Raw genomic sequence first — 72089 nt, 5'->3', positions numbered from 1 at the left:
GGCTCTGTGTTTCTTATTTTATAAGACCGTTGGTTACATCTACAGAACTGAATGAAATATGGGAATCAATCCAAGATATGAAAATAGAATTCAATAAAAATTTGAATTGCTGAAGAAAAGCCAAAATGTAATGAGGCTGGAAATGAAAAATTCAATAAGTTAAATAAAAACTTCAGTGGAAAACATCACCAACAGAATGGATTATGGGGAAAACAGAGAGTCAAGAAGAGAGAAAATGAAGAAGGCTTAGATCCCTGGATAAAGGTCAATGAGATTTTTAAAAAACATTAATAGGACATGGGAGGGCTTTGGGACACCACAAAATGACTAACCTTCCAATTATGGGCATAAAAGAAGGATAAGAATACAATAACAACAAAAACGAGAATATTTTCAGTAAAATCTCAGAAAAATGTACAAACCTAGAGAAAAAAAGATACCCATCTAGATACAAGAGACCTATAAAGACCTCCAAATAGACAGGGCCCCAAAAGAAACTCCCCACAATATATTATAGCTAAAACATTAAAAACAGAATAAAGAAGGGGTAGTGAAAACTGCAAAAGAGTAGAGCTGTATTATTTGTAAATACAGGCCCATCACAGTAAAACTGGATTATTCACCAGAAACCTTTAAAGCAGTAGTGGCTTGGAAAGGTGTATTCCAAGTTATGAAAAATCACAACTTTAAAACCAAACTTTTATACCCAGAAAATGTATCTATTAAATTGAAAGAGAAATAAAAGCTTTCCATGATAAAAACAGATGAAAGAAATTTGTGACCATTAAACCAGATTTATTGAAGATACTGGACTACTTCTGTCTAAAGAGAGGGTTAAATACCCAGGAGGTCACAGGAAATAAACAATGCCAGAAAAGTTAATAAAAAAAAAGCCACAAAATGATGGGTTTCAAAAAAACTAGAACTAGAACTATCATATGACCCAGTTCCTGAGCATAAATGCAAAGGACTTTATTTCTTACTACAGAGATACTTGACAACTGTGTCCATTGCTTCTATATTCATAATAGCTAAGAAATGGAACCAACCTAGATGTTCATCAACTGATGAATGGGTAATGAAAATGTGTTACAAATGTAAAATGAAGTATTACTCAGTTAAAGAGAAAAGTGAAATTTGATAAAATTTGCCAGTAGATTGATGAAATTGGATAAATTATGCTGAATGAGGTCACTGAGGTTCCAAAAGACTGTATTCTAGCTCATATGTGGTTCCTACCTCTGAATCTTTTGTTCTGTATGTTTAACCTGGAGTATATGTGGAAGCCAGGAAACTAGAAATTGGTCATTGAGAGGATCCATTTAAGGAGAAGGATAGTAGAATATAGATAAAATGAAAGTAGGAAGGGGAATACTGGGACAGAAAGGTTTAAGCAGGTAGTGGTGTGATAAGGATGATGAAATTAGGTGGGAGAGGTATTAACAAAATGAATAAGGTACATGGGAATATATGATGTTGCAGTTCAAATAAAATAATTAGAAAGGATAGTAGAATAAAAGTGATATGAAAGAACTCAGGGTGGGTTGAATGGCAAATACTGGGCTGAAGTGTTTAAATGGAGATGTGGACAGAAAGGTAGCAAAAAGGTGTAGTGGATGACTTAAGGATTATGAATAAGTCTAATAAAATACCACTAGCTTATAAGTAAGTTAAAAACATAATTTAAAAGAGGATTTTGAACAGAAGTAACTAACAAGATTAAACAATATTGCTCTTAAAAGATATAGGCTATTAAATGAAAACATCAGTGCCAGGCATAGGTTACTTGTGGGAGCCCACCGAGGCTCCCTAATAAGGCCTTACTCAAGGTCAGAGAATCTGGGCTTGCTTTACCCAACAGGGCTGCATAATGGGATGATTTGGCCAAGGGTACGGTTACCAGGTGTTTTGAAGGGTCTACACTTGGCTGTACGTTGTCCTTTGATCTTGAAAGAGGGAGGTCTTTTGCCTCTCCCTTTGGTAGTGTATAAAAAGTCCATTAGAATAAAACTGGGCGGCAACTGGGTATTGACCCAGGGCCCTCCTGAAGGTATCCTGTGTCTCTGTCTTTCTTGTAGTCTTTGCCTATATTTCTATTTAATACTTCCTCATTCCTCACTCCTCCCCTCGAGAACTCTGACAGATCTGAGCTGGACTCCAAGAGTTACTTCCAGCTATTGATCAGGGAGGCTCCAGAGTCACCAAAAAGAATACAAGCTATTGCCATTGATCTTGGTTGCCTGCCATAACTATGTGGTAAGATCCTATTACTGAAAACACGGAACACTTGGTTGGAAGACACAGAGAAATCAATTTTTAAATAACCAGGAAACTAAATGATATCACCCCCTATCTCTCACATGGCTAGTTTTCATAGTTCTGGAAAGCATTGTTCAGGATTGAAGGGGAAATAACATCAATGGACTTAGGTGACACAGCCCTGTATACTACAATATCAACCCACTGGGCAAGATATGCTCATTGGTGCATTAGTGGCAAAACTGTTTATGGAGGTATGCAACTGCTATCTCAATTGGATTTGAGGCCTATTCTACAGGAGATAATTCATACCTGGTACTGTAAATACAATCAAAACTCATGCTAGAGTAGCTATTAGCCCAACAGGAAAATCTATTGATGCTTAATAATCATTTTGTCAAACTACCTTCTCAATATTTATGATTATATCCATAAATTTGTGCTGCTCTCAATCTTGGTCAGAGAAGCTTTTTATTGTAGTAGGTAGTGGTTAATATAGAGGTTTGTAACTGTTCAAAATCCTGAGAATAAGTTTCATTAAGTTTCCATCTGTAAAAGGGACATGTTTATTAACCTTTTTCTCTCCCACGGCTTAGGGAGCATTGATGAAGTGGAGGTGGAAAGAATGTAAGAGCCAGAGTATGAGTAGGAGTGTTCAGAAATGGCCTGACTGCTGCACACAGGAAGTTACAGTATTGGTGATTTCCTCTGCACAAGACCTGTACATGATAAATAAAGCCACTTAAAAATTCTAGTGTAGATGAGATGAGGCTCCTGAAACCTTACCTCCATCTAAGGAGTCATTGGTAATTGATGGTTTCTGGGGGAGGGAGAGTCACTTGTCATTAGGAGGTAGCCACTTGGAAGTTGACCCTATCACAGTAGACAGATACACACTCATGCACATATGGAGAGCAAAAATTGGACAGTGTGTTAAACAAAAACAGGACATGAAATTTGGAGTGAGATGTGTTAGGGGTCTGACTAGGGATAGTTAGAGGGAGTGAATGGGAGAGGGTATTTCCACAATACATTTTATACATGTACACAAGTTTCAAAGAATAAAATAAAATAAAATGAAATAAAATAAAATGAATAAATAAATGAAGGCAGCTAAAATATTCCTCATGGGGAAATTATGACAGCATTAGAGATAACCCATTACACCATTAAGTCATGATGTAATCAATGAATGACAATTCAGCAAATTTGTACTGAGGCTGCATGCACTATGTTTGAATCGTCCAGTTTTCCTAAGCATTCAATGTGAGAGCCACTAATATAATGTCAAAATATGGGGGAGGGAGTATCACACAAAACCAACTTTAGGCACATGTATACTAAAAAAGGAAGTGGGAAATTTTGTGCCTATTTGGAAAAGAGGTAGATTATTTGAAGATGTAAGAGTTCAGGAAAGCTTTAAGAATGTTGAACTTACATACCATTGTTTTTGGAAAGTTAGGAAGAAATAGAAGGAACATGCTAGGTATTGGCAATTATATGTGTAATAGTCAAGGAGATAAAATAAGTATGCCCATCTTCCCTATTTGTCCTGGTGACAAGAGAAGCCGCAGGAGTTGTTGACTAACCTATAATGGACTCCACAGCTTTTTTGTGTGTGCGCTTCTATTTGGTTACAGTTTGGTGGGTTTTTCTTTTCTTTTTGAGTGTGGCTTTATTTTGTTTGTTTGTTTTGGTTTTTTTGTTGTTGTATTGGTTTTTTTGTTTGTTTGTATGCTTTTTTTAACTTAAAGTTAGATGGGTAGGAAAGACAAGAGAATCTGGAAGGACTTGGGGGAGGGGAAGAATATGAAATTAAAAAACAATGTGAAAACTACTCTGAATAAATCATTTATATCTTTTTTTTTGGTTTTTTGAGACAGGGTTTCTCTGTGTAGCTTTGCACCTTTCCTGGAACTCACTTGGTAGCCCAGGTTGGCCTCGAACTCACAGAGATCTGCCTGGCGCTGCCTCCCGAGTGCTGGGATTAAAGGCGTGTGCCACCACCGCCCAGCAAATCATTTATATCTTAAAATATATATTTAAATTTATAAATTGTTTTAAATAAAACAAAAAAGTGAAAAAAAAAACCCAATACCTTCCCCATTTAGAGGGACTATAGAGGTGTATGATGGGACAGATATATGCCAGAGGCATATTTTTAAGATTTAAAATCACAGGACATATGCTTTTGTGGCTAGACAGATACAACATAAAAATCCTTAATCGGGGTTGGAACTCTGATTCCATGACTTTTATCATGAAAGGGATAATTGATTGTATCAAAGACCTCTTAATGTGCCTATTGAGATGAACATTCAATTTCTGTCTTTGAGTCTATTTATGTGATAGATTACATTTACTTATTTAAATACATTGATACAAAAATGCTGAGTGATCCTTTGGTCTCTAGGATAAAGGCAACTTTTGCATAGTGAATGATTTTTGATGTGATCTTCAATTTTGTTTTGAAGTGTTTTATTAGAAAATTTTACATCTGCATTTGTCAACAATATCACTGCAATAATTTCGTTATTGTATCTTTACCTAAGAATATATAAGCTTAAAAAAAAATTAAAATAAGGGCCTGGACCCCATCCCTGGGCACCAGCCACTCCGGGGAAGACCTGCCCAACTTGGCCCCAGGTTCTGGCCACCGGGCAGGTTCCCTTCTAGCCCCACCGGGAAGGATCCCCTTCTCCAAGACCCCCAGCAGACCCTGCATTCTCCACGCCCAGCCGCCCAAGCCCCCAGCCTCTTCCTGAGACTTAGAGGCCGGCCCCCAGCTCCCATCCTGCCCCGGACTTCCCTTCTGGAGCACAGAGAGAGAGAGAGAGAGAGAGAGAGAGAGAGAGAGAGAGAAGAGCTCCCATCCTGCCCCGGACTTCCCTTCTGGACAAGAGCTCCCATCCTGCCCCAGATGTCCAATTTGGACAAGAGAGCTCCCATCTAGACAAGAGAGAGAGACTTCCTGAATCTGTCAGCTCTATCTGAACCAAGTGTGCGGATAAGACCAAGAACGAACCACAAAGAGATGGGCAGACATCAAGTCAGAAACATATACAACAAAATGAATAGCAATACAGCATCACCAGGACCTAGCCCTCCTCCAACACCTAGACCTGAACATCAGAAATTGAAAGAAGCAGAAGAAAACAGCCTTATGAATGACATCATGAAGAAGCTAGAGGCTTGTGTAGAGGAAAAGACAAAAAAATGGGAAGAACGCTGTAACAACTAGAGGAAAGGGCAAACAAATTAGAAGAAATCAATAAAGTCCTGGAAGAAAACAATAAAGTACTGAAAGAAAATCAAGAAAAATCAATGAAACAAATGAAGGAAACAGTCCAAGACCTGAAAAGGGAAATAGAAACAATGAAGAAGACACAAACAGAGGGAATTCTGGAAATAGAAAATCTGAGTAAACGATTGGGAACTTCAGATGCAAGTATAATCAACAGAATGCAAGAGATGGAAGAGAGGATCTCTGGCGTTGAAGATACAGTAGAAGAAATAGATTCATCAGTCAAAGAAAACACTAAAGTCAACAAAGTCATGACCCAAAATGTCCAAGAAATATGGGACACCATGAAAAGACCAAATCTACGAATAATAGGGGTAGAAGAAGGAGAAGAATACCAACTCAAGGGCACAGAAAATATATTCAACAAGATCATAGAAGAAAACTTTCCCAACTTAAAGAAGGAAATGCCTATGAAGATACAAGAAGCCTATAGAACACCAAACAGACTAGACCCCCCCAAAAAGTCCCCTCGCCACATAATAATTAAACAACTAAACGTACAGAATAAAGAAAGAATATTAAGAGCAGCAAAGTAAAAAGGCCAAGTGACTTATAAAGGCAAATCCATCAGAATAACAGCTGATTTCTCAATGGAGACTTTGAAAGCCAGAAGGACCTGGACAGATGTAATGCAGACACTAAGAGACCATGGATGCCAACCTAGACTAATATACCCAGCAAAACTTTCAATCATCATAGATGGAGTGAACAAGACATTCCATGACAAAGCCAGATTTAAACAATACTTATCCACAAACCCAGCCCTACAGAAAGCACTAGAAGGAAAATTCCAACCTAAGGAAGTCAGATACACCCTCGAAAACACAGGCAATGGATAAAGCCACAGCGGTAAACCCCAACGAAGAGAAGTACACACACATCACCACCAAAAAATAACAGGAATGAACAATCACTGGTCATTAATATCCCTCAATATCAATGGACTTAATTCACCTATAAAAAGACATAGGCTTACAGAATGGATAGGAAAGCAGGACCCATCTTTCTGCTGCATACAAGAAACACATCTCAAATTCAAAGATAGACACTACCTAAAAATAAAAGGCTGGGAAAAGACTTTCCAATCAAATGGTCTTAAGAAACAAGGGGGTGTAGCCATCCTGATATCCAGCAAAATAGACTTCAAACTAAAATCAATCAAAAGAGATCAAGAAGGGCATTACATACTCATCACAGGAAAGATCCACCAAGATGAAGTCTCAATTCTGAACATTTATGCCCCAAACACAAGGGCACCCACATATGTAAAAGAAACATTACTAAAGCTTAAATCACATATAAAACCCCACACATTAATAGTGGGAGACTTCGACACTCCACTTTCACCACTGGACAGTTCTCCCAAATCGAAACTTAACAGAGAAATAAAGGACTTAACTGATGTCATGACTCAAATGGACTTAATCGATATCTACAGAACATTCCATCCTAACAAAAAAGAATATACCTTCTTCTCAGCACCCCATGGAACCTTCTCTAAAATCGACCATATACTTGGCCACAAAACAAATCTAAACAGATACAAAACAATTGGAATAACCTCCTGTGTTCTATCAGACCACCATGGTATAAAGTTGGATTTCAACAGCAACAAAAATTACAGAAAACCTACAATCTCATGGAAATTGAATAATACCCAACTGAATCACCAATGGGTTAAGGAAGAAATAAAGAAAGAAATTAAAGACTTCCTAGAGATCAACGAAAATGAAGACACCACATATCCAAACCTATGGGACACTATGAAATCAGTGCTAAGAGGGAAATTCATAGCACTAAATGCCCACATAAAGAAGTTGGAGAAATCTCACACTAGTGACTTAACAGCACACCTGAAAGCTCTAGAACAAGAAGAAGCACAGTCTCCCAGGAAAAATAGATGCCAGGAAATTATCAAAGTGAGAACTGAAATCAATAAAATAGAAACAAAGAGAACAATACAAAAAATTAATGAAACAAAGAGTTGTTTCTTTGAGAAAATCAACAAGATAGACAAGCCCTTATCCAAACTAACCAAAAGACAGAGAGAGAGAGCATCCAAATCAACAAAATCAGAAATGAAAAGGGGGACATAACAACAGACATTGAGGAAATCCAGAGAATCATCAGGTCATACTTCAAAAACCTCTATTCCACAAAACTGGAAAACTAAAAGAAATGGATAACTTTCTGGATAGGTACCACATACCTATGTTAAATCAAGACCAGATAAACTATTTAAATAGTCCAATAACCCCTAAGGAAATAGAAACAGTCATTAAAAGTCTCCCAAGCAAAAAAAGCCCAGGACCACATGGTTTCAGCGCAGAATTCTACCAGATCTTCAAAGAAGAGTTAATACCAATACTCTCTAAATTGTTCCACACAATAGAAACAGAAGGAACATTACCAAACTCCTTCTATGAGGCTACAATTACCCTGATTCCTAAACCAAACAAGCATACAACAAAGAAAGAGAACTAGAGACCGATCTCCCTCATGAACATTGATGCAAAAATACTCAATAAAATACTGGCAAACAGACTCCAAGAACACATCAAAACAATTATCCACCATGATCAAGTAGGCTTCATTCCAGGGATGCAAGGGTGGTTCAACATACGAAAGTCCGTCAATGTAATACACCATATAAACAAACTCAAAGAAAAAAACCACATGATCATCTCATTAGATGCAGAAAAGGCATTTGACAAAATCCAACACCCCTTCATGATGAAGGTCTTGGAGCAATCAGGAATACAGGGAACATACCAAAACATAATAAAGGCAATTTACAGCAAGCCAACAGCCAACATCAAATTAAATGGAGAGAAACTCAAAGCGATTCCACTAAAATCAGGAACGAGGCAAGGCTGTCCACTCTCCCCATATTTATACAATATAGTACTTGAAGTTCTAGCCAGAGCAATAAGACAACATAAGGAGATTAAGGGGATACAAATTGGAAAGGAAGAAGTCAAGCTTTCCCTATTTGCAGATGACATGATAGTATACTTGAGTGACCCCAAAATTTCAACCAAGGAACTGATACAGCTTATAAACACCTTCAGCAACATAGCAGGATACAAGATCAACTCAAAAAAATCAGTAGCCCTCCTATATACAATTGACAAACAGGCTGAGAAGGAAATCAGAGATACATCACCCTTTACAATAGTCAAAAATGACATAAAATACCTTGGGGTAACACTAACCAAACAAGTGAAGGACCTATATGACAAGAACTTTAAGTCCCTGAAAAAAGAAATTGAAGAAGATGTCAGAAAATGGAAAGATCTCCCATACTCATGGATCGGCAGGACTAACATAGTAAAAATGGCAATCTTACCAAAAGCAATCTACAGATTCAATGCAATCCCCATCAAAATACCAACACAATTCTTCACAGACCTGGAAAGAATAATACTCAACTTCATATGGAAAAGCAAAAAACCCAGGATAGCCAAAAGAATCCTATACAATAACACAATCTCTGGAGGCATCACGATGCCTAACTTCAAGCTCTACTATAGAGCTACAGTAATAAAAACAGCTTAGTACTGGCATAAAAACCAACATGTGGACCAATGGAATCGAATTGAAGACCCTGACATTAATCTGCACATCTATGAACATATAATTTTTGACAAAGAAGCCAAAAGTGCACAATGGAAACAAGAAAGCATCTTCAACAAATGGTGCTGGCATAACTGGATATCAAAATGTAGAAGGCTGCAAATAGATCCATATCTATCACTGTGCACAAAACTTAAGTCCAAGTGGATCAAGGACCTCAACATAAATCCAGCTACTCTGAACCTGCTAGAAGAGAAAGTAGGAAGTAGTCTTGAACACATTGGCATAGGAGACCACTTCCTAAATAGAACACCAGTAGCACAGACACTGAGAGAAACAATCAATCAATGGGACCTCTTGAAACTGAGAAGTTTTTGCATAGCAAAGGATACGGTCAACAAGGCAAAGCGACAGCCTACAGAATGGGAAAAGATCTTCACCAACCCCACATCTGACAGAGGACTGATATCCAGAATATATAAGGAACTCAAGAAATTAGACATCAAGATGCCCAATAGTCCAATTAAGAAATTGGCTATAGAACTAAACAGAGAATTCTCAACAGAGGGAACTCAAATGGCTGAAAGACATTTAAGGAATTGCTCAGCATTCCTAATTATCAGGGAAATGCAAATCAAAATGACTCTGAGATACCACCTTATGCCTGTCAGAATGGCTAAGATCAAAAACACTAAAGACACCTTATGCTGGAGAAGATGTGGAGTTAGGGGAACTCTCCTCTTCTGCTGGTGGGAATGCAAGCTTGTACAACCACTTTGGAAATCAATCTGGTGCTTTCTTAAAAAATTGGGAATCCATCTCCCCCAAGATCCAGCTATACCACTCTTGGGCATATACCCAAGGAATGCCCAATCATACCACAAGAGCACTTGCTCAGCTATGTTCATATCAGCATTGTTTGTAATAGTCAGAACCTGGAATCAACCTAGATGCCCTTCAACTGAAGAATGGGTAAATAAAATATGGTACATATACACAATGGAATACTACTCAGCAGAGAAAAACAATGACTCCATGAGGTTTGCAGACGAATGGATGGATCTAGAAAAAAATCATCCTGAGTGAGGTAACCCAGACTCAGAAGGACAATCATGGTATGTATTCACTCATAGGAGGATACTCGATGTGGAACAAGGATGACTGGACTGCTACTCACATCACCAGGGAGGCTACCTGGAAAACAGGACCCCAAGAAATACACGGGGATTGCCCAATGGCGGAGAAATGGATGAGATCTACATAAACAATCTGGACATGAGTGGGGGTAATGAAGGGCAAGGGAAAGAGAGCTTGGGGGAGCAGGAGATCCCAGCTGGATCAACAACAGAGAGGGAGAACAAGGAATAGGAGAACATGGTAAATGAAGACCACATGAGAATAGGAAGAAGCAAAGTGCTAGAGAGGCCCACAGAAATCCACAAAGATACCCCCACAAGAGACTGCTGGCAATGGTCAAGAGACAGCCCGAACTGACCTACTCTGGTGATGGGATGGCCAAACACCCTAATTGTCGTGCTAGAAACCCCATCCAATGACTGAGGGAACTGGATGCAGAGATCCATGGCTAGGCCCCAGGTTGAGCTCTGAGAGTCCAATTAGCGAGAAAGAGGAGGGTTTATATGAGTGAGAATTGTTGAGACCAAGGTTGGATAAAGCACAGGGACAAATAGCCAAACATACGGAAACACATGAACTATGAACCAATGGCTGAGGGGCCCCCAACTGGATCAGGCCCTCTGAATGGGTGAGACAATTGATTGGCTTGGTCTGTTTGGGAGGCATCCAGGCAGTGGGACCAGATCTTGTGCTCATTGCATGAGTTGGCTGTTTGAAACCTGGGGCCTATGCAGGATCGCTTGGCTCGGCCTGGGAGGAGGGGACTGGACCTGCCTGGACTGAGTCTACTAGGTTGATCTCAGTCCTCGGGGGAGGCTTTGCCCTGGAGGAGATTGGAATAGGGGGTACGCTGGGGGGAAAGGGCGGGGGGCGCGAGGGGGGAGAACAAATGAATCCGTGGTTGATATGTAGAACTGAATTGTATTGTAGAATAAAATAAAATTAAAGTTAAAAAAAATTAAAAGAAAGAATCATTAATTAGAGACACTCTGGTGATTTCTGCATAAGCATTTGTTTAAATACATATTTATTGAATTATTCTATGTGTCAGGTCCTGTGCTCAGATAATGGAGAGAAGAACAAAATGGATAGGTATTTGATTTAAGTGGACAGACAGGAATATAGCTAGGAGTTCAAGGAAGATTTAAGAATTAGTGTGTAAAAGATGGTTAGAGAACAACTTCTTAAAGTGCAGAGGCATGAAGGAAAAACTTTGAAACAACAGGATTGTTCAGTGGGTACAGGCACTTACCTCTGAGCCTGAAGACCCCAGTTTTGTCCCCAGAACTGCATGGTGGGATAACTGACTCCTGAAAATTCTCCTCCTATCTTCACATGCACACCATGATGTAGTCCGAAGGTTTTTCCAGTCCCGCCAAGCCCCCACAGTCCCATGGCCCACTTATAAAATAATCATTCAGAGGCTTAATATTATTTTTAACTGCTTGGCCATTAGTGCAGGCTTATTACTGACTAGCTCTTACACTTAAATTAACCCATAATTCTTATCTATGTTTAGCTACATGACATGATACCTTTTCTCAGTTCTGCCTTGTCATCTTGTTTCCTCTGTGTCTGGCTGGGGACTCTGACTCAGCCTTCCTCTTCCCAGAATTCTCCTTGTCTGCTTGCCCTGCCTATACTTCCTGTCTGGCTACTGGCCAATCAGCGTTTTATTAAACAAGTATACAAAAGCATTATCCCACAGCATCATGACACTTGCACGGACATGCATACACACAATAATTAAACGTAATTAAATTTTTCTTAAGAAAACTCATGTTCAAGAATGGCTGTGATACAAGATAGTCATATGAGACTTTTAAGGTATTTAGGGGTGTTTTAAAAGGCTTTTAAAAGAATTTACATTCGATCCTAACTACTCTTTAAATCGTTAGCATCTTAAACAACTATTTCAAATGATATGTATTTCTTGTAAGTGTTGATTTGAACATCTCAGATCTCTAATCAATCATTTTCCCTAAGAGGTCTTTTTTCCACATTCAATTTAAGAGGACACTAATGCTCCGGATGTTATGTTTCCCCATTTTGTTTTATCATTCCATTTTTTCTGGACTATCTGGACCATCACTTCTATGATGGGATGAGACATCGTGTCTGCATGCAATAATTAATTTCTTTGAGTTAATGGTGGTGCCATTTACTAGGATAGACAATATAAAAACACCATTTTGGGAGATAGGTATTTCTTTAATCTTGAATATGTTATAATATAAAGATATTTGAAAAGTGATGGTGTCTTGTAGACACATGAAGATTAGTTTGGAGTAGAATATAGAGTTTTAGACAAGAAAATAAGTTTAGGAGTCATACGTGTATATCATTATAAGACTATATGGAATTACCTGAATAAAACTGGAGAGAAACAGTAGGAAAATGAACACAAAAAGGAGTATTGGAAGTTAAAGTGTAGATCAAGGGTACATAGACATGAATAGCAAGAGACCTTTCAAAAGCTGAATTTAATTATGCCATAGGAACCAAAGAAGAAATGATAACTAAAATTATATTCAGCAAAGTTTTCAAATAATATGATTGAAAACTGTTTATTTTGGAAGTTTAGCAGTTATCACTGATTTCATCTAGAGAGGACCCAGAGAATGAAACAGAAATGTAGTAAATATTAACTCTGTAATTAAGCAATCATATTTAATAGAAATATACTCAAGACAGTGTTTTTCCAAATATATTAGAAATGAACAGATTTTAAAAAATGCAAAACAGTGAACATCTAATGATCTATCAGTGTGACTCAAGACAGGATAACTGATAGAGAAATATGTTTGAGGACAATAGAATAAGGTGGGATTTGGAACATAAGTAGAAAGATTTGTTTAATAGCAGAATAAATTGCATTTCCATGAAGACAGAAGAGAAGCCACCCCATATATGAATCAATGTAAATAAATTCATAAGCACAATGGGAGAAAATAACAATTTTGTGGCAAAGAATTATTAGTATGCTCTGTTGATTATGTAAACAGAAGTTACCTTTCAGCAAAGAATTTGAGATCATTCATGAAACTAAGACTACAAAGGAAATCAAACCAACATGGAAGTTTTACTTACTTGGATCAAGTCACATGCTTATTAACCATCAAAGTCAGCATAGATTCAAGGCTGTTTTGAAGTCTCCAAAGATAGCTGTGCATGCATATTTTCTAGTTGTGTTGTCTCCATCTTTTTCTAGTTTTGCCATGTGGATAAGGGTCACCTTCTCTAGCCTGATATTGTAAATAATGTTTCAGTACTTCATTTATCCTGACATTACTTCTGAGCTTGAATTTCTGTCCAGATGAAAATTTAATACCAGATATTTATTGAAACCCATTTATTAAATTTGGTTATTAATGTAAATGGAATATAGACTATTGATGTTTTCTGAACTGATTTTTTCACATAATATTTAGATGTAAATATTAGGGCTTCAAATATAAAAAGGAAGTGTTTTCCTTCTTTTCTTAACTTTGTAAAAACAGAGAAGACAAAATTGTCTGCTCGTGGAAGTAATCATTTTTTTAACCTTTCTATATTTTTTCCAGTAACCCTGAGCTTCATATTTCTAGCATCCAGAAGATTTTAATGAACATTAGCTATTCCATATTCAATTTCTCTTGATTTTGACTTTCATTTCAAGGCAGCAATTTAGTTTCCCATGTAATGTGTTGGGGCATCTTTCTTTAGCATGTGATTAATTACTTCTGGCCAAGTTCTTCTTCTCTATAAACTAAACTTCTTTACTTCTAGTTTCATTGGCTCATATGATAATATGACCTGAATCACTCACCCTGCACTAGGTTATATACTTTGTAAAATACATAAAAGAATTTTTATAAATCAATTTTGTTTTATCCTAAAAGCAAATATGTAATTTTATTTAAAAAAAGTTGATAAAACACAGTGAAATTGTATCTTGTGTAGAAGTCAGATGATAAACTCAATCCCAAGAATAAAAATTATTTGTAAACTACTTATAAAATATATTATATGCTCTTTTTAAAATAATTAGGTCCTATATGTGTACTCAAATATTAGAATCAGCATGCTTGAGTTAATGAATGATAAAAGTAAATTCTTCTGTCTAGACAAGACAAACCTTTCTTCTTTTTACAAGGATTGCATCTCTATTGCTGAATAGGGAACAAGGACAGATTCCTGCTTGTCTGGAACTAGCAAAATAGAGTATTTGTAAATTGTGTATCTTCTGAAGGTTAATAACTAGCACAAATAATTCTCATGGCTCAACAACTGAAATACAAATAACTCAGTTATGAAATCAGCAATAGACTTGAATAGAATTTTTTCAAAAGAAGATCCACAAAAGGCTAGTAAGTTCTAGTAAGATGCAACCCAAACCACCATAAGATGCCACATCATACCCAACAGAATTGCTATTATCAAAGAAGTGGTTATGAAATGTTTACACGAGTGTGTAGAAATTGAAAAACATGCATTTCTAAAGCAAATATAAAATTATGCAGCAACTATGCAAAACATTTCAATGCTTTTCCCCAAAGTTAACCATTTAATCACTTTATGACTCATCCATTCTATTTTTATGTACATACTAGAACTATTTGAAAATTAAGGTTCAGATAGGCACCTGTACACTAATGTTCATAATATCATTTACTCACAATAGTAAAAAGGGAAAATAAAGTAAATATCTATAAACAGATAAATAGGTAAACAAAATATGTCACATTCATATAATAGAATGCTATCAGTATCATAAGTTTTTATTGGTTCTTATATATTTAGAATATAATATATAAAAAAGTTGTTTTTAAAACATTGGTTATTGTGTTTGTGACAGCTTTATTTTTTACATTTTATTAGCATACATTAATTAAACATAATAGCAGTTTTCATTATGATGTTTTCATAAATATATATAATGTGTCTGGATAATTTTCATCCCCATCACCCTCATTTGTTGCCTTCCTTCCACTTTTGCTAATCCTTTTCCTCTTCCCAGTTAGTTTCCATTTTCATGTTTTGTGACCCAATGAGTTTGAGTTGCTTACAGGAGCATGGGCAGTTTACCACTGAAGAAAATATTTCAATATCTCTTCTTCTCCCAGCAATCATTAACTGCCAACAGTCACTTGGGGAGGACCAGAGCCCCATGTGCTCCGCCACACTAGCTATTAATTGCTCATAACTCCTCAGGGAGGGGCAGGGTCTCATGACCCCCCCAATTCAAACTGTTAATTGCCCATAGCTCCTCAGGGAGGGGCAGGACCTCATGACCCCCCCCCCAATACAAACTGTTAACTGCCCATAACTACTTAGGGAGGGGCAAGACCTCATGAGTTTCTCCCCAGTAAAACTGTTAACTGTCTATAATCTACAGAGAGAAAGAGGGCAGGCATCATGAGCTCCCCTCCCCGCTCTATAAACTGTTAACTGTCTATAATCTACAGAGAGAAAGAGGGCAGGCATCATGAGCTTCTCCCCACTCCCTGATGGAATGTTGACAAGCCCAATCCTGTGTATATATTTTGTTGGCAATTACAGCTGCTGAAATTTCAAGACTGCAATGATCATGTCATGCTTGACTTACAGTAGTTTCCTAATTAATAATTCTTGAGTTAATGGATGAATATGTAGTCCACATTTTAAAAATGTTATTATCTAGAGAAATATATGAGCAAACAATTTTTCTACCTCCTCCAGAGAAAAGCATTACTATTAGTTTGATGAACATAAGTTGATGCCATTCAAGTGAATATACAAACATAAGTATTCATGATATATTGTTTTGTAGGTAAAATAATTTTTGTAAATTTAATTACGGTTATATATTTTTCTGATTTTCTTCACTTAGTGATCCAATCTCTCTACATAAGTAAATATGGATCTACAATGATTAAATGAGCTCTGATTCCAAGCATTATTAAATCTGAATTATTTACTTTAAAAGAAGTCTGAGTGGTTTACTAAAAGAAAATGATTTGGGGAAGCTCACAGTATTTGTGGAAATTTTGGAACTGAGAAATTGAACAGGAACTAAGAAATATTGAGTGGGTGGTCTTAGAGATACAGTCATGAAATAACCACAGAAATAATCTAAGTCATTAGCGATATAATCACTGAATATTTTAAGCTGATGTCTAACATTGTTAAATGTATATCATTGCTTTACAATGATTCCTAAACTACATTTTGATTTTTTTAGTTATTCATTCATTCACTCATTCAGGAATTCTTTTTGCATACAATATATTTTGATCATGGTTTTTCCTCTCCCCTGATTCCTTCCAGATCCTCACACCTCCTTACCCATCCAAGTTCATGATCTCTCACTCTCTCTCTCTCCCTACCTCTCTCCCTCTGTCCTTCTTTCCAAAAGAAACAGCAGCAGTAACAACAAAATGAAAGCAAAAACAAATAAAAAACCAATAAGACAAAAACCAACTAAGACAAAATAAAATGGGGCGGGGAGAGGCTCATCAAAAGCAAACAAAGAAACATAACCTCTGTTATGTGTTGGCTACTCCTGGACATGTCTCCTACCCTGGAATTTGATCAAAATACCCAGTGGCATTCCATTGGAGGAAAGTGATTTTTCCTTTGCCTGCAGGTATCAATTGCAAATAGCTTTTTGCTTAGGAGTGGGATCTTGTGTCCACTTTCCACTATTTGTGCTGGGACTCTGTCTGGTTTGAACATGTGTAGGTCTTACATGTGCTGCCACAGTCGCTATGATTTTATATGGCCATCGGTCCTGTTGTATCTAGAAGACACTATTTCTTTGGAGTCATCCACTATCTCTGCTGGCTCTTACAATTTTATGACTCCTCTTCCACATACATCTCTGAGCCTTGAAGTTGGGATTTGATGAAGGCATCACATTTAGTAATGAGTGCTCCAAACTCTCACTTTCTGCACACTGTCCAGTTGGCAGGCTGTGTCTTAATCCCCATCTGCTGCAAGAAGCTTCTCTGATGGGGATTGACTGAGGTGCTGAACTATGGGTACAGTAATATGTCATTAGGAGTCATTTTATCAGTATGTTCTATTTTTGTTGTATGCTGGTTTTTTCTAAAAGTAATTCGAGAGCAAGGCACAGTGGTACATGCCTTTAATCCCAACACGTAAGAGGCAGAGGCAGGTGGATCTTTGTAAATTTGAAGCCAGCCTGGTCTACACAGTGAGTTCCAGGACAAACAGGGCTACATAGTGAGATCCTACAAATAGTGAGACAATACAAATGACTTAGAAAGTTGTGTTAGTCAGCTTTCTGTCACTTACAAAGTATGGAGAAATTGACCTAGCTCACAGTTTGGGAAACTCAGAGTGCAAGGTCAGATGAAAGCATTGACCTAACTTGGATTGGAATGGTGAGAAAACATGTAGGAGCAAATGGTCATACCATGATTGAGAACAGAGAAAGAAAAACATGGATCTTATGTTTTCCTGTCAGAGAATGCCTCCCATGATCCAAGGATTCTCAATTAGAGCCCACCCCATAAAATTCTAAAACATCTTCAAAAACCACAAGCAAAGGGACCAAGGCTTTACATGTGACACTTTTAAGGACACTCACACCAATTCATACACCAATAGTTTTGATATCAGCCTGAGGAAGAGAGGAGATAGGGGTGGGATTGGGAAGATAGATTAACTGAGCTGTTATTTTTAGTAGAGGATTCACTTGAGCCTCCTGGAAATTTTGAAGCTGGTGTGATCCAATAGTGTTATTTTGGGTTAAGTCAAGGCACATAGGCCTTTACACATCCTTACTGACCACACATTAATTGAAGTATGTTCTGATAATTTGGTGTGATATTGGGCAGAATGCCTATACTTAGCCACTGTAGTTTACAGAAAGGTGAGTAGCTGAATGTTGGTATTCCACACATTATTTTGCAAGAGTAAAACATTTATTTACATACTGGCAAGTTTTATGTCAATTTGATACAAACTAGAGTCATTTGAGATGAGATTACCTCGACTGAGAATGTGCCCACCTTATTGGCTTGTGGGCAACACTGTGGCACAGTTTCTCAATTGATGATTGATGTGGGAGGGCCCAGATCATTGTGATTAGTGTCACTCCTGGGTTGGTGTTTCCACGTGCTATAAAAAAGGAGGCTAAGCAAGCCATGAGGAGCAAGCCAGTAAGTAACACTCCTTAATGGCCTCTGCATCAGTTTCTGTGTTCTTTGCTGTGGTATTTTATCACAGCAATAAACACCCCAACTAAGAAAGAAATTGGTACCAGGGTTTGGGGAATTGGTATGACAGTCTTTTGTGGTGGATTGTGGAACACTTTGGGAACTTTGGGCTGGAAAACTATTGCGTGTTCAAAGCTTAATGGGTTCTCTGGGAACTTGGAAGATAAGATTGTTGAGAGAAATGCAACCATGGAGGTCTGGACTGTGAAGTTTAAGAGGGAAGCAAATACTTTACTGGAGCTGTTTGTGTGATAATTTGCAGGAGTCTCTTGTGTCTGGTCAGTTAGAACTGAAGAATCATCTGTAATTAACAAGAGACCAACACCACTGCTATTTGCCTTGCCGGGACAATGGATACTGGTCAGTTGGGACTGAGAAATTAGTTATTAAGAAGATACCAGCATCACTGAGGCAAAATCGTCTGGGAAGTGTTTCTACAGGGTCAGTACACACAAGCTTTGGTCCAGAGGTGGTTCATTCTGGATGCTGAACTCAGTAATGTATAAGAGTTTCCCAGGTGGCACTGGTTTTAAAGGCCCAAGATTGAAGGGGTATGGAGAGAATTTGAGGCTTGGTACCACGTGGGAGGGTCACACTCCCTGAAGAGAGCCAAGTCTTAGACTCCCCCACCCCCCCGTGAAAGGTTGTTTTGACCCACAGTCTGAGAATTGCTGCTGTAAGGTTTGAATTTGTTTCCTGCAGTTTTGACCACTCCCGTCTTGTCTGACCAGCCATCATCTCTCTCATTATTTTGAGTTTTAGGTTTTTCCTTTCATTTTCCCCCTTTAATTATACACACATATATGTTTGTATAGATGTATATAGTCTTATTTGTGTTGCTTAAATATACACAGGTATAGTGCCATCCATTGGAGCACAATAAACCTACCACGGGCCACACCCTTAAAGATAACTGACTCTCCTGCCACCAGCAGCAGTGACTGTCAACAGCTCCTCAGCTAGATATAGAGGCTTCTGAAGCTCTCTCCAGTCACTCCATGCTGAAATGCTGGATTTTCTGAGAGCTCAGACCTTGGTATTATCAATACTTTATACTTTTTATTTATATGCCTTAATCATATAATGCCATTTTATTTTAAAAGTAATTTATAAAATATATTTTGTTTTCAAAATTGTACTGTAATGCAAAAAATTTAAATTAGCAAGCAAAGAATACAAAACCAGTGTTGCTTTTCATCAACCTGGATTTATTTATTTTGTTTTCAGCATCTAATCGGGCACGTCGCTTGATTTACTGGAGTTGCATCCTATAGATTCATGATGAATCAGGATAGACTTATCTTCATTTTTTGGAAATCTCTATTTGAGCTTTCAGTATGCAATGTTCTTTAGTTTGGTGCACTAAAACATCCTTCCTTATTGAGTCTATCGGAGTACTCCTTTCTTTATTAAAAGCTGGTGGTTGTTTGGGATCAGAGCTCACTGGGTCTGCTGAATACTGGAGTACTGACACGGTCTGAGGGCTTGTAACGCTAGATGATGCTGGTTGTGGGAAAGGAAACAATGACTGCAGAGTAACGGGTTTTGCTGGCTTCAAACTTGTAGATGGTTGTGGTGGTGGGAGCAGATTGCTGGTAGATTGTTCAATGTAAGTCTTTCCTGATGAAGGGATGGAAAATCTTGATGACTGTTCATCAAAGTATCTTGAAGAACCTGAACGTGTTGGTGAGTGAGCAGATAAGCATCTTGCTGATGACACTGAAGATCTTGATGAATTCGAAAAAGATTCAGATAGTGGAATTGAATTTTGATAAGTTTCTAGACTTGAATGTCTTGGTACTGCTGCATTTGATGACTTTGAATAGGTTGTACCAATATATCTGGTTGGTGGTTGATGTGAAGATCTTGGTGTTGATAGACTTGAAGGTCTTGGTGACTTTGCAGCTGAAAGTCTTGGTGATTGTGGAAATAAGGGCCTTGAAGGTGGGTAAACTAAAGATGGTGGCGACTGTAGGAAGGAAGCACGGGCAAGTAGATCTAAACTTTTATCGTTTGTTTCAATTCTTCGTAAGAGCACTGGAGAAGTAGACAAAGGTGGGGTTTCTACTTTTTCGTTATCTTCTTTCAGTAGATTGTGTGCTATCGTTTCACAACACTCAGGAGGTGGAGGTGGAAATGGAAATAAGTCCTCTTTTTCTTCAGTAGTCTGAAAACCCACCTCAGGACTAGCCTGGAGGCAATCATGATGATGTGTTGAGGTTGAAGTTCTCAAAACAGGTGATGGAAACTGCGTTTGGCAATGGATTTTGGAGGCAGGATAGTTTGTCTTTGGACCTCTTAACATAGCTAACCAATCAGGTGATAATGAAGGTGAAGCTTGTTCTGTTGGACTCACAAACACCTCTAGTTCAGGATGATTTTGGGTTTGAACCTGGGGTTTTATTTCTCTCTTCCCAACTCCATAACTGACATATGACTCTCTATTTCTAGGGAATCTGACTTCCTTCCTCTGTGGACGTGGAGGACTGGCTAACACTTTTCCTACAGCTTGCGTTAGGACTTTACTTATTTCGTTAATCGGATAGGTGGCAAACACAGAACATTCTGCTGGTAGGTCCACATGCGAAGGTGATAGATCAACACAAGTGGGTGGCATATGGCCCACAGTAATATTATTTCCCAACAGAGTGATTTTAGGCCCATTTCCTGGTTCAATGGGGTGATCTACGTGCTGCGGCTTCCTTCTGAATCTTTCCTGAACTTGTTCTTTAACACCAGATACAAACTTTTCTTCACAAGTTTCAAAGTAATAGCAAATTTCAGGTGGGACAACTAAACCCTGATGACTGTCCATACAGTAAGGAATCATCAAATCTTGTTGTTGATTATCTTGACAATACGGTATCATTAAACCATCTTGGTAGTAAGGAATTATTAAACAGTCTCTATTGTCTTGAAGAGTAGGAACTGTTAAAACTTGTGGTTCATCTTGGCAGTAAGGAATGGACATATAAAGAGGTGGTGTCTGCACACTAGCATCATGGGTTTCACGTATTTTAGCAGGTAATGAATTGGATGGATAATCTAGCTTTGTTTGAATGGATGCACTTTGAGAAGACTTTGCAGCTTGCAAAGAAGACTCTAAGGGTGTTTCCTTTGCAGTGATGCTATTCTTTAACTGCATTACACGTTCCTGTAAAGTATTATATCTGCACGAGATCTTATCAACCTCTTTGGACAGTGCCCCAAGTATGCTTTCAGTGTGCTTATTTATATTATCTACTTGTGCAGCTATATTATTTAAGGACATATGGATTACACGAACTAACTCATCCTGAATATTTTGAGGCACTGCCAGTTTATTTGGATCCTCACCATCTTTCTCTTTATTTAATGACATGTCTGCCCATCAAAATTGTTGAGAGTTGTACTTCCCTTACCTTCTTTTAACCATCAGCACCATTTCTTAGACCGACTGCAGTATTTGGAGACATAAGAGCCTGGCCAGTGATGGGATTCTGGTACAGGCTGCTCTCATCTGATGGCAAGTGCCCTCTGACTTAGTTTTGAGCAGTAGCCAGGCAACATAGCTACACACTGGAGTTTTCTGTTTAAGTCATGAGTGAGCTCACAATGCCTGCCAGTAGCACTCACCCCTCTGCCATATTCTCTGTTGAGGCTAGTTATAGAAAGGTGAAAAGATACTGTGTAGAGGAAAAGCTTAGGTTATCCCCTGATCTCTTAGTGTTAGTTTTAGAATCACAGAGGAGACAGACATTATTTAAACTTGTACCAGTAGATATGGAACCTCATAGAACAGTTCATCCTCAAACCTTTCATTATACAGTCTCCCATTTGTCATGAGATTTCACTTGGGTTGCCTTATCACCAAGTAATGTAGTTTCCTCCACTGTGTTGTTCGTGGAGAAACTTATGAGTCCGATTTGGCCTTTTCATAAAAATTTTAGAGTCATTTTATTTTATATTCAGTTAACATGATTTTCTGGAGCTATGGCAGCCACACTTTTTCACACAGGTAATGTTTTAAAAAAAAACAGCGTAGAGAAGAAAGAAGTAGCTTTTAGCACATTTAATCTTGAAGGAACAGATGAACTTATAAAGAATCCAAATTTTTCTTTCCTGGGCATAGCTGGAATTAAACCACATAGAATAATCATAGAAATCACTAGAAACAGAGCCGATTCTTTTAAAGAATAAAAATTATAGGACAAAGCTCTAGAAAACACCTTGCAATGAGATACATTCATCATCAATTAGATTCATCAGAGGTTATGGGATGATCTGATGAAATAATTCCCTTGACCTTTTTGGAAAAGGAGTGCACAAAACAACAGGTTTCATCAAGACAGCTTTACAGCTCCTTGTCTGGTCCTGCACTTAGCTTCATCTTTAACACCTTACCACCAGCCTCTTTCCCAGTCATCCAGACTGCCCATCTACCCTCAGATATATTGCTGATTATATCCAACTCCCTTCACTGATCACCACTTTATGCATGTCCCTACTAGCATGGCTAAATCTGTCTAACTTGTCTTTCTGATATTGTTTTATCCTCTCTTGATCTGTTCTCTATCACTCCACAGGCTTGTAGCTATAGTCCATCTATTCATGGTCCAAATTTTTTTTTGTTTGTTTTTTAATGTTACTGGCCTGGTGAGATGGCTCATCTGATAAAGTTGCTTGCTTCCAAATTTGAAAACCTGAGTCCAATCCCTGGAATCCACATGGTAGAGGGAATAATAGACTCTTGAAAGTTGTCCTCTGTCCTCCATGATTATGCTATGATACACACACACACACACACACACACACACACACACACACACACACACAAAAGAAAGAAAGAAAGAAAGAAAGAAAGAAAGAAAGAAAGAAAGAAAGAAAGAAAGAAAGAAAGAAAAGTGTTAAAAGTTCAAAAAGGAGGACTTTTAAAGTGTATTAATATAATCTGGGGCTGAGTACACAGAACACTGTTGAACTGCCTGGATAGCATTCAAAGGCCCCCTGGGTTCAATATCAAGTAACACAAAATGAGTGTGTGTGTGTGTGTGTGTGTGTGTGTGTGTGTGTGTGTGTGTGTGTGTGAAATATAGATGAAAATCTGAGTAAGATAATACAGCAAAGTCAGCTCACATGGTTATCTAGGAGATTACCTACCTCATTCCCAGGGTTGAGGCAGATGAAGAATTGACTATCCAGAAAAGACAGCAGATTGAGCCGCAGAGAGAGGGCAAGTAACAGGTTAAATTTGGGAATGTGAGGTGTCCTCAGGCTGGGAGTCTGCTTATAGGGACTCAGAGCTGGGTTTTTGTTTTAACTCAAAGAATAAGATTTTTTTTTTCTAGTAAAAAACCACACTTTATTTAGTAATCTTTCAGCTTTATGCCTCTGCCAAGTGAGTGGACAGTTGTTTATATGTCCTCCTCTGATAATGTGTGGGCATGCCTAGAGATGCTTTTGCTTTAACAATATTACAGCCTTGCTTTTACTTATGCTCAGGCCTTGAGTAACATGTTCCCTGAGTGTGATCCCCTCCTCCTCTCTCAGGCTACTCCTCAGACTCCAGCAATAACTGGTGTCTGAGACTATGTATTCACACTGAGAACATGGAGTGGGTGTGGTTTGTACCCTTGACCCTCTGCTCCAGAAACTTCTCTGTGCAGCTGGGGTTATATATCTTGACAGTTTCTCTTCAGAATTCTGCATTTTCACTTGTAAATACCTCTTCTTGAGGCTCAGGTTATGTGATGGTGTTTTCTCCTGGCTCCAAACAGATGTGAAGCCGAGGGCCTTGGTCTTGGGTGGCATGCACAATGGAGGAGGCACTTGGCTCTTCTGGGTCAGAACTGCCAGTGTTTTTTCTTTTCTCTGGCCTCAGGCATTCCCAGCAGCTTCTCTGGTGGTTCTGGACTGGAAGAGGCTTCTAAGGAGGTCCTGGGGCTGAGAGGTGAACCCTGTCCAGAGGCTGGGGGGGCTGCAGGGCCCACTCCCTGAGGCAAGCCTGGGGATAGGAGGGGTTTTGGGTGGTTGGAGGCCTACTAGGCAGTGCTGCTGTCCCCTGGATAGAAGCTCTTTTTTTTTTGGTCTGATTAGATCCTTCACTCAAGGTGCTGGTGTGGAGGACTACTTCAGGGTAGGGAAAGCTGCTCTGTAGGGGTCTGACTTCTGTCCAGGGATGGAACTGCTAGCACAAAGGTGGGGGGTGAGAGGGGGGGAGCTTCCTCCTGTAACTTGACTGCCTCAGCTTTAGGAGAGGGCGGGGCCTGGGTGGGGCCAGTGTAGTCTGGCAGAGGCTCTTCTTCCTCTGAACAGATTGCTTCAGACTGGTCTTCCTTCACTTCCTCATCTTTATTTTTTTATTTTATTTTTATTTATTTATTTATTTATTTTATATTTAATTTAATTTTACATTTCAGCCACGGATTCCCTTGTTCTCCCCCCCTTTCCAGCCCCCCCCCATTCCCATCTCCTCCAGGGCAAAGACTCCCCTGAGGATTGAGTTCAACCTGGTAGACTCAGTCCAGGCAGGTCCAGTCCCCTCCTCCCAGGCTGAGCCAAGTGTCCCTGTATAAGCCCCAGGTTTCAAACAGCCAGCTCATGCACTGAGCATAGGAACTGGTCCCACTGCCTGGATGCCTCCCAAACAGATCAAGCCAATCAACTGTCTCACCCATTCAGAGGGCCTGATCCAGTTGGTGACCTCTCAGCCATTGGTTCATAGTTCATGTGTTTCCAACCTTGGTCTCAACAATTCTCATTCATATAAACTCTCCTCATTCTCGCTAATTGGACTCCCAGAGATCCACCCAGGGCCTAGCCATGGATCTCTGCATCCAGATCCCTCAGTAGTTGGGTGGGGTTTCTAGCACGACAATTAGGGTGTTTGGCCATCCCATCACCAGAGTAGGTCAGTTCGGGCTGTCTCTCGACCATTGCCAGCAGTCTCTTGTGGGGGTATCTTTGTGGATTTCTGTGGGCCTCTCTAGCACTTTGCTTCTTCCTATTCTCATGTGGTCTTCATTTACCATGGTCTCCTATTCCTTGTTCTCCCTCTCTGTTCTTGATCCAGCTGGGATTTCCCGCTCCCCCAAACTCTCTTTCCCTTGACCCTTGCCCTTCACTACCCCCACTCATGTCCAGGCTGTTCATGTAGCCCTCATTCCATTTCTCTATCATTGGGTGATCCCTGTGTCTTTCTTGGGGTCCTGTATTCCAGGTAGCCTCCCTGGTGATGTGAGTAGCAGTCCAGTCATCCTTGTTCCACATCTAGTATCCTCCTATGAGTGAGTACATACCATGTTTGTCTTTCTGAGTCTGGGTTACCTCACTCAGGATGATTTTTTCTAGATCCATCCATTTGTCAGCAAACCTCATGATGTCATTGTTTTTCTCTGCTGAGTAGTATTCCATTGTGTATATGTACCACATTTTGTTTATCCATTCTTCAGTTGAAGGGCATCTAGGTTGTTTCCAGGTTCTGGCTATTACAAACAATGCTGATATGAACATAGCTGAACATGTGTTCTTGTGGTGTGGTTGAGCATTCCTTGGGTATATGCCCAAGAGTGGTATAGCTGGATCTTGGGGGAGATGGATTCCCAATTTTCTAAGAAAGCGCCATATTGATTTCCAAAGTGGTTGTACAAGCTTGCATTCCCACCAGCAGTGGAGGAGAGTTCCCCTAGCTCCACATCCTCTGCAGCATAAGGTGAGAAATCAGGTGTTATTCTGATGGGTTTGCCTTTATAAGTCACTTGGCCTTTTTACTTTGTTGCTCTTAATATTCTTTCTTTATTCTGTATGTTTAGTTGTTTAATTATTTTGTGACGAGGGACTTTTTGGGCGTCTAGTCTGTTTGGTGTTCTATAGGCTTCTTGTATCTTCATAGGCATTTCCTTCTTTAAGTTGGGAAAGTTTTCTTCTATGATCTTGTTGAATATATTTTCTGTGCCTTTGAGTTGGTATTCTTCTCCTTCCTCTATCCCTATTATTCGTAGGTTTGGTCTTTTCATGGTGTCCCAAATTTCTTGGACATTTTGGGTCATGACTTTGTTGGCTTTAGTGTTTTCTTTGACTGATGAATCTATTTCTTCTACTGTATCTTCAATGCCAGAGATCCTGTCTTCCATCTCTTGCATTCTGTTGATTGTACTTGCATCTGAAGTTCCCATTCGTTTACTCAGAGTTTCTATTTCCAGCATTCCCTCTGTTTGTATCTTCTTCATTTTTTCTATTTCCCTTTTCAGGTCTTGGACTGTTTCCTTCATCTGTTTCATTAATTTTTCATGATTTTCTTTCAGTGCTTTATTGTTTTCTTCCAGGGTTTTATTGTTTTCTTCTGCTTTATTTGTCCTTTCCTCTAGTTTTTTATAGTGTTCTTCCCATTTTTTGTTTATCTTTTCCTCAATTTCATTTGTAATTCCTTCTATATAAGCCTCTACCTTCTTCATGATGTTTTTCATAAGGCTGGTTTCTTCTGCTTCTTCCAATTTTTGATGTTGAGGTCTAGCTATTGGAGGAGGGCTAGGTTCTGGTGACGCTGTATTGCTCTTCATTTTGTTGTATGTACTTCTGCCTTGACGTCTGTCCATCTCCTTGTGAATTCGTTCTTGGTCTTATCAGCGCACTTGGTCCAGACAGAGCTGACAGATTCAGGAAGCCTCTCTCTCTTGTCCAGAATGGAGCTCCGGGGCATGATGGGAGCTCTTGTCCAGATGGAAGGTCCAGGGCAGGATGGGAGCTGGGGGCTGGTCTCTAAGTCTCAGGAAGTGGCTGGGGTCTCGGGCGCATGGGCGTGTGGGCAGCGTGTGGAGATTGCAGGGTCTGCTGGGGATCTTGGAGAAGGGGAGCCTTCCTGCTGGGGGTGGGAGGGCTCCTGACCGATGGCCAGAACCTGGGACCAAGTTGGGCTGGTCTTCCCCGGAATGGCTGGTGCCCAGGGATGGTATCTAGGCTGAGCCCAGGCACTTACTCCTTGTCCAGATGGGAGGTCAGGGGCAGATCCACTTCCTCATCTTTTAAGGACTCTTTTCTCACAGCTATCCTCTTGCTCTGCTGCATGAGAGGCCAACTCTTCTCCCATTGCTGAGACAGACTCATTCTCACTAGTCAACAAGAGAGCCTAGAGGCTGGTAGGTGAGGTCACCGGGCTGGAGGCTGTGGAGGTTTGAACTGGGAGAGAAATGACTAAGGAGCACCTGCTGCTGCTTGACAGTCCTTTCACCACAAAGACTTTGTTGGAATGCTGCTTCTCCGATTTGCTTATCACTTCCTGGAGATTGTGGTTCTAATAGAGCCAGGAAGAAAAGAGAGATACTAGCCAAATGGGAGTCCTTGGCCATTCTCCCTCCAGTCAGCTTTCGCAATCAAAACCTCCTGGTCCTTCTTCTATGGTGACCCCCAAAAGAAGATTTATTTAAATTTTCTTTGAGGTTTTAAAGCATTTATCAAATATAAACTTCCAAAGTGGAAAGTGGCCTTTTTGTTTTGTTTTACTTTCAGTATCATTAGGATAGTTGTTTTTATACAGTAGCAAATATGTTTCCTAGGGCTTCTGCGTCCTTCCCTTTCCCCTATTGATCCTGTTTAAATACTGACTCTGTGGCTTCTAGCCATTTCTCCTTGCAACATCTTCTGGCAACAAGAAGTTGTTCTCTTAGCAGATATGCTTTCACTTCCCTGTCTACCTTTGCCCCTCTAACTCTCCTTCATAGCAAGGACCACAAATAAATTGTGTGTGTGTGTGTGTGTGTGTGTGTGTGTGTGTGTGTGTGTGTAACTCTGAGTAAGATAATAGGGACAAATCCAGATCACATACTTGTTCTTCAAAATGAGTGTTACAAGCAAACTTTAAAACAAGAAGAAGAAGAAACAAAGCATGACGCATCGTTTCTAACCATGCACCGTGGAAAGCAGAGTCTAACAGCCCATATCCAAAGGATTTCATCCTGGCATGGAATATCTACTTTTTGAAAAGCAATGAAGTGATGGTTGTTGGCTAGAAGTAAGCTAAACACATTTCAAAAGTTTCACTTGGACTGAAGAGAACAGGAGACAAACTTCTCAGGCAGTTTAGATGGTGGCCCTAGAGAGGAGCAGGTCTGCTTCCTGTTCTTGACAAGCACTTCTGTTGTGACTAGAAGTTCTGTCTTGGACAGAGGCCAAAGGCACTGGATTATGTCCTTGTTGGTTTTGTTTGTTTGTTTGTTTTTATCCCTTTTCTTTTGCACAGCAACCTAGTGAACACAGCTGCCTGGAAGCTGTGTATGGTCAAATACCTCATTGGTCCTTGGATGTGTTCACCATAACCTCAGCCTAGTCACTGGAATGGAGGGGAACATAGATACCTCACAAGTTGACTTAATTTGAGTGAGCAAACCACCTCCCCTTATATTAGCCCAGTCATTTCAAAGACCAATTTACTGCCATAGTAAAAAGGCTAAACCCTAGATGAAAACCTTTCTTTAGCTATCCCCACTTTGGGGCCTCCACCCGTTGTACCTGGGAATCTTAATCTTTCAATCTTCTCTTAGGACCCCTCATGCCATATGGCAGCTTTGCTTGTTGTCTCTACAATAAATCCTCCTTAAATAAAATATTTCTCTCTATAATAGGTCTTCTTAAATTTATCCTTTTCATTATTCATTAAATTCATCCTTCAAGTTCTTGAGACAAAGGACCTGGGGCTGCTGACTCAGTGGAGACTTTAGTGACCGTGAACATCTGGCAAATCCTTGCCCTTGTGTTAAGTCTACCTAAGACAAGAAAATCTCCATCAGAGCTCAGCCTGGCGCCTGGCCGTGGATCTCTGCATCTGCCTCCATCAGTCACTGGACAAAGGCTCTGTGATGACGGTTAGAGTATTCACTAGATTGGTTACCAGAGTAGACCAGTCTAGGCACCCTCTAGACCACTGCCAGCACTCCAAGGTGGGGTCATCCTTGTGGATTCCTAAGAGCCTCCCCGGCACCCTGCCTCTTCCTATTCCCACGATGTCCTCATCTATCATGGTATCTCCCTCCCTGCCCTCCCACTCTGTCCCTGTTCCAGCTCGACCCTCGATAAGAGAGAGGAGGGATTCTGCAGGCAGAGGACATCGAGATCATGATGGGAAGACATGCAGAGATGACTGGCCACACTAGTGGAAGCCCATGAACTGTAGACTAGTGGCTGTGGAGCCCCCATGGGACTGGACTAGCCCTCCGGATATGGAAGACGGTTGTTTGGCTCAAACTGTTTGGGGGGCACCCAGTCAGGGGGATCAGGATCCATCCCTGGTACATGGGCGGGCTTTTGGGAGCCCGGTGACTGTGGTGTGACGCCTTGCACAGCCTTGGTGTGGTGGGGGAGGGGCTTGGACCTGCCTAGGCTCAGAGTGCCAGGATCTGCTGACTCCCCATGGGAGACCTTGATTTGGGGGATGTGTGGATGTGGGGTGGATTGGGAGGGAAGGCTGGGGGTTGGGAGAAGGGAGGAGGTGGGATCTGTGGGTGGTATGTAGGGTGAGTAGAAAATTTCTTAATAAAGAAAAATTAAAAAAAAAAAGAAAAGAAAATCTTGCCGATTGGACTCCCGGAACTCCATCTGGGGCTCGGCCGTGGATCTCTGCATCTGCTTCCATCGGTCACTGGATGAGAGTTCTTTCATGACAACCAGGGTGTTGGGCCATCCAATCACCAGAGCAGGTCAGCTCAGGCACTCTCTCGACCATTGCCAGTAGTCTACAGTGGAGGTATCTTTGTGGATTTCTGGGGACCTCTCTACCATTCTGCTTCTTCCTATTCCCCTGGGGTCTTCATTCATCGTGGTATCTCCCTCTCCGTTTTCCCACTCTGCTCCTGATCCAGCTGGGACCTCCTGCTGAGAGAGAGGAGGGATTGTATGTATGAGAGATACTGAGAACAAGGTTGGATAAAGCACAGGGACAAATAGCCAAACGAATGGAAACACATGAACTATGAACCAATGGCTGAGGAGTCACCAACTGGATCAGGCCCTCTGGATAAGTGAGACAGTTGATTAGCTTGAACTGTTTGGGGAGCCCCAGGCAGTGGAGCTGGTATCTGTCCTTAGTGCATGAGCTGACTTTTTAGAGCCTGGGGCCTATGCTGGGACACTTTGTTCAGCCTTGGTGTAGGGAGGAGGGCACTGGACCTGCCTCAACTGAATCTACCAGGCTGAGCTGAATGCCCACAGGAGACCTTACCTTGGAGGAGGTGGGAATGGGGGTTAGATTAGGGGGGAGGGCTGGGGGGTGGGAGGAGGGAGGATGGGGGAATCTGTGGCTGATATGTGAAATTAAGTTAATTATAAAATAAAAATATTTAAAAAAACCAAAAGAAAAGAAAAGAAAATCTCCATCATTCTCAAGGACCTCTAGTTTCCCCAGTTTCTACACACTCTAACACAGGTGAAAGTAAAAAGAAGTCAAATGAACTTTCTGTGATGAAAAACACAAAGTGTCATTCACTCTACGTGTGGTCACATTTAAAGACTAATAATCGATAAAAATCATCATTGCCATTACTTTCCTACCAAGCATGCTAGATAGCCCTGGCTTAAAGGAAGGTGAGAAGGGGGAGACAGAAAACTCCAAATTGCTTGGAGCTAAGGTGATATGACAATAAGTACATATTTACCAAATTTGAAGACAAATAGGAATTAATTATAAAAATAACAACAGAATTAGAGTCTAATTCATTGAACAATGTACAATGAAAATGTGTAAGATCATCTCTCCAACTGTGGGCCAATAATGCCTTGACAAAACTTTAAATTATAACATTATGATTGTAGAAGAAAATGTCAGTTTTGAAAGTGGACAAAATTAAGGTTATATTGACTGATAGGCACTCTGAAGCCTGTAGGGAAATGCCTGAAAACAATGAAAAGAAATAAATTTCTCTTCACACAAGAAAAAAAGACATTTCTTGGACACAAAGAAAAAAATCCCATTTATAATGCTATTAGCAGATGTAACCTTACATTACACTTTAGTTTGTTTGACCATTTTCTTTTGACACTGTTTTCTGATTGTAACCTTACACTCTTTTCTTTCTTATTTATTTATTCCACCATTGCTTTCCTTCTTAAAATTATTCCTTTATGTTTTGCCATAGTATCATTATGTAACTATCAGTGTGTTCTTTCCATAGTCTAGGGGACTCATCCTGAAATTCAAAAGTTAAAGTAATGAGGACAGCGATCTTGTAAAAAACTGGTGACTCGTAAGAACTTCGAAAACTGGATACTGCGTCTTCACTCCCCCAACATCTGCATACTCAAATCTATGCCAGATTGTCTCTTAAGTTTTAGTGATTTGCAAACATCGTGGTTCTCAACTCCGCCGTGGTAATTAGATCCTGCTGTTTTATGCTAGTCCTAGACATGCCCGACTACTGTCTGCTTTATTGCTTGTGTAATTTGATATATCTAGTAAGAACATCTCTCTTCCAGACTCCTATCAAATGATAACCTTCCCGCCTCTGAATGTAAAGCCTCTCTTACTCCCTTTAGATGAGACCCTTGGCTACTTTTCATCCCTGAATATGTAGGGTTTGTGTCCCTTGTCAGCATGCAGAATGTTTTAGAAAAAAATGGATCTTTAGGCTCTTCGGCCCTCAAGATTAAAGGATCAAAGTCTCAGGGGAACTGAAATACAAAGACAGGAAAAATGATGAGGACATGGGAAGAGAACAGAGCCCTTCTCCTGAGAGTTTAGCTGAAGCCTCTCACAAGCTGGGAAGCAAGAATTTCAACATTCAACATTTTCTAAAGGCCTTTCTCTTTCACCAACTTTAAACCCATGAATTGTATAAAAGTCACACTGGAAATTTGTTGCACAAACCTGGTAACACCTTGCTTTACCTTATCAGTTTATAATTCCACCAAGACATCCTATAGCATCACTTATAAAAAACAAAGATAAAACTCTTTCTTAGCACCTTTTGGAGTCATAATTGTCACCAAAATAGTATGTATTGCTAATGATAAAACACTTAGTTGCAACTATCCCTTGAGAAACCCATACCCACCTTTAGGTATGTCTTAGTTTTTCCCTAAGCATTTTTTTCTTTTAACCCTTGTGCTTAAAATCTGTTAAAAGTCAGTTTAGCAGTTACTGAGGGAGGGTCCTATGAGTCCCCACCCTCTTTGAAGTTCTACTGACAGTTAATAGTTGCTTGGGGAAGTACAGACATTTTCTTTAGTGTTATAGAGTCTAGTAAGTGGTTCATGCTTCTTTAAATACATCTTCTTATGCTCATGCATGGAACCCTAACTAAACTAAGTGAGTCACCAAAACAAGACATGAGATTAGAAGAGGGATTGGCCAGGAAGAGTAAGGAAGCCAGTGGGAGTGGGAAAGGAAGAAGAGACGATGATGGGGTGACTATCATCAAAATACATTCTGCACATGCATGGAAGAGTTATAATGAAACATTATTTATCATCCATATATACTAATACAAAATTAAAAAAATTAATAAACTGCAGCTCTCCTTTGAGGAGTCTGCACTGTGCTCTAGGGTGCGCTTTTTTTCTTTTCTTGAGCTCATTTCTTTCTACCTTCAATAAAACCCCAACTCTGCCTCATATGGATGAGACTTTCAATTCTGTTGTGCTTTGAAGCCACAAATCCTGGAGTTACCTGAGCTGTGGTTCCTAAAGACAGGGAAGTCTTCTGGCTGCTGGGCTGGACACGAGTTACAGGTGTTTCATACCTAGTCAGTGGAGGGGTGGGGTGCTTGGGGTTTTGGAAATGTAGTAGTGTTAAATTATAGTAGTAAAAATGTTTTTGCATAAATTTGCAAAGTATTATAAAGGTAATATGCTGTTTAAAATCTCACAAATAATTATTGTACATTAAAAGTTTCAAAGTGAGATTTATCTAGAAAAAATGTAAAAATTTCAATTTCTCACAGTTAAATTTAAGGTTTAGATTTCTAAAAGGTATCAGAGATACCAATGATATTTTCATATATCTTGTGGGATCTCAAAGTAAGCCCACGGTGAGAGACTGCAGAAGGAGGTGAGAACTGGGGGAAGGAAATATAGGGTCACAGAAAATAGCAGGGAGGGTGAAAGCAGCTAAATCCAGTAGCAGAGTCATTTATAAAGGAAACAATAAATGCAACATAGAGCGCTGAACAGAAGAACAAGGAAGGGAGAAGGCATGCTCTCTCCCTTCCCTGGAGCTGCAAACAAACCAGAGGAGCCAACTCTGATTTCCTTTCTACTCCCTTCTCCGGGCCACCCCACCCCACCCCACCCCACCCCAGGCCACAGTCCCTTTCCACTTTCCAAGTTTCTGCAGTTACTCTGACAGTCAGCTGTGAGAACACACCTACAACTAATATTATACAGACCGAGCAATTTGTGTTTAAAATGTAGGTGTGTATCCATATATGTATATAACAGCAATTAAAAAAAAAGAGGCCATAAATTTGAAAGAGAGAAAGGAGGTGGATAGGAGAGCGTTTATAGGAAAGGAAGGGAGGGAAGACATTGTGTAATTATTTTATAATCTCAAGGATAAAAGGAATAATAAAAAAGAAGCAAACTCTGTGCAAATTCTATGGGTAGACTTGTCTGGAGCCCATGGAGCGAATGGATAGAAGGGATTTGACACTGCCTGCCTTGCCCTTCCTCCCAAGCTGAAAACCCTGATTGAATGGGGCCTTGTCACCAAACCATTCTCTCTGTGAGGACAGACAATTCAGCACCATCACATCTCCGAAACCTCAAGCACATCTGTTTTTGAGTAGTGTCTCTATGTGTGTGCTTGTGTGGATATTATATGCATTTTCCTGGATCCTCACATACACTCTTAACTTTTACATGGAAACTAATTATTTTATAAAATACACTCTGCATTTTTGTGTCTTTATGTATATGTATATGCGTTCATGGTTGTGTTAGTATGTATATGTGTATTTGTTTGTGTAGGCCAGAGGATAACATTGAGTGTCAGGCCCAGTGACTGTCCACCTTGCTTTTTGAGTCACATCTCTCATTGAAGTTGGAGCTCACTGATTCAGCTAGGCTGACTGGTCAGTGACACCCAGAAATATGCCTGTCTACCCTTTTGCAGTGCTTGGATTATACCATGAGGTCCCCTGACCCAGGGCCCAGCTTTTATCTGTGATGTCTTGGGGGTCTTGTTGATTTTTAGTTAAGTTCTAAAAAAGAAGTATAGACTCTGGCTAAAGGTGCTTAATTGGAGCTGTGTAAAAGAATACACAGAAAGACATACAACTTTTAAATTAAAAATTTTGTTTTGATAATCTTATACATGAGTACTATATTAACATCATTTTCACTGCTCTCTCTCCCTACTGCATTTCCTCCACTCCCTTTTAAATTCACGACCTCTCCTTTAATTACTATTTATATTACATATATAATGCTTGATTCTGTTCAGTACTTATCACTTGTATGTAGCTGGAGTTTTCCTGCCTGGCCCACAGTCAGGATAAATCTCTCTCACCTGCCAGTCCCACAGCCACTCAGACCCAACCAAGTAAACACAGAGACTTATACTGGTTACAAACTGTATGGCCGTGGCAGGCTTCTTGCTAACTGTTCTTACAGCTTAAAGTAATCCATTTCCATTAATCTATACCTTGCCACATGGCTCGTGGCTTATCAGCATCTTCACATGCTGTTTCTCATCGTGGCGGCTGGCAGTGTCTCTCTGACTCAGCCTTCCACTTCCCAGCTTTATTCTCCTCCTTGTCCCGCCTACACTTCCTGCCTAGCCAATGGCCAATCAGCGTTTTATTTATTGACTAATTAGCAACACATTTGCCATACAGAACATCCCACAGCACTTCCCCCATTTTTTTTTTTCAAAAAGGAAGGTTTTAACCTTAACAAAGTAAAATTACATATAATTTGGGAATTTGGGCGTAGCTTCTCTTACTACTTCCTGCTGGAGGGGGGCGCTGTATCTTGTGGGGATACAAAGAAAATTTTAGAATTATGGAATAGTCCATGAGGGTGTATTGTCTGAGCCAGTTGCCTTCAAATCGTTCTGGATGTTGGATCATCTGGGCCATGGTGTCATCGGAGACCTTTCAGGGGGTCTTGGCTGGTCAAACCTGATGTATCTTAATCTTGAACAAATCCATAGCCTCTGGCTTTCTGTGGAAACAAAAGAGACTCTTTTCCAAAGCAACATATCCTTATATCCAAATTTTGAAGTCAAGGTATCTTTAAAATATACATTTTGGCATAACTCAACAGCTTTTACAATCAAATGTTTTTCTGCAGTTAAAAATCCCAAAGACAACACAATCCAGATTCTCTGTGTAATACTCATCTTTATGTGGCTTATTTTTAATATTAATTTTACTGTCTCTTTAAAGACTTTATTTTTTAAAACTATGTATTTGCTTCTATAACTCTATATATCATCTTTTTTGTCTCTTTTAAGCCTACGTATATTTTACACACATTTTAAACTATTACATCTGAATCTGTCTTATTGTGAATCTATTGCTTTAAGCTGCAGCAGCTGTGGCTGCTGGCTCCGCCCACCTCAGCTTCCCAACATGGCGGCAGTATGCTTACCGCCAGCTCTGGGAGCCATCGTGGGTCTATGCTTTTATCCAAGCAGCATGTAGCCCAGAAACCTCTTTTTTTGTTTTGTACTAGCAAAGGCTAAATCCACAATGCAGTTTAATGTGCCACTTGCAGAGGCCTCATTCCCGCCATACGGGGGCAGGTCGAGCGCACATGCTAGGAACCCGCCAGTAGCTCAAACCGGCAGCTGCCGCTCATTTGAGAGAGACAATTAGGAAGCTGTTTTTAGCTCCGTTTTAGAATCTTTTTTTTCAGGTTTTAGGTGGAAACTCTTGCCACCACGTTGGACGCCATTTGTTGCTAGAGTTTTCCTGCCTGGCCCACAGTCAGGATAAATCTCTCTCACCTGCCAGTCCCACAGCCACTCAGACCCAACCAAGTAAACACAGAGACTTATACTGGTTACAAACTGTATGGCCGTGGCAGGCTTCTTGCTAACTGTTCTTACAGCTTAAAGTAATCCATTTCCATTAATCTATACCTTGCCACATGGCTCGTGGCTTACCGGCATCTTCACATGCTGTTTCTCATCATGGCAGCTGGCAGTGTCTCTGACTCAGCCTTCCACTTTCCAGCTTTATTCTCCTCCTTGTCCCGCCTACACTTCCTGCCTAGCCAATGGCCAATCAGTGTTTTATTTATTGACTAATTAGCAACACATTTGCCATACAGAACATCCCACAGCACTTGTACATGTATGTAAGGCTGACCACATACCTTGGGATTGGATAACCTATTAGTGTTGCTTGAATCTTAGATGGTCAATAAAAAACCCAGAGCCAGTATCAGGGTGAAAGCTGAAAGATCAGAAAAGCAGAACAGTCAGCCACTAGTTCTTACCTCTACAAATTGCTCAGGCTAAATAGAGTGAGTTCCTGTTTCCTCATACCTTATATACCTTTCTCTACCTTGCCACATTACTTCCTGGGATTAAAGGCATGTGTGCTTTCCAAGCAAAGGCATCAGATCTCAAGTGCTGGGATTAAAGGTGTGAGCCACCACTGACTGGTCCTGTTTCTCTCCTAGACTGAGTCAATCTCATGTAGTCCAGGGTGACCTTGAACTTACAGAGATCCAGACAGATCTCTGCCTCCCAAGTATTGGGATTAAAGGTGTGTGCCACCACTGCCTGACCTCTATGTCTAATATAGTGGCTGGCTCTGTCCTCTGATCCTCAGGCAAGCTTTATTAGGGTATACAATATATCACTAACTATCAGGGAGCTTGTCTACAGAGAAAACTAATTTTTACCTCTCTTAGGAGCAATTGATTGTCTGTAGTTCTTCATCTAGGGGTGGGACATTGGGAAATTTCCTTCACACATGTTGACATGTCAACTGGTATTGCCATTATGCGGTTCTTATTTAGGCAATGATAGTGTTGAATTTTCATTGGTGCAGTTTCCCTGTCATGTCTAGGGTCCATTATCTAGCAGGAGGCATCCTGGGTCTCTGGCTCTTACAATTTTTCTCTCTCCTTTAGCATGATTTACCTTAAGCCTTAGATGTTGGGGTTGTGATGCTGATGTTTCAGTTGGGGATGGGCACACTATAGTCTTTTATTCATTGCATTTTGGCCAGTTATGGAGCTCTGTCATAGTCTTCATGTGTTGTAAGAAAAAAAAGCTTCTGTGATGAGGGGTAAGAGCTTCATTTATCTGTAAGTATAAAGATAAGTATGAAAATATGGTCAGGTATTGTATTGGTTTAATTAAAGGGCAGCAGCTGATTCTCATCTAGGGCCTATGCCCCCTCCAGCCACTGCCAGTTGTCGAAGTTTACAGTGCCAGGCATGAATTCTCCCCTGAGGAGTAGGTCTCAAGTCCAATTAACTGGATTACCTCCAAGGTAAAGGTGTCTCCATTTTACCAGTGGTATCTTCCTAGGCTTATCATTGTGGTGGTTTGTAGGCTTTGCAGTTAGGTAGGACAACTAATTGATTTTCTCTCTTAGTGGTTTGCATAGCACTTTCTGATATTATGAGATCTCATCTTCATGGAGGAATCTTCCTGGTCAGTTCCAGCTCAATTCCTTCAAGATGGATGTACAAGTTGTTTTTTTTTTTTTGAATTTTTTTTTTTTATTTAAGAGAGTCAAAATATCAAGGATTTCAGTCTGCTTGGGAAAGAATACACAGGACTGAAGAGGATGTTTTTAAAGGACCTAGGAGGGAAGAGGTAAAGCCTGTGTTTATTGGAGTCAGATTAGGGACATCCCAGAAATGGCAGAGGGTAACTCAAGTTTCCTGACAGAAAACAGAGCACAGTTTACTCTATATTCATTTTTCCATGCTCATCGAAGAATATTGGGACTGAAACATAGTCCTCATCCAGAAAAAAATAAAAGCAAAAACATTCACAGGGTTAGATAACACGATCAAGACATTGTCACACTACTGTAAGCCTGTCCTTTGTTTCTTGTCCTAGCAAATCCAATCATATTTTTCTAAAAAAGTTAATAACAATATGGAGAATGAACTCAAACTTCAGGATTATATTTTACTGCCACCAAGTGGTTCCCTTGCTTTCTTTCTAAAATAAATTTCTGGAAGAAATAAATGACTGTTTCTGTTACTAATTGTCCTAGGCCCATGGGAGCAAACTTGTCTTTCCACCCACCATCACCTCATCTGACAGCAAGGGGACCCCTTTAATGCTGTTCTTCACCTTTATTCCGCATGTTGTGCCATTTAGTATTTACTTGTTAGTTGATTGGTTTGCTTTGAGGGAGATATCCATAATGTTAGCCATGCTAAAGCGTCAAACTTCTGGGCTCTAGTGATGCTCCTTTCTTAGCCCATTGATAGTTGTGGCACATGCATTATAGAGACCCAGTTGCTTGCAGGGTAGTGAGAGACGCCTCACTATAGATAATCTTCTTTAATATGTTTCCTCTAATATGGGTTGCAGGATATGGTACATGCACATGAATATGAAACACATGGGTGCACACACAAACATGATATTTTTCATGCGTACTTCCCCATTCTTATAAATCTATAGAGATTAAAACCACACTGACAGGCAGATACCCATAAAGGACAAAACTTCTGCAACAATCACCTTTATGTGATTTATCAATAGAACAATGACTATGATGAGGAAAGCAACCAACTGTTAATACTGGGTCAGAGAGAGCAAGATGTTGATTACCAATCATGTTCCTAGAGCACTGAACATATATTTTTAAAATTGCTTTCTCCTTTTCTGTAGAGAGTCACAGAGGGCACATGTTTCTTCACTGCTCAAAGACATATACCCAGTGAAACACAATGACTGTAGTTACAGAGTAATGAGGAGGGCCAGTTAAAACTTACCTACCACACAAATTTCATACAGGAAAAATACTTGCAGTGTTCATGATATCCTTTTCCTTAAAGGTGAATTTTTCCCTTACTACAGATTGTATCCAAAACCTCATGAATGCTAGACAATGCTCTACCTCTTAGCTCCAGCTGAAACACCCTTTTCATCCTGTTAGATGTTTTTTAAAGACTATGTTTAAATTTTGAAAAAAATTAAAATTTCCTGTGTCAAAATTTTACGAATACTTGACTTAGTTTCTTCCAGCAGTAGTTGTGTGTCTGTGTGTTTATAAAAATCTGATGTAATATCCCAACCAGTATATAGACATATTACAGTTGATACAATCCAATGGTTTTATTCATATTTTCCAAGTTTTAATTAGACAATCTATACAACTTGAATTCATGTGAATATTTGGATAGCAGCAATACATCCAAAATACAGAGCAGGGCTGATGAGAGGTTCAGTGTGTATGATCTTCCTGAGTTTGATCCCCACTACCTACATGATGGAAGGAGAAAATGAACCCCTGCAGGTGTCTTCTAACACACAAGCTCTCTGTGGTGATTTCTGCCTCACTTAATAAATATATAAATGTTAAAAAACGTTTTAAAAACAATTATTAATTAACAACACCTGTAGTTATCACACTGAACTCATACAAGACCTGCCCAATCAGCTGTAAGTCAAGGAAGCGGGAGGGGCTCAGTGACCCCTATCCTTTATTGGATGAACTATGAGTAGAAGCTGAGATAGAGGGGAACCACTGGCTTTAGTTGTTGTATGCACTACTTAATCTACTGGGATTCAACAGACAGCTCCAAATCTTTGGTGACACAGGTAGCACTGGTTCATTTCTGTGAGTGACAAAACAAAATGAATGTGAGGGAAAGATTTATAGGAAGCAGTGCTGACAGGGTTGATAGAAAGGTGGGGGTAAGAATGATTGGTGGGCACGGCATACAAGTGAGAAATTATCTGAAAATGAATTTAATTAATAATAATAAAAACAAAGCACAAATTAGTCTCATCATCTCAAATTTACCTTTGATGCCTTTTTACAGTCACATCTGCCTGCCTTCCACCACCCTAAATCTCACTCATATATAAAAAATGTCATAAGCAGAATTCACATTTGGTCATAATTTGAAATGGACTTGTTGCACACTCTATCACTTCCTGGCGATCCATTCAAATTGTTACATGTATTAGTGCAGTAGTTTGATTCTTTTTAGTGCAAATAGTGTTTCCTGGTACAAATTACTGTTAAACACCTCACCTATGAGAGGACATATGAATTCTTTATAGTTTGGGGCTATAATGCGTAAAGCTGCCAAGAACATTCATGCCAGGACACTGTGTGAACCTAAGTTTTCACTTTGCTTATGTAAATACCCAGGGAAATTGGATAGAATGGTAATTTCTCATTTAAAGTTTTATGTAATAATAAACTAAATGGCTATACCATTTTACATTCTTAAAAGTAAAGAAGGAGAAATTCAAGTTCTCTGCATCATTGCCAGTATTTCATGCTTCTAATTTTTTCCACTTTGCTTATCATTTGTAATTTCCCTGATAACTAACAAAATTGACCACCTTTTCATATATGTATATATCAGATGTTTTCTCCATATAGCTTGTATAATTACCTTCTTCATATGGGCTTTTTGAAGAGCAACAGATTATAATAGCTAATTAATGAATTAATATTTTACTTATAATACATAGTATTTCATTCAATGAGTCTGTGTTACTTTATAGAAACCTGTAGATTCTACTGTAGCCATTCATGTCCCCAGTGAAGTCACCTTAATTTAATATGACAGAAACTGCATCCTTAATAAATCCACCAGGAAAGGACATGTGTAAACGGAGACTTTTCTCTGTCCCACCCCAACCTGCAGCCACTTCCAAATTATCACACAGAGGTTTATATTAATTATAAATGTTTGGATGATGGCTCAGGCTTATTACTAACTAGCTCTTACATTTAAATTAACCCATTTCTATTAACTTATGCATTACCATGTGACCCGGGGCTTACCAATCCTTTGACATCTTGTTCCTTGGGCAGCTGGCTTGCGTCTCCCACAACTGCACTCTTCCTCTACCTGTCTCTCCATTTGGCTTTCGCACACAGCCTATTCTGCCTGGCTATAGGCCAAATCAGCTTTTATTATCAACCAGTGAGAGCAACATACATTCACAGAATACAGAATGGTCCTCTCACAGCAGATATGGGCCTTTCTGTCCTTCCCAGTACTTACAAACTAAACTTCATTATTTATTGAACATTTAAAATAACAATAAAAGTTAAGTCCTTGTGAATTCTGTTAACCACCTATTATCTAAGAAGGGCATGGTTATTATGTTAGTTGGCTTTCCACAACTACAATTCATTTATAAAGAAAAATATTTTCGCTCAGAGATTTGGAAGTTAAAGTTCATGACTGATTGGCCCCATTGTTATGGCTATGGCGAGTCAGCACATCATGGTGAGAGTGTAGGGTGAACTGCCCAGGTAACTACATACTACAGAAGTAAAAGAGTGACAATTGTGCTTGGGTCTCAACATTACCTTCAAGGGACCAGACCCAATAATTCAAACACACCGCATAGGCCTTGCCTCTCAATTGTCCTATCCCTTCTATAGAAAAATCACACTAGGCATCAAGCTTTTGTTTACCACATGGGCCTTTAAGGAGAGATTCAGTCTCTAAACTGCCAGAGTTGTCAAGAGTATTCTATTTTTAAAGTCTATCTATACAAATTGATTTGATTCTACTGCATTCTAGGTCTTGTTTTATGGTTGTCACAAAGTGCATTCCATTTATTTCTTGGTTAATAAGGGACAAGACTGTCAGTGGTGCCTTATACCCACCATAGTTCCTATTGTGGTTTTGTGAAGCTTTTCTGGGTAAGTTTGTAGTGGATACCTGTTCTACCTACGACCTTGAAGAACCAGCCCCTAAGGCGTGGCCTTGGGGCTACCCTTAAGACCTGAAGGGCACATACACCTTGTTCTGTTCTCTCTTGAGGACTTGGATGGTGGGGACTGACTCAGGCAGCAGAAGTGGCATGGGACAGACCATCAGGCTTCCAGGACACTATGATGGATTTGCCTATCCTGTTTAGTGAGTTGTTCTTCCCAAAATAATTTCTAAATAAATAATTCCTTTATCAATACCTGTGGATTATTCTGCAACATAAGTTAATGTTTTTATTTGAGTCTCCCAAAGCGATTCTTCCTAGCTCTTTTTTTTTCTTCATTTCTCAATACTTCTCTTGTGACTTCAGAAATTAAGCCATACCAAGAGTTAACAGGAATCCTTTACAAGCACTCAAGACATTCTTCATTCTGGGACTAAGATACGAAAGATTGTCACACTATGATACTACCATCAAGACCTTAGGCCTCTAAAGAGGCAGGCCCCTAAGAATTTGGTGGGTGCTCTGGTAATTTGGAGGAATGGAGAGGATGTTGTTACCCTTCCAAGCGTTTTAATCTGAGCAAAGAGAAGAGCTTTGAGACCCAAAAGTATTTATAGGAAAAAACAATGGTGGGCTATTTTAAGTTATGAGAGATGCTGATCTGTAATCTGAATATGATAGACTAAAAATAATTTCACTAAGGGTGACATGAGCACTTTGCTTTTTACTTATCTCCTCTTATTTTGAAGCATTCTAATTCTAACATTTGTGTTTAAATCCTAAATTTTCTGCATAATCACAAAGTGCATTTTATTATTTTAATTATAATAGGCAAATACATCTGCAAGTTCTATAGGTAGGGGGTAGGTGATAGATCCACCTTTCTTACCTACAAGGAAAGACATTTTGCCTCTTTTTCTTCTCAGAAAACCAGTCATTTAAACCACACTGATTAATTTGTCATCTGAATTTAATGTGAGCATCACCATCAAAAACCAATCTTTTTTTTTTTAAAGCCAGTGTGGGTTTCCTGAGACCTAGGCTTATAAACACCGAAATGCTCCTTATGTCCCACCAATAACATTCTTCATGGTCATAAGACCTAGTGTAAAGCCAGAAAATATATTAAAACAGTATTGAAGCTGCCCTACTATAAGCTTGTGATTATCAGCCACAATTTTGTGTTTATTTGGAAAAGACATATAAAAATTTCTTTCAATGCTGTTTTGTAGTCTTTACTGTAGAAGTCTAGCAATTTTTTTATTAAATTTATTCAACAGAATCTTATTTACCAATGGGAATAGTTTTAATTTTTCTTTTCCAATATGAATGTGCTTAATTTTGTTTTCTAGCATAATGGCCCTGGCCAGAACCTCCAGTACAATGTCGAATTAAGCTGACAAAAGTATCCACACATGTCTTCATCCATATCTTACTGGGAAATGGTGTCAGTCCTTCCCTGTGAGCTAGAAGTTGTTCATAGGCATCCTTCATCAGGTGGTGATTGTTCCTTCCGAGTCTTAAAAAAGTTATTTCTTTTTAAAATCACAAAATAATGGCAGAATTTGGAAAATGCTGTTTGAAAATGTTTACAATTTGTATATTTATTGTTTTCTAAACTCACATAATTTGTTTGCATATGCATTTGTTTGTAGAATTCTGAAAACAGTTCTACATGTCTTTGTCCTTTGTTAATATGGCACATTACATTGACGTTTTCCTTTTATGTGGAACCTACAGTTTTAAAAATATTTCTTTTAATTTTTTGGGGATTACATTATTCCTCCATTCCCGTCCTGCCCATCGAACTCTGCCATATACCCTTCTTGCTCTCTTTCAAATTCATGGCCTCTTTCTCTTTAATTGTGTGTCTGTGTGTGTCTGCACATGCGTGTGTATTCTTATATCTAAAAATACAACCTGCTCACAATCTTAGATTCATAGCATATATTCCACTTTTTCAATGTGTATATCCTGCGGTATATGCTTCTGTATGTGATTTCCCAGTATTTCATTGGAATTGTATATGTCTATATAATGGATATTACTCTACAGTTTTATGTTTTGTGACCTCTTTGCCTAATTTTAGTATAAGGTAATTTTAACCATGGAGAATAAGTTAAGAAATCAATCTTTCCCCCATATCTCCCTCTTCTTTTCTTCTGCTTTCCTTCCTTCCATTCGTCCCTCCCTCCTACTTCCTTTTTTCCTTCCAATCCTCATGTTTACTAAAGTTCTATATTTTATACTTCTGGGTATAGTATATTCTTTGAGGGCTATTCTTTTTTTTTTTTTTTGGTTTTTCGAGACAGGGTTTCTCTGTGTAGCTTTGTGCCTTTCCTGGAACTCGCTTTGGAGACCAGGCTGGCCTCGAACTCACAGAGATCCACCTGCCTCTGCCCCCCGAGTGCTGGGATTAAAGGCGTGCGCCACCACCGCCCGGCGAGGGCTATTCTTAAATTGCTACCACAATATGTTTATGTCTGTATGGATTTTCAATTTTGATTTATTTTCTGAAGTTTGTGTCCTTAAAATATTTTCTATTTGCTGAACTTGCTTACTTTGTTTCCATACACATGTGAGTGTAGTGTTTCCTTTGTTTCAATTCCACTGTCACTGTTTGGGACCCCTTGTTCATTACTGACTTTAGTCATTTGAGGCTTCTGAGGTTTTGTGTGTCCAGGATGTCTAGGAGAATCTCACTGTGTTGAACGTTACAATGAACTGCCTTTTGGTTTCATTGATTTTTACTCATGTTATAGTGTGCATTTTATTTCTCTCTAATATAATATTTATAATATCTATTATTTTATTTCTTATACATGGTTTATCTTGGTTTATTTTAACCTTTTTTTGGCAGTGACTAGAACTATTTATTTGAGTCTAAATTGCTGGAAAGTAAATCACAGGCTAAAAGAGAAAAAGCCAAGCAAAGTTGACTTTGATTTTGACTCTATTAGTTTGAAATTCAATTCTGACAGATCCATTATGCAAAGCATTTAGTGACTTACTTATATCTTACTCTTGCTGTTTCTCCTTCATTTATTTTTTTCACAGCTTATTCTTCCCTTCTCTGTAAATGGTCATTTCATTATCATATATATATATATATATACATATATATACACATATATATGTATATATATATATATGATATTTTGTTTTGTTGTGTTTTTTGTGAGAGAAAACATGAATTTGTGTGAGTACAATTTATTAATATACAAGGTTATTTATGTGCAATGCTATTAATAAAATTCTTTTAAAATGAGCTATCATATGCTTCCAGAAGGAAGACTTTAGAACATACAGAAAAAAAATAGCCGGGCGGTGGTGGCGCACGCCTTTAATCCCAGCACTCGGGAGGCAGAGCCAGGCGGATCTCTGTGAGTTCGAGGCCAGCCTGGGCTACCAAGTGAGTTCCAGGAAAGGCACCAAAGCTACACAGAGAAACCCTGTCTCGAAAAACCAAAAAAAAAAAAAAAATGAATCCAATAATGAAAATATTGGTAGTGACTAGAACTATTTCTATGAGGTGGGTTGTAGTTGGGTCAGGAAAAAATAGTCAAAATACATTGCACGAAATGAAATTAAACAATAAAAACAGTACTTAGATGCCATGAGGGAGGTGGCAATGCCTTAACCGTATGTATATTGTTAGGCCCAAGGGCCTCTTCCATCCTTGTCAAGGGGAGTGCTAACCTTCTCTCCTTTCATACAACACTTAACCTTATTTTTTAAGGTTTTTTTTTTTTCTTCATTTCCAGCATCTCTTTGTTTTTTCCCTTAAAAATCTCTATCTCTTGGATGAATAACTTTGTATTCTGTATGGTCTTCCTGATTTCATTTATTTTCTTTTGAATCTCATTGAGTATTTAGAACTTATTTTATTCTTTGAGAATTTCATACATGTATGTAATGTATTTTTAAACTTTTATTAATTCATTTAAAATTCCATATGGGCTGGAGAGATGACTCAGCCGTTAAAGGCTAGGCTCACAACCAAAAATATAAAATTCCATACAATGTATTTTGATCTTATTTGCCACCAACTTCTCCCACTAACTTTACCCAGATACATCCCACTTCCTTTTAACCCCTTTTAATTTCACTTTCTTGTCTTTTAAATAGGTTTGATTAAACCTAATTTGTGTTTCACATGTACTTCTAGCTATGGAATCAACTAATAAAGCCAGGTTGACTTATCAGGGGCCACACCGTTAAAGAAAACTGACTCTCCTTGCCCTAGAATCCACCAACTGTCCATAGATCTTCAATTATAGGTGGGGGTTCATAAACCCCTTTCCCACTCCATGTTAGAATGGTGTCTGTCTTGTTCTTACACAGATGTTGTTAAGGCAACCACTCCTTCTGTGAGCTCTTGAATCTTGTCATGTCTAGAAGACACTCCAGTGCTTCCTGACCTCTGGCTCTTATAATCTTTCTGATCCTTCTTCTCAGATGGTCCCTGAACCTGGGGCTATGTGATACAGATGTCCCATTTGTGGCTGAGGACTTCCTTGACATTAATACTTTGAACTTGGACCAGTTGTGAGTTTCTGCACTAACCACTGTCTATTCTACAAAGAAACTTTTTGACAAGGTCTGAGAGATGCAGTAATCTACAGATAGAGAGAAACACATATAGAAGGCAGTTTGATACTATGTCCATTTAGCAGAAAAATAGTCGTAGGTTTACCTCTGGGGCTTGTGAGATTCCTACTGTGGGTTCTTGTCCACATTTATGTGTCAAACATGGGTTTCTTCCTGTGGAATGGATCTTAAATCCAAGCAGAAAGTAGCTGATTACTCCCATAGCATTCATACTCCTATTGCACCCATGGGTCTATGAGCGACACTGGTCATTACTGTAATTCAAAAGGTTCACACCTAGGTAAGAGAGTAGAAGTTCTTCTCTCCTGGTAGCTTACATAGCATCTTCCAGTACTATCAAAACTAGCCAGCAGGGAGGAAACTTCTTGGTCAGGAACAACTTAATTCTTCCATTTCTTGTGACCAATGTGTGTAATGCCCTCAGCAATACTGTCTTACCATCAAGTTCTGGTGGATGACACATAACAATGTCAATAGCCTGTATTCTTTTGGAGAGGTCTCCAGGACACTTCTGACCAACAACTTGAGGGAATGTATCTCACAATTAGCATGGGGCATTTTATTTGACAATCTGTGGCTTCTGGGATGAATATAATCCCCTGTGCACAGTAACCCCAATTAAACTCTTCTATGACTATGTAGTATATAGTAGGTTTTCATTTGATGTTTTTCAAATATCCTCTTTACTTCTTTGAGATATGCCATCCACTATATTTCCCATTACCTGTTCTAATTTGTTTTTCTGTTCCTATGACAAACCCTGACCCAAATAATCTTTGAGGAGGAAAGTTTTTATTTGGCTTATTATTAAGGAAAATCCAAGAAAGAACTCGGAGCAGGATCTGCAGGCAAGGACTGAAACCGAGATCACATAGGAATGCAGCTTACTTGCTTGAATTCCAAGGCTTTCTCACTTTGCCTTCTTTATAACCTGGGACGCCTTGTCAGGAGTGGGCTGGGCCCTCCCACATCAGCAGTCATTAAGAAAATGGCCCCACAGACTGCCCCCAGTCCACTCTGTAAAGCAATTGATCAGTTGTCATTACCTAACTTCGACAAAAGCTAACCAGCACTCCCCAACTTTCATATCCTCCTTTTGTATTTTTAGTTCACCGAGTATAAGGAGTGCTGCCCATATGCACATATGTGGGGTTGTTCGCTGAAACATGGACAGTGTACCAGGGACCACAATCTGAAAAAACTGACTTGTCCTTCTTCAACAGTCATCAATTGCCAAAATAACTCCATAGCTAGGGATGGGGCCTCAGGAGCTCCTCTATCACTCTCCCAAGACTCAGGGAACACAGAAGAAGAGGAGGCAGGAAGATCACTGAGATTTTTAGTAACCATAATTTTAAATATTTTATCAATAATTTTAACACAAATAATATTGTTGAAATCTCTTGTCAGAAATTAATTATGTGTAAAACATCATAGAATCTTGGCTCCACCCTGCCATATTGCTCTGATTATTTTAAAATCTGAACATTTGATAAATCATATATTTCCACCAATTGTATTTGGGGTGTTACTCTTTTTTGTATGCATGACAGGTCTCACTATGTAGCCCTGGCTGGACTGGAACTCATTGTATTGGAATGTATTATGTTGACAAAACTGGCCTTGAACACACAGATCTATTTGCCTCTGCCTCTCCAGTGCTGGGTTTAAAGGTATGTACTACCATGCCTGGCCATGTGGATAGTACTCTAAATTTGTGGATTTATCATACAGTCATGTCTTGAAGTTTTGTGTTGACTTTGACACTTGCTGGACCCCAGTAGTTCAGTCTCTCCATGGCTACTGCAGATATCGATAAGTTATTGGACACAGAGATCATTGGCAAATTCAGAAAGAATCCTTCTCTGTGGCTCATACAAAGGTGGGGTCATTCTAGCAGCTCAAGGAGAAAGATGTAGAGAACAATGAGTGTATGAAGCTCATTATTTTGATAATTCTATAGTGGTTTTCTCAGTCACAGCTTATGCCAACTCCACTAATGGAAGGGTTCTTGGCATTGCCAGAACCAGAAATGTTGTTGAGGGACCTGAAGTATATATTCTCTGAATAGTCAGTGGTGTGGGCTCAGATGCTGCGTAGAAGAAGAGGTGATAATAGGAGTTGAAGCATCTTTCTGTTGTCCTACACTCTATCCTGGCTGAAGTTTAAACTAGTTGTAGAGGTGAGACAGCAGTGGGAATAACATGGAGTCAATGGCTGGAGGAATTACAATGTTCCTATCTGCCACATTTGCCAGTGCATCCCTGGGGCTGAACATGCACTTCGGGCTGGGGGAAATTCTCTTAGGGGTGTCTTTTTGCTCTGTGTGCTCATGCTCAGGGTGAGCTTATGGTTGGATGTAGGCATTTTCTTAGCCCAACTTGTTCAATTGTAATACTTCCTTGGGAGCAAGACTGCAGTCTGGCAAAATTGTTCTCTGGTCAGTTGTATGAGGGACTATGCTCAGAGGGACAGCGACAGCCAGAGTTATGGAGTCACAAACGTTCTCTCAGTGTGTCTGTGTTCATGCCAAACCTGCCCTTGGATTAGGAGGAGAGGTTACTAGTAACTATATTTGTATATAATGTAATCATGCCTTCAGCACTGTATTGGCCCGAGTACACACATTGCTGACCATGTATTTGTTATTAGAGAGCAAGCTGCCTGACTCTTTTATAAAGGTTGGCTTTTTGCTTCCTCTGTGTCACAGTACTCCTCCTCTACAATGCAGGCAGTCAATGTGGCTTGAGTTACAATCACTGCTGGGCCACGTTGGGTTCACAAGGCAGCGAAACATACACCTGAGACAGTGAAGTAAAAATGTTTGTGGACTCCTGGAGATCAGGATATTCTGTGGTTTCTAAACCCTAAGTTACCCCAAATTAAGATAAAAGCTAGCTCCTGACTAATTTCAAAGATGGACTAGTTCCAAGACTAAGGACTGAGGACCCCGAGTTTCACTATCAATAGATGTGAGATGATTTTTTAAAGCAGGGTTACTGTGTACTCTTAAGGTTATTTACCTAAGTGCTGGACAGCCTGAGAGGAATGGGAAACTTCCTGGTAGTGAGGCTATTAGCATCTACACTGAGACATTTTTGGGAGTGGTATTTTTTTCTTTCATGTTTATCCTGGCAAAAATGGGACTCTCCCTGCCCCATCTATGGAGAAGAGGTGACAGATACTCAAATACTTTGTTTTTTCTTCATATGCTTTTATCTCAGATCTCCGAATCTGACACATTTCTACCATTTACTCATTCCTATTGTTCTCCCTTGGTCACTCATTTAAAGTGTCCTACATACCTGTCACTTCCCTTCCTTGTGACTGTTGTGCCTCCCTATTCAGGCATTTTGTCTCCTCCTCTTTCAGTTGGTTTGAAATACATAATATATTGTTGTTCATTTCCATTTTGATGTTTAATTCCACCCAACTGTTATCAGATGACAACTTTTATATGAATTTAATTTATTTTAAATTTGGGGAGGCTTAAATGGCTCAAATTTTAGTTTGTTCTGAAGAGTATTTGATGTGTGCAAAAAATGAGTATTTTGTTGTTTAGTGGTTTGGTCTCTGGATGTATGTTTGGTATGTTTACTTACAACGTTCAACTTTTCCAATTCATTCTTTGTGCTTTAGTTATTTGTTCTATATGAGTTTTATAAACACTATAACCATTTTTGAACCATTATTGGCATTTGTCTATTTTCGATTGGTTTTGCTTCCTTTATGTTTGTGCTATGCTGTTAACTGGATGTGTTTGCAGTTGTTATATCTTCTAGATTGGAAACATTTTCAATTATAATAAATTTCCCTACTTTTAACTAATAACAGTTTCTATTTTAAAGTCAGTTTTATCTGAAATTAGAATAGTTATAGTAGATTCTTTTTCCTAGTTTGGTTTCCCCATTTTCTCATCTTTAATGTATATGAAGTTTGAACATAGAATGTCTGCTTTAGACAACACACTCTTAAATATTAAAAAACTTCACATGTTAATTCATTTTTTTGTTATCATTTAATTCAGCATAATGATACTACTGGTATGTTTCAATTTTAGTCTGACATCTTGTTGTTCTTGGGATCAAAGATAGAGACTTGCACATATTCCACCTCCCACACCATCTTAGTTATCAAAAACTTCTTCAGATTTTAACTACATTCTAGTGAAATGTAAAAAGTATTCTACTTCCATAATGCTGCACTCCATCTTTCTTTCTTTCTTTCTTTCTTTCTTTCTTTCTTTCTTTCTTTCTTTCTTTCTTTCTTTCTTTCTTTCTTTCTTTCTTTTTTTTTTTTAATTTATTTTGCAATACAATTCAGTTCTACATATCAGCCACGGATTCCCTTGTTCTCCCCCCTCCCGTCCCCCTCACATTCCCCCCAACGCCCCCCCCTCCCGCATTCCCATCTCCTCTAGGGCAAAGCCTTCCCCACAGACTGAGATCAACCTGGTAGACTCAGTCCAGGTAGGTCCAGACCCCTCCTCCCAGGCCGAGCCAAGCAATCCTGCATAGGCCCCAGGTTTCAAACAGCCAACTCATGCAATGAGCACAGGACCTGGTCCCACTGCCTGGATGCCTCCCAAACAGGTCAAGCCAATCAACTGTCTCACCCATTTGGAGGGCCTGATCCAGTGGGGACCCCTCAGCCATTGGTTCATAGTTCATGTGTTTCCATTCATTTGGCTATTTGTCCCTGTGCTTTATCCAACCTTGGTCTCAACAATTCTCACTCATATAAACCCTCCTCATTCTCGCTAATTGGACTCCCAGAGATCCACCCGGGGCCTAGTCATGGATCTCTGCATCCAGATCCCTCAGTAGTTGGATGAGGTTTCTAGCACAACAATTAGGGTGTTTGGCCATCCCATCACCAGAGTAGGTCAGATCGGGCTGTCTCTCGACCATTGCCAGCAGTCTGTTGTGGGGGTATCTTTGTGGATTTCTGTGGGCCTCTCTAGCACTTTGCTTCTTCCTATTCTCATGTGGTCTTCATTTACCATGGTCTCCTATTCCTTGTTCTCCCTCTCTGTTGTTGATCCAGCTGGGATCTCCCGCTCCCCCAAGCTCTCTTTCCCTCAACCCTCACCTTTCATTACCCCCCACTCATGTCCAGGCTGTTCATGTAGATCTCATTCCATTTCTCTGTCATTGGGCGATCCCTGTGTCTTTCTTGGGGTCCTGTTTTCCAGGTAGCCTCCCTGGTGATGTGAGTAGCAGACAAGTCATCCTTGTTTCATGTCTAGTATCCTGCTATGAGTGAGTACATACCATGTTTGTCTTTCTGAGTCTGGGTTACCTCACTCAGGATGATTTTTTTCTAGATCCATCCATTTGTCTGCAAACCTCATGATGCCATTGTTTTTCTCTCCTGAGTAGTATTCCATTGTGTATATGTACCACATTTTGTTTATCCATTCTTCAGTTGAAGGGCATCTGGGTTGTTTCCATGTTCTGGCTATTACAAACAATGCTAATATGAACATAGCTGAACAAGTGCTCTTATGGTGTGGTTGAGCATTTCTTGGGTATATGCCCAAGAGTGGTATAGCTGGATCTTGGGGGAGATTGATTCCCAATTTTCTAAGAAAGCGCCATATTGATTTCCAAAGTGGTTGTACAAGCTTGCATTCCCACCAGCAGTGGAGGAGAGTTCCCCTAGCTTCACATCCTCTCCAGCATAAGGTGTCTTCAGTGTTTTTGATCTTAGCCATTCTGACAGGCGTAAGGTGGTATCTCAGAGTCGTTTTGATTTGCATTTCCCTGATGATTAGGGATGTTGAGCAGTTCCTTAAATGTTTTTCGGCCATTTGAGTTTCCTCCGTTGAGAATTCTCTGTTTAGTTCTATAGCCCATTTCTTAATTGGACTGTTGGGCATTTTGATGTCTAATTTCTTGAATTCCTTATATATTCTGGATATCAGTCCTCTGTCAGATGTGGGGTTGGTGAAGATCTTTTCCCATTCTGTAGGCTGTCGCTTTGCCTTGTTGACCGTATCCTTTGCTCTACAAAAGCTTCTCAGTTTCAAGAGGTCCCATTGATTGATTGTTTCTCTCAGAGTCTATGCTACTGGTGTTCTATTTAGGAAGTAGTCTCCTATGCCAATGCGTTCAAGACTACTTCCTACTTTCTCTTCTAGCAGGTTCAGAGTAGCTGGATTTATGTTGAGGTCCTTGATCCATTTGGACTTAAGTTTTGTGCACGGTGATAGATATGGATCTATTTGCAGCCTTCTACATGTTGATATCCAGTTATGCCAGCACCATTTGTTGAAGATGCTTTCTTTTTTCCATTGTGCACTTTGGGCTTCTTTGTCAAAAATTATATGCTCATAGGTGTGCGGATTAATGTCAGGGTCTTCAATTCGATTCCATTGGTCCACATGTCGGTTTTTATGCCAGTACCAAGCTGTTTTTATTACTGTAGCTCTATAGTAGAGCTTGAAGTCAGGGATTGTGATGCCTCCAGATGTTGTGTTATTGTACAGGATTCCTTTGGCTATCCTGGGTTTTTTGTTTTTCCATATGAAGTTGAGTATTATTCTTTCCAGGTCTGTGAAGAATTGTGTTGGTATTTTGATGGGGATTGCATTGAATCTGTAGATTGCTTTTGGTAAGATTGCCATTTTTACTATGTTAGTCCTGCCTATCCATGAGCATGGGAGATCTTTCCATTTTCTGACATCTTCTTCAATTTCTTTTTTCAGGGACTTAAAGTTCTTGTCATATAGGTCCTTCACTTGCTTGATTAGTGTTACCCCAAGGTATTTTATGTCATTTGTGGCTATAGTAAAGGGTGATGTATCTCTGATTTCCTTCTCCGCTTCTTTGTCCATTGTATATAGGAGGGCTACTGATTTTTTTGAGTTGATCTTGTATCCTGCTATGTTGCTAAAGGTGTTTATAAGCTGTATCAGTTTCTTGGTGGAATCTTTGGGGTCGCTCAAGTATACTATCATGTCATCTGCAAATAGGGAAAGCTTGACTTCTTCCTTTCCAGTTTGTATCCCCTTAATCTCCTTATGTTGTCTTATTGCTCTGGCTAGAACTTCAAGTACTATATTGAATAAGTATGGGGAGAGTGGACAGCCTTGCCTCGTTCCTGATTTTAGTGGAATTGCTTTGAGTTTCTCTCCATTTAATTTGATGTTAGCTGTTGGCTTGCTGTAAATTGCCTTTATTATGTTTAGGTATGTTCCCTGTATTCCTGATCGCTCCAATACCTTTATCATGAAGGGGTGTTGGATTTTGTCAAATGCCTTTTCTGCATCCAGTGAGATGATCATATGGTTTTTTTCTTTGAGTTTGTTTATATGGTGTATTACATTGACGGACTTTCGTATGTTGAACCACCCTTGCATCCCTGGAATGAATCCTACTTGATCATGGTGGATAATTGTTTTGATGTGTTCTTGGAGTCTGTTTGTCAGTATTTTATTGAGTATTTTTGCATCAATGTTCATGAGGGAGATCGGTCTGTAGTTCTCTTTCTTTGTTGTATCCTTGTTTGGTTTAGGAATTAGGGTAATTGTAGCCTCGTAGAAGGAGTTTGGTAATGTTCCTTCTGTTTCTATTGTGTGGAGCAATTTAGAGAGTATTGGTATTAACTCTTCTTTGAAGATCTGGTAGAATTCTGCGCTGAAACCATCTGGTCCTGGGCTTTTTTTGGTTGGGAGACTTTTAATGACTGTTTCTATTTCGTTAGGGGTTATTGGACTATTTAAATAGTTTATCTGGTCTTGATTTAACTTAGGTATGTGGTACCTATCCAGAAAGTTATCCATTTCTTTTAGGTTTTTCAGTTTTGTTGAATATAGGTTTTTGAAGTATGACCTGATGATTCTCTGGATTTCCTCAATGTCTGTTGTTATGTCCCCCTTTTCATTTCTGATTTTGTTGATTTGGATGCTCTCTCTCTGTCTTTTGGTTAGTTTGGATAAGGGCTTGTCTATCTTGTTGATTTTCTCAAAGAACCAACTCTTTGTTTCATTCATTTTTTGTATTGTTCTCTTGGTTTCTATTTTATTGATTTCAGCTCTCACTTTGATAATTTCCTGGCGTCTATTTTTCCTGGGAGACTGTGCTTCTTCTTGTTCTAGAGCTTTCAGGTATGCTGTTAAGTCTCTAGTGTGAGATTTCTCCAACTTATTTATGTGGGCATTTAGTGCTATGAATTTCCCTCTTAGTACTGCTTTCATAGTGTCCCATAAATTTGGATATGTGGTGTCTTCATTTTCATTGATCTCTAGGAAGTCTTTAATTTCTTTCTTTATTTCTTCTTTAACCCATTGGTGATTCAGTTGGGTATTATTCAGTTTCCATGAGATTGCAGGTTTTCTGTAGTTTTTGTTGTTGTTGAAATCCAACTTTAGACCATGGTGGTCTGATAGAACACAGGAGGTTATTCCAATTGTTTTGTATCTGTTTCGATTTGTTTTGTGGCCAAGTATGTGGTCAATTTTAGAGAAGGTTCCATGGGGTGCTGAGAAGAAGTTATATTCTTTTTTGTTAGGATGGAATGTTCTGTAGAAATCGATTAAGTCCATTTGAGTCATGACATCAGTTAAGTCCTTTATTTCTCTGTTAAGTTTCAATTTGGGAGATCTGTCCAGTGGTGAAAGTGGGGTGTTGAGGTCTCCCACTATTAATGTGTGGGGTTTTTATATGTGATTTAAGCTTTAGTAATGTTTCTTTTACATATGTGGGTGCCCTTGTGTTTGGGGCATAAATATTTAGAATTGAGACTTCATCTTGGTGGATCTTTCCTGTGATGAGTATGTAATGCCCTTCTTGATCTCTTTTGATTGATTTTAGTTTGAAGTCTATTTTGCTGGATATCAGGATGGCTACACCCGCTTGTTTCTTAAGACCGTTTGATTGGAAAGTCTTTTCCCAGCCTTTTATTTTTAGGTAGTGTCTATCTTTGAATTTGAGATGTGTTTCTTGTATGCAGCAGAAAGATGGGTCCTGCTTTCGTATCCATTCTGTAAGCCTATGTCTTTTTATAGGTGAATTAAGTCCATTGATATTGAGGGAAATTAATGACCAGTGATTGTTCATTCCTGTTATTTTTTGGTGGTGATGTGTGGGTACTTCTATACGTTGGGGTTTACTGCTGTGGCTTTATCTGTTGCCTGTGTTTTCAAGGGTGTATCTGACTTCCTTAGGTTGGAATTTTCCTTCTAGTGCTTTCTGTAGGGCTGGGTTTGTGGATAAGTATTGTTTAAATCTGGCTTTGTCATGGAATGTCTTGTTCACTCCACCTATGGTGATTGAAAGTTTTGCTGGGTATATTAGTCTAGGCTGACATCCATGGTCTCTTAGTGTCTGCATTACATCTGTCCAGGTTCTTCTGGCTTTCAAAGTCTCCATTGGGAAATCGGGTGTTATTCTGATGGGTTTGCCTTTATATGTCACTTGGCCTTTTTCCTTTGCTGCTCTTAATATTCTTTCTTTATTCTGTACGTTTAGTTGTTTAACTATTATGTGGCGAGGGGACTTTTTTGGGGGGTCTAGTCTGTTTGGTGTTCTATAAGCTTCTTGTATCTTCATAGGCATTTCCTTCTTTAAGTTGGGAAAGTTTTCTTCTATGATCTTGTTGAATATATTTTCTGTGCCCTTGAGTTGGTATTCTTCTCCTTCTTCGACCCCTATTATTCTTAGGTTTGGTCTTTTCATGGTGTCCCAAATTTCTTGGACATTTTGGTTCATGACTTTGTTGGCTTTAGTGTTTTCTTTGACTGATGAATGTATTTCTTCTACTGTATCTTCAACGCTAGAGATCCTCTCTTCCATCTCTTGCATTCTGTTGATTATACTTGCATCTGAAGTTCCCAATCGTTTTCTCAGATTTTCTATTTCCAGCATTCCCTCTGTTTGTGTCTTCTTCATTTTTTCTATTTCCCTTTTCAGGTCTTGGACTGTTTCCTTCATTTGTTTCATTGATTTTTCTTGATTTTCTCTCAGTATTTTATTGTTTTCTTCCAGGACTTTATTGATTTCTTCTAATTTGTTTGCCCTTTCCTCTAGTTGTTTACAGCGTTCTTCACATTTTTTTGTCTTTTCCTCTACACAAGCCTCTAGCTTCTTCATGATGTCATTCATAAGGCTGTTTTCTTCTGCTTCTTCCAATTTCTGATGTTCAGGTCTAGGTGTTGGAGGAGGGCTAGGGCCTGGTGATGCTGTATTGCTATTCATTTTGTTGTATATGTTTCTGCCTTGACGTCTGCCCATCTCTTTGTGGTTCGTTCTTGACCTTAACCACACACTTGGTTCAGACAGTGTTCCAAAAGGGAAGTCAGTGTTCCAAAAGGGAAGTCCGGAGCAAGATGGGAGCTGGGGGCCAGCCTCTAAGTCTCAGGAAGAGGCTTGGGGCTCAGGCGGATGGGCGTGGGGGCAGGGCGTGGAGACTGCAGGGTCTGCCAGGGGTCTTGGAGAAGGGGATCCTTCCCGGTGGGGCTAGCAGGGAACCTGCCTGGTGGCCAGAACCTGGGGCCGAGTTGGGCAGGTCTTCCCTGGAGTGGCTGGTGCCCAGGGATGGGGTCAGTGTTCCAAAAGGGAAGTCCGGAGCAAGATCCTTTCTTTCTTTCTTTCTTTCTTTCTTTCTTTCTTTCTTTCTTTCTTTCTTTCTTTCTTTCTTTCTTTCTTTCTTTTTTTTTTTTTTTTTTGAGACAGGGTTTTTCTGTGTAGTTTTGGTGCCTGTCTTGGATCTCGCTCAATAGACAGGCTGGCCTCGAGCTCACAGAGATCTTCCTGGCTCTACCTCCCGAGTGCTGGGATTAAAGGCATGTGCCACCACTGCCCGGTCTCCCTCTTTCTTTTTATACCATTAATTTTATACATATTATGTCACAGCTATATAATGTTTTCAAAATGTAAGCACCTTGGTCAAAGACTCTCAGCTTCAAGAACTAGGAGAAAAAAGTTTATTGGTTTTTTGTTTTTATATATTAGAGAATAGCAGGCATTTTGATATAGTAGTCAAAATGAAATAAGAAACATGCCGTTTTCTTTCATATGAAAGAACTTCCTTAGCATTTATTGTATGGTGATTCTGATAACAAATTCTTTAAAATTGTGTTTATCCAGGAACATTGTTACTGAATTTGGAAAAGCTTTGCTAGATACAGGATTCTTGGGTTTTGTTGTTGCTTATTTGGTTGGTTATTTGGTTTGGTTTTCATTCAGCACTCACTTGTGGCATTTATTATTTATGATAGGGAGTAAATTCCAATCTTACTGCAATTCCTTATATATGATTTTTGTGACATGTCTGTGTAGTGTTTTAACATAGTTATAACTGTTTTAATTATGTGTATGCTTAGATTGTCTTTAAATCAATTTCTATCGACTACTTTTGTTATTTTGTTTTGTTTTGTTTTTTGTTTTTTGAGACAGGGTTTCTCTGTGTAGCTTTGCGCCTTTCCTGGAACTCACTTGGTAGCCCAGGCTGGACTCGAACTCACAGAGATCTGCCTGGCTCTGCCTCCCAAGTGCTGGGATTAAAGGCGTGCGCCACCACCGCCCGGCTTACTTTTGTTATTTAAAGTGTAGCCCAGTATTCCCTGTTTCATGTTTCAAATATTTGGTGGAAAATAGACATTTAAAAAGCATATTGAAACAAGTTCAGATCCTGACATCTCTCCATTTGGGGTTTGCAGTTCTTGGTTGCTATTTGCACCTTGTTCATTTAGTGACTTGAGTACTTTAGTTGTAGTCTCAAGTCCATGCCATAGACGGCTCTACTTTTTGCTCATCTCATTAGGATTTTGGTCATCCTATCTCTATTTGATATCATAAGCAGCCAGGAGCCTCCACTGATTGCTGGAATATGTTTTTTACTGCTTTTAGAATTTTCCTTTCAATTGACTGTCCCACTATCTGTTCACTGAAGTTCAGTTCTTTCAACTGAACGGTGGTGTTCCATCTTTACATAGAACCTTGTCAGTTAACAGTTTCCTTGGTTATAGCTATTCAAACACTGTTTCTATGGTTTTCTAAAGTAATCCCTTCTTAATTGCATTTGACAGAGCCATGGAGTATAAATGCTCCACAATGCAATCCAAATAAGGCAACATCTGTTTCAAAGACAGAACATTGCCAGTGTTTGGTGCTTTCACTGATAGCATGAGAGTATTTGTCATCCTTTCCCTGGGTTACATTTCTGAAAGTTCTGGTTGATTCATCCTACTTCTTGGTGCTACTTGTATTACAGAAATGATAACTACTTGTCATCTGTATAGTTATTTAATTTTGTATATATGTTTTCTCAAACAAGGAAATTAAACAGCTTTTAGTTAGGAGCTACATATTACATTTGGGAAGCAAGGTGAAATTGAGAGACAGCTGATTTCTGTGATTGGCAGTACATTTTCATGAATACCATGAAGCATGATCATTACAATTCTTGAAGAACCCAAGAATACATGGTACAAACATAAAGGTCATAAGGGGAAATTTTTCAAAACTGAAAGAAAGTCTTTCCATCTCTCACCTCTGGAATATCTGAAGATTGGGAACATTTAAAAGTTTTTTTCCTGTTACTGTTTGAGAATTCCATGCATACTTATTTAGAGTTACTATTGCTGAGATGAAACATCATAACCAAAAGAAGTTGGGTAGGAAAGACTTTATTTGGTTTACATATGCTGAGTCACAGTCCATTGAGGGAAATCAGGGAAGTAACCTGGAAGTGGGAGTTGATTCAGAGGCCATGGAGGGGTGCTGCTTACTGGCTTGCTCCTCATGGCTTGCTCAGCCTGCTTTCTTATAGAACCCAGGACCAACAACCTACCGGTAGTAACACCCACAATTGCCTGGATCCACCCCCATCATTCACTAATTAAGAATATGCCCTATGAGCTTATTTGTTTACAGTCTGACATTCTAGAAACATTTCCTCAATTGAGGTTCCCTTCTCAGATGACTATTGCTTTGTCAAACTGACTAAAAACTATCCAGCATAATGCTTATAATGTGTTTTGATCACGTCTAATTCCTATTCCCTCCCCTACATCTCCTTCTCTATCCCTCTCACCACTATTCCCTCCAAATTTCACATATTCTTTTTAAAAATTCATTTATTTTCATTTAAAAATTCATGCAATATATTTTGATCATGTTTTCCTCTCCCCCATTCCTCCCAAATCCTTTCTACCTCCCTCCCCATCCAACTTTATGCTCTTTCTCTTTCACAAAAGCAGACAATAAAACCCCCCAAAACAAAAAATTCCACAGAATCACAAAAAGGGAAATTAAAACAAACAAGCAAAAGACCAATAAAACAAACAAACAAATGCCCAAACAAAATAAAACAAAAAAGTCCATTTTAAAAGTCATTGAGTTCATTATGGGATGGTCAACCACTCCTAGACATAGGGCATGGCCTTCTGGTGTGGTTGATTTACCCATTGACACTACGTTGGTGAAACTGTTTTTCCCTTTTTTAGAAGGTATCGGTTGCAAATAGCTTCTTGATTAGGGATGGTACTCTGTGTCTACTTCCCCCTCTCAGTGCTGAGACCCTGCCTGGATTAACTTGTAAAGGTCTTGTGCATGCAGCCACAGTCTCTGAGTTCATATGTGCTCCAATTCTCTTATTTTCTTTGGAGTCATCCATTACCACTGGCTTTTACAATATTTCTGCCTCCTCATCCACATAGATCCCTGAGCACTGAAGGAGGATAAAGGTACCTCATTTAGGGCTGATTGCTCCAAAGTCTCTCAAATTCTGTACATTGTCCAGTTATGGACGTCTGTGTTAATTACTATCTACTGTAAGAAGAAGCTCCTCTGATTAGGGATAAGTGGTGTACTGATCTATGGGTATAGCAATATGCCCCTAGGAGTCATAATTGCTATGTTTCTTTTGCAGAATATCAGTAGTTGGTTTTCCCTTAGCGCTCATGACCTACCTAGTCTCAGGTTCTTGGCCACTTTAGCAATGCTATATATGGAGTTTCACCTTATGAAGTGTGTCTTAACTAAGAAGAAAGTGGTTTGTTACTCCCATAACATTTGTGCCACTATTGTACCAGTACATCTTGCAGATAAGTCAGTATTGTAGGTCACAGGGTTTGTAGCTAGATGAGACTGATGATCACACTTTTCTTCCTATAATGTGCAGGATTCAATAGAGAGAGGGATGGGAGAGAAGGATAAAGGTGGGAATATGAGGAGGGAAAACTAACAACAAAGGCCATTTGAAAACCATGTGTGTTTTTTTAAAAACATACAGAGTCCATTTAGTGCTATCAGCATGTATATGGGCATGGGACTATATGGGAGACATGTAGCTTCTCAGGTGCTGCATATTCCAAGAAAACTGACTCTCCCTATTCTAGAAGGAATTCTCCCTATTGCCAGTAACTCCTCAGCTAGGGGTGGGATTTTGTAACCATGTCCCTGATCCAAGCTATGATTTTGTCTGGCTTGGTCTTTTGCAGATCATGTGCATGCAGTTACAGCTACTGTGGGTTTCTATGTACAACTGCCCTGTTGTGCCCAGAAAGTATTGTTTCCTCATAGGTGTCCAATACCTTCTGGCTCTTACAATCTTTTCTCCCCCTCCCTCTTTCACAATGATCCTTGAGACTTGATTACTTGATATATTATTCTCTCATATATCAGTCTCACTAATAGCCTCTCTCTCTCTCTCTCTCTCTCTCTCTCTCTCTTTCTCTCTTCCTCCCCTCTCTCTTTCTCTCAAATATTTTGAGACAGGGTCTAACAATATAGCATTGCTTGTCTGGAACCCACTATGTAGACCAGGATGTCCTGGAACTCTTAGAGCTTCATCTGCCTCTGTCTCCCAAGTGCTGGGATTAAAGGCATGTGCTATCATTCCCGGTCTCAATAGTCTCTTTTTCTCTGTACATGGACTAGTTTTGGGTCTCAGTGTCAATCGTCATCTACTACAAAAACAAACTTCTCTGATGAGGATTAAGGAGGTACTGATCTATGGATATAGCTATAAGTCCTTAGGAGTTTGGTTTAATACTGCATCCATTTAGAAAAAAAAAAGTAGTTGGCTCTTCCCTAAGGACTATGTCCTACCCAGCCACAGGCTCATGCCCCATTAATGGTGCTGGCATATGTTACATCTTGTGGATTAGGCCTTAAATTGAATCAGAAATTGATTGCTTATTTTTATAAAATTCATGCCAATATTGCACTAGTGGGCATGTTTTGCCAAGACATCATTATTATAGGAGAAGGTAGTAGAATTTTAGCAGGAATGTTATACAGCACAGAATTCACAATGATCTTATAAAGATCGGAATTAAGTACATAGGACCTATCATCTTAACTTTAGATTGTAAATGAGACTTGAACAAAGAGGAACTTCAAATGGCATAGAAAGGGTAAACAGGAAGCCACAATTGTAGCTGGAAGGTTTTTCTGGTCCTACCAGTCCCGCTAGCCCCTGCCAGTCCCGCAGTCCCATAGCCGCTTATAAAATAATCATTCAGAGGCTTAATATTATTTACAAACTGTATGGCCTATGGCAGGCCCCTTGCTAGCTAGCTTTTATATCTTAAATTAACCCATTTCTATTAATCTATGTTTTGCCACATGCTCTGTGGCTTACTGGTCTGCTGGCATGTTGTTCCTTGGGTGGCAGGCTGGCATCTCTCTCATCTCTGCCTTTCTTTTTCCTGTTTCTCTCCTTGGATTTCCCGCCTGCCTCTAAGCTGCCTTGCTATAGGCCAAAGCATCTTAGTTACTAACCAATGGGAACAACATATATTCACAGCATATGGAAAGACATCCCATAACACACAATAGTCCCCACTTATACCAGGATCAGCTGGAATATTTTCTGCTGGAGAAGACTATAAGTTGCACAGGCCCTGAATTTTGTTTGGTGGGAAGCCAGAGTCACACTGATGCATTTCCACCTAGCAATTTCTAAGACAAAATTATATGTTCCTTTACCCAAGTTCTTGCTTATAGTGCTTTGAATGAGGATGGTCCGTATAGTCTCTGGTATTTGAATACTCAGTCCTTAGTTGGTGGTGCTGTTTGAGGAGGCTTACAAGAAGTCTTTCTTGAGGAAATATGTCACTGGAGGGCAGGCTTGTGAGCTAAAAGTACTCTTAAAACTTCCAGTTAGCCCTTTCTCTCTGCTTCATGTGCATGGCTGAGATATAAGCTTTCACTTTTCTGTTCCTGCTGTCATTCATGTCTCTTGCTGTTATGCCTCCTCCTGGCCAATGTGGACTTTTATGTCTCTGCAACAGTAAGCTTAAAGAAACTCTTCTATAAGTTTCCTTGGTCATGATGTCTTATCAAAGGAACTAATACACTGCTATACATAGCTATCTTGAGATCTCACTTACCTGGGGTCTTAAGGAGCATCCAAGTGAATGTCTCCAGAAGCACTACAATTCTGTCCCTGTAAACAATCAGGACAGGCCTTCTTATCCTCTCATATCATCAATAAACTGCTTATATACACTCTTGTAGTCTTGTGATATTCTTAGATATCTCTGCTTCTCTACCCTTCACCTTGGAAGCATCTGGGCAGATTTACCTGCAATGTTGGCCATCCAAGCATCCAAGTTTGCATGAAGGCATTCACACTGTCTATGGACAATGATGGATAGTATTGTAGTCGTCTGGATTCTGTGTCACAATCAGATATATCTATATCTATATCTATATCTATATCTATATCTATATCTATATATCTATATATCTATATCTATATCTATATCTATCTATATCTATCTATATCTATCTATATCTATCTATCTATCTATATATATATATATATAGGTGCCACCCTTACTACCAAGCATGTTTCACCATATTCACAAGATGTGTCAGGTTGTATCCATCCCTGCACAGCTCTTATAATCTGATAGGTATGTTCAAGTCATTCAGAGTGGTCTTATCCTGAGAAAAGAGCACAAAATGATGAGTTCATCTACAGCAGCAGGAAAGTTCATCATTCTGCTTACAGGAACTTCATCCAAGCTGGTGGAGATATCCCACAAAACACCAAAGCTTCAGCCACTGTGACACATTAAGGCATGCCTTATATTCATTGGAATTGAAGAAGGCATACAAATACTATACAACTATTTGGAACCAAAATCTATATGGCTTACTCAACTAACATCATGAGACACATATCTGAGAGAAATACTTTGCTATGAAAACCATCATATAAAATTGATATAGGCAGTTAATACCTGAGATACAAAAATATCAGAGTATGGACATGAGGCAATATGGTATTTTTGGGAAAACAATAATTAAAAATAGTGATTTTTGAGGAAACTCAGTGAGATACCAGAAGATGCATACAATTCAATGAAATTACAAAACAATTTAATAAGATGATCTGGGAAGAGAGAGAGAGAGAGAGAGAGAGAGAGAGAGAGAGAGAGAGAGAGAGAGAATATGAGAAAGCAAAATAAAGAAAAATCTTAGGAGGTAAAGAACTCCATATAAGACATAAGAATACAAATGAAAACTCCTCCTGAAATAGACTGAATTGAGCAGAAGAAAAAAACACTTGAGTTTGAAGATTGGTCTTTTGAAATAATCTAGCTTGAAAAAGAGAAAAGCGAGCAAAAGAAAAAGGAAAGACTGATGGAATAGCATGAAATTAAATAACAAAATAATATCCAAATATTCAACTGATGGAGTAAAACCCATTTAATGAAATAAAAAATAAGTATAATTTGTTTTCCAATTTGGAAAGATCTGGACATCAAGGTCGAGGATCTTGGAAAGAGAGCATATTGATTCAACCAAAAAGGCTCTTTTGAGGTACCTTATATTAAAACTGCCAAATGTCCAAATAAAACAATAGTTATAAGAATAGCAAGAGAAAAAAAATAAAATGACTTATAACAGTATTTCCATTAGATTTATAACATTTGACATTTGTCAGCAGAAACTGTACAGGAAAGAACAGAGTGGGATGATACACTTACAATGTTGAAAGAGAAACACACACACACACACACACACACACACACACACACAGAGAGAGAGAGAGAGAGAGAGAGAGAGAGAGAGAAACTCCTCCAAACCAAGAATACAATACCCAGCTAAAATATTCTTCAGAAAGGAAGAAATGAAATCTTTGTAAGACAAGCAAACACTGAGTAAATTTATCATTGATCTTCAAACATAAATGATAGTAGAAAAAATAAATAAATAGTATTCTCATGGTCTAAATCAGATCTGGCCAAAGTTGAGACTTACATGCCTTCAGGTCAGTCTAATAGGAACACTACAACTCACAACTTCACCAGGGCCTCTGTGACGAACAAACACAATTGAGATATTATTACATAATGATTAGTAAATTTCAGGGTCTGATTATAGGCTAATGTAGAAACACTCTTATCTCATGCTGCTTATTTAAATGATTATAGAACTTATGTTTTACTTTTTATTTTGAGACAAATTCTTATGATGCCCAGGCTTGCCATGAATTCCTCATCTTGTCTCTACCTCCCAAATGCTGGGGTTGCAGGTATGTAGTACAATAAATAGCTGGCTCTTTGCTCTTTAAAAATAATGTACACAATCAAAACTTCTAGGAACTGTAGAATATCTTCAAGAGACAAAACCTAAAAATCCACAGGGTAGGATGAGGTAAGATAAAGTCTAAAGGTATAAGCAATTTGTTCAATAAAATTATAGCAGATAGTTTCTCAACCTTAGATAAAGAAATGGACATGCAAACACAAGAAACATTTAGAACCCCAACTATATATGACTGAAGAAGAACCTCTCCACAACACATAATAGTGGAGATATCAATATGCAAAGCATAGAAAAACAAATTAAAATATGTAAGGGGAAAATACCAATAAAAGCAAAAATAGAATAATAAGCTCTAAATATGGGGGGAGGTCTTATTGAAATCATTTGTATAATGAGTTCTTATATACACTGAGATGATCTCCCTTTAAATACAGGCAAGGGTGATGGAGAAGTATTTGGAGTTCGCATGAGTTGTGATAATAGCCAAGAGTTGAGTTAAAAGAGAATTAAGAACTGGGGCAACCTTACTGTAGGCTGCACTGGGTAAGCTCGCCACGGTAGTGACGATGAGGAAAGCTAGCTAGCAAGTTGACCAGCCCAGCTATCATCCAGTCCCAGAACCAGGGCTATGGGTTGGCCCACCCTGGCATCCACCTCATCTATGAACATTGGAGTATGTTAAGGGGACGAACCTACAGATCCAAAACAGCAGGATCTCCATGACACAGGACAACAACAGGATATCCAAGAGGAGTCTCAGTGAGGGCCCGGTGGCGGTGGTGTAGCAGAAGCCAGAGGTCTCCAGCCAGACCAGTGACTCACTGCAACGAACACTTGCAACGAGATATTCTCTCTCTCTCTCTCTCTCTCTCTCTCTCTCTCTCTCTCTCTCTCTCTCTCTCTGTTTTGGCTTGTTTTTTTTTTGTTTTTCTTTTAAGTTTTGTTTTCGGGGGAGGTTGCATGGGCAGAGGGCAGATGCAAGGGGACAGGTAAGCATGATGTGAAATCCACAAAGAATCAATACAAGTTAAAAAAAAAGTAACAAAAAGAAAAAAAGAACCGGGACAAAAAAGAGGATCCATTTACATAGCCATTTGACTGACTGGAACTTGGAAGGACTAAGTTATTTGACAAAACCACTAAGGATTTCTCTCATTTTAACCACCTATCTAAGAAAAAGCTGTTACAAGAAAGTTCTATGGGATGATCATTTGTGGTTTCGGGGATTAAATCTGGGGCCTTGTGCATGATAGGCAAGCAGTCTGCCAATGAACTACACCACTAGCCTACATGGGATACCCTATTAACAGTGAAACACTGAGTACTCCTGAGAAGGGAAATGTGTGACTTGGTTATTGTCAGGAAATACATGAAATGGTTACTAACAGTAATGTTTATACTGTCCTGGTGACCCTTGTGTTGTGGCCTTAGAATGCTTGTCTGGTTATATTTTATATTTAGGTATCTGTGAGGCAGGAGACTCAGAATCTGTTTGACCTTCAAGTGGATGCTTTTAAGTCCCTAGGTTAAAAGGTGATATTGCATGTGCAGATGGAAGCATTTGTTGACCAAGTTATCTTATGCTAAGGTAACTGTCTGATGCTGAGCATAGTGTCTTCTCTAGCCCCATCCTTTATTATGGACATTCTGCCTGAGGGATGGAAGACAGAAATATTCTATCAAGTACCACCACATACTGTAGTTGGTATTGCCCAGTTCATATTCTATGAACTCCTAGTATTATTCATGTCATTAATCCCGTGGATTTTTCTGGTAGTTTCAGTATCAGAGGGAGGAGGACATCATCCATTGGCAAGGTACCGAAGACAGGGAAGGCACCCTGTTGTGCAGGTGGAATATTATCAGCAGGCCTTGGTTTTATTCCACTGTTGTAAGGATGCCTCAGTAGCAATCTCAAGATAATGAGGTGCTTTTCCATGGCCCAAAGCATAATGGTCAGCTGTATATGGAGTGTTGTGTGCTCAAATTCTGTATGAGCCTCTGGTGCTGAGAGAGCTGGATAAACAGCCTTTTGAATGTTGAATAGTATGGTATCAAGAGGGTGATTTCTTTTATAGGAGGGTTTGAAGCAAATAATGACCATTATGTGTGGTGGAGAGACTTTTGGATACAAAATTATTAAAGACATTACTGTCAAGTTTTACCTTACAGCCCTATGTACAATGACCATTGATCCCTTTCTAAAAAAATAAGTAAACTGTGTAAATGAATATGTTGCCTTCGAAACTCAAAAGTTTCTGAAAGATGTTAGATTTGAATGTACTTGGTGAGTGTATCAGATGAACCTCCTTGGAAGATGTTGTCATTAATGTAATATGCTACCTGCATTCCCTTAGAAAAGCAGATGTTGTTCAAAACTAATGTGCATACATTTTGTGATTGCAACACCGCTGCTGTACCTCATGGAAGGACTGAGAAGCTGTGAGGGGTTCCTTTGCAGCCTGTGCTGATGTGATGCACAAAGGCTGTTGAGAGACCTCTGAACAGAACCGGTTAGCAAAAGATAATAGAACAAGATGGTTGCTGTTTGTTAGTTGAAGAGAACTAGTAATTTTAATAACATTTGTCATGGGTAGTCAGGTTTCAGGGCACTGATTTATACACCCAGCCTCAACGTAAACCATTTTTCTTTGGTATTTTAAGACAGGGCTTTCTGTAGCCCACACTGATGTGGAACTTCGTATATAGCCTAGGATGACCTTGAACTCATGATCCTCCTTCTTCTTCTACTTACCAAGTTCTTGAATTATAGGTATATGATACCACACTGGTCTAAACACTTTTTTTTGACACAGTGTGACCAAAGTTGGCTTCACATTTTCTACAGCACTCCTTCCTCAATCTCTCAAGCAAAGTAATTTATAGGTGTGAGACACCGTGCTAAGCTATTTGTGTCTATATTATATTTAGTTAACTTTTTTCTTTATTAAGAAGTTTTTTATGCGTTTTACATACCAACCACAGATCCCCCTCTCATCCTTCTTCCTGCTCCCCCACCCCGGCCTTCCCTCCCCAACTCCCACCCCCTCCTCCAAAAAGGTAAGGCCTCCCATGGGGAGTTGGAAGAGCCTGGTACATTCAGTTGAGGCAGGACAGAGCCCCTCTCCCTGCATCAAGGCTGTGCAAGGTGTCCCACCATAGGTAACCGGCTCCAAAAACCCAGCTCATGCACCAGGGATAGATCCTGATCCCACTGCCAGGGACCCCTTAAACAGACCAAGCTACGGAACTGTCTCTCTTATGCAGAGGGCCTATGTCCAGTCCCATGCAGGCTCCACAGATGTTTAGTTAACTTTTAAGGATTATTGGGGCAAATGTCTTTAAGTTTAGTGGAATGCCCAGATACTATAATTTGATCCTTCCTATAATTAGCCCCATGAATTTTGTGAGTTGATGCACTTAGAAACTTACAGTTGTAATGTGTTATAGAGGCTCAAATACCAGTAAGTACCAAAATTATTTTGTTACATACTTCTTAATTATACAGTTTGTTTATTTTGAGGTTAGAAGTTTTGAAATATCATAAACTCTGGCTTCAAATGATCTAGCTTCAGCTTCCCGAATAGGTGGCCCTATAGACGGGCATGACCAAATGCAGCTTAGTATGTAAATTAGTGTGCAGATTTTGAGTTTACCATGGCATCTAATTATGGAAAATAGCTTTTATTTAGTTACATATCATAAAATATACACTCTCCATAATATATTTAAATATTATAGATGTATGTGATTTATTTTATGTAGGGGTGAATATAAATTAACAAGTAACCCAGGGCTCTGATTGTTCTTCCCAGACCTGGTGTTTGAAATTCAAGTTCAGTCCCCTTTCTATTTTTTGCATTTGCAGTTACCTGAAGCAGCGGAGGGTGGGGGGCGGGAGTGAGGTTCAGCAGCTACCTCATCTGGCAGCCATCTCCCTCTGTCCAGTGGCCTAATAAACCTCACCTTGGTCTGGACAGGCACCGTTAGAGCAGAGAGGGCAATGTATTTGTGACCGCCTGAGCACTCTGCAGAGCCCAGTGTGGTTGGACAGGCATTTCTAACTTCTGTGGTTTGCTAATCTCCTCAGAAGTCTACTCACTGAGTGTGTCAGGGGAATCCTCTTGGAAGAATTCACCATGAATGGAATGCCATAGCTGTATCCCTGGAGAAAAGCAAATGTCCTCAAGACCCTATATGAAACGATTGTGTCTGATGATAAGGCTTCAGGCCGTACATTATGGACATCCTAGAAAAGGTGGGCTGTCTTTTTGGATGTACAGCAAGCTGCAACAGGAAAACTGTTGAAAGAGGCACTGGACAGAGCAGGTTAGGCAAACTTGTAAAAGGAAGATATTTACTAGATAGTTATGACTAATAGAGTCACTAACGCCAGTGATATTGAACAGTGGGTACAGACTCCACGTATGTCAGCAGTTGTAAGAGGCACTATTTGCTGTATTTATTATAGGTAGGCATGTGTATAGATGGAGAACTAGTTGGATAGTTAACCTTATTCAACAGGCTTTTATTACTTTTAAACTAATAAACTAATTAAAGATGGCTTCATTTACAATGAGCTACATTCACAATCTTAATTGAAGGATTATGGGGTCCTATTTTATTAAGCCAGTTTGTAAGTGGCAAAATCACATTATTTTTACTCTATCAGTGCATCTTTATCTTCGAGAGAACATTTCACAGGAGTGTATACTAGGACAGCGCACTTTACTCAAGACGGGCAAGCATTGCATTCTCTCTGTATTACATTTATTTATCTCAAATATTAGAGGCAGCACAAGCTTTAAATTTTGCCCAGTTATAACAAAACTGACCTCATTGATGGTACAGCTGAATAACTGTTAACATTAAGCTATAATGTATATCATACATTTAGAAAACACAATTGATGCTTTTAAAATTTTTTATGCTTCACTAAATTATTATATAATTTAATAAATTTATAATAGATTATAAATTTCCAGTGGAATCCAAGTATATAAATTCTTGAAAAATTTACTTCTATATTATAGATATGAGGATAATTTATCATGTTAGTATTAAAATGTTTATGTCTATGATATTGGCTTCCCATTTGTCTTCTCTAGTGGTTTGTTTATTGTAAGCAAGGTACAGTCAAACCTCTGAACTAGACCACTCCGTGGGTAGAAGCAAAGTTTACTGGGGGAAAAACTGCTGGGCTACCAGCATGAGGGTGGAGAGCAGAAGCTCAGTGGGAGAGAAAATGGACTTTACATGATAGTCAGTGGGGTTGGGGTCTTTTAATCAGGAACTATGTGTATTTTGCTTGTGGCAGCTGACTGTTGGGGCAGAGAAGGGTGGCATTACTGACAAACAGAAACCCACATCACTAGATTTCTGAGGGATGCTGAGTTTCGGTTTTGTTTCATTCGCCTGATAAGAATCCGGCCTAGGAAGCCAGGTGGTGGTGGTGCACAACTTTAATCCCAGCACTCGGGAGGCAGAGCCAGGTGGATCTCTGTGAGTTCGAGCCAGCCTGGTTTACAGAGTGAGATCCAGGACAGGCACCAAAACTAAACAGAGAAACCCTGTCTCAAAAAACTAAAAAAACAAAAAAAAATCCAGCCCATCACCTTAAGACATTGTCAGCAGCACTACCCAATTTTTGTGACCTTTGTGACCTAACACTTACAAATTGGCAAGTAATCTGGAGGAACACTGTGTTCCCTACATGTGGCATTTGCTCAGTAATTAAAGTTAAAAATTCATCATTTTTGCCCTTGGACATGAGGCCACCAGAGAAGCAGGATTTTTTTCTTTTGCTATTATTTCCTTTAGGTTCATAGATGCTGTAAGTCGCTGGTGTGTCCCTCATCCCCCACTCCTGATTTTTACCCTCAAAGTTGCAGGTTTTCCTTGATCTTCCTGGTTCCTAAGAGGAAAATCAGGAGAGGAAGGTACCTGGTTCCTGCAGGACGGAGCCTTCCTGTAACCCTTCCTTCCAAAGGACAAAATTTAAAAACCAGAATTACCTCCCTCCATCCTTTTAAGGCAAAATCTTTAGAGTAGCTTCTGCATGTAAGTGGCTTTGAAGAATATTTCCTCTGTGTTGGGATGCTCACCCAACAACTTCCTAGGGTTTCCAGGGACTCTTCCAGTGAGTGGCGGCCTCCATTTGAGGGTTCCATGGTACCCAATGCTAGGCGGCCACTGCCTTCTCCAGGGGGACCCAGTGGATCTCATCTGGTTTAGATCAAACCATCCCTAAACAAGGAGGGCCGGATCCTTGTGCAAGGGCCTTAGAGCTCCTGAGCACCCTGCAGTTCTGTTCTCTAACTTCAGGCTCCCAGGGGCAGGTGTGAGGACATTTCTGTCTTTAATGGGAACCATTAAGTCTTTTGTCATTTTGCTCTAGAAGCCATAGGGGAAAAGGTCAGAACATGAAGGGACACAGGGGCAAGGGAAGGCAGTGCCACTGTGGCCTGTGAGGATTCTCATCTCCCTAGTGAATGAGACAGGCTGAAAATTCCAGCCTCATCTACCGCCTCACCAAGTTAGTGGGTGGTCAAAATGTGAGTCTCTCTCCTACAATCCGCCAGTCCTTATACCTGCCCAGTATCTACCTGACAGCTGCTCACTGGAGCTTACCCTTTCCCTTCTGTCTCTCTGGGACAAACCACTGGAGCACAGACGGAGCCTTGAAA

At 39.5% G+C, this 72089-nt stretch overlaps 1 non-coding gene and 1 pseudogene across 1 annotated transcript; both read right to left on the bottom strand.

The window, feature by feature from the left end:
• Positions 1–24202: 24202 nt before the first annotated feature.
• Positions 24203–28348, bottom strand: LOC128116889 (bridging integrator 2-like; annotated as a pseudogene).
• A 17527-nt stretch (positions 28349–45875) lies between these two features.
• On the bottom strand, positions 45876–46001 carry LOC128118257 (U6atac minor spliceosomal RNA). The gene has a single exon (XR_008221083.1). It is a non-coding gene; the product is annotated as a U6atac minor spliceosomal RNA (small nuclear RNA).
• Between the last annotated feature and the right edge of the window lie 26088 nt (positions 46002–72089).

Source organism: Peromyscus californicus, unplaced genomic scaffold (genome assembly GCF_007827085.1).
Source record: "Peromyscus californicus insignis strain IS unplaced genomic scaffold, ASM782708v3 Scaffold_10__1_contigs__length_136768540, whole genome shotgun sequence".
Taxonomy (NCBI): Eukaryota; Metazoa; Chordata; class Mammalia; order Rodentia; family Cricetidae; genus Peromyscus; species Peromyscus californicus.
Note: the sequence above shows the minus strand (reverse complement) of the source record. Positions and strands in the feature narration are given on the sequence as shown.